Consider the following 69,485-nt stretch of genomic DNA (forward strand, 5'->3'; position numbering starts at 1 on the left):
TATCGTTCATAAAAAACATTGCTTTCGACATTTATTCATCATTTTTGGAAAATGAAAACAATATTAATAATTATGGGAAATCTTATTTGGGAGTAAGAGTGCATCTTTAAAATATTTGCTGATACAAATAAGTTCAACTTAAGCAAAATCATGCGAGGAAAGTATTTAGCTGAGTACAACACCAACAGACTTTCATAAAGTGAGACTGAAGTGACTTTGAGATCTGCCTCGAAGGTACTGGGGTTGTAATGTGATCAAATTTCATTGTAAAAAAAAACAAAGTATTTGAATAAAGTCATGAAACTTTGCAATCGGTTCAAACGCATGCATAAGATGGACAACTCCAACAGACTTCGACACCGTGAGACTGAAATGATGTCGAGACCTGCCTCGAAGGTACATCGGCATGACTTTTGTTTCGTGATAAAATTCAGTTGTAACCCCCCAAAATATTGGAATACAGACATGGACCTTTGTTACCGGTATAAACGCATACACATGGTAGCATATACGTTTGGTTTGTGCTGCATCCAGATGACACGAGATCCGACCCACTAGTTGCCATATATGTATATGTCTTTTTAATTGCTGTAAAACATAACCGATGCTCAGTGCAAAACAGGTTCAAAGTGGGCTCATTGCAAGATGGAGAGAGGTCGGCAATTGTTCCTAAAAAGCTGCTTTTCGCCATAACCAAACAGGTTTTGCTTTTCGTCATAACAAAATACAAACATTTGATATTTCTATATACGATATGCCTTATTTGTAGGTATGTATATATCCTGAAGGTAAAATATGCAATCCGAGACTTCCGTTTTAAGACAAACATGGTGAATATATACATATAAACAACTTTTTGGACCAGAAACGTAATTTGCTAAATTATTCAACATGTCTCTTAGTAACAGAATGTAGTGTACATTTTTCCGCTAAGCCTCCGCTAGGTTTTATAAAAAAAATGATTTAAAAATAACACACTTACAGCGATAATCCTTTTTGAGTCGAGCGGTATTAAACTTCCCATTATAACTAAATGTGACGTCACAAACCACGTGGTATGTCCACACTATAGCAACAGTGCGTTAGCAGAGGAATATCAGGGTGATGAAGCACTTGACTTTAAAGGGGTTCTCACATGTGTCACCACGGGTCACAGCCTATGTTAACAAAACGTTTGTGACCTTTATTTCTAAATAACGTTCTTGACAAAATATGTCATAGACTTTAAAAAAACATGTTTTTTTCTGCTTCTACAATTGTGAAATATTTTAGATGTGCTTGTATTTGAATGATGCAATCCTTGGCCAAAATTTCATCTTGACGGATTTTTTTCGAACGATGCAACGATAAAACTTTGCCCAAAGATTGCACCATAACAAGCAAATCCAAAATATTTCACACGTTAAAAAGGTATTTAAAACTCAACGTTACTTACGTGTTTGTTTGCATCGGTTGTGCCCCGTGCTGACCCATGTCAGAACCCCTTTGAAGTCACGTGATTCCTCACAATGATATATTATTATGGCGTGTCAAATGGCTAACGCGTCACAATACGACACCATTTACACCCAGAGAAACACATTGCAAAATGGTGGCAATAAAACATTTGCTAACATGAGAACAAATGTTCAAGTGACAGGTTATACGAATTTTATAAGCATGTGCAAAATGTGTACGTACAATAACACTCGTAAATCTAGTAGTCGGTGTATACAATGCTACGGTTAAATTGATTTAAAGCTGCACTCTCCAGATATACCATTTTTTGTCTTGGAAAGAGCACAATTTTGCGTAAATATCTGCAAACCAATGATAAAAGATTGCTGACAAAAGATTAGATCGCAGATTTTCATATTTCCGTTCGAAAATTAATGTTTTATGGCTTAAAGGAGCTGCACTCCGTTTGATGAAATAGCGGAAAAAAAAGATTGTCGAAAACTGACATAAACTTGGTATCGATGTGTACAATGCATTGAAACTTACTCACTGAAGCACCACATAGTTTACAATTAATTTATTTTCGCATTTTTTTTCGTATTTTTCCATTAAAAAGATTACTAGGTATGTCTACCTTGTAAAATTCATTCCATATTCATGATTGGCTAGTCGATATTATCACGTGATATTACCAAATTAGGTGAATAGCTTAAATATTCCATCAGTTTAGGATAAGCCTTAGTGGTACAGTGGATACAACGCTGTATTGCAAATTTGGCGACAACGTTTCGAAGCCGGTCTCCAACACAAATCTTTTGTACATGTTGGTATAATTTTTATACAATTATGATATCAAAGAGTAAAACATTTTATTTAATAATTGTCCTGAGATTCGTTACAGAAAAAACAAACTGTTTTGTGCTAATTTGGTGTACAGTCCATTTAAACCGTTACTATTTAACTTAAATATAAACATCTGCTAACTAACTTTTTGTCAGTGGTCTTTAATAACTGGTTTCCATGGATTTTTCAAAAATTGGCTCGTTCCAAGCAAAAAATAAAAAAAAGTTGTCAAAACGTTCAATTTGTGAGAGTGCAGCTTTAACATCTATATGCGCATTTCGCCATGAACCCTAGATCAAGAAGAATATAATTCTTCCTTCTAAGGTAAAGTAGTTTTCATAATCGATATAAAACATACCAATGACAAAAGAATGGTCAAAATGTGGAACACTTCTCGGTCGTTAAGGGAGACCCTATTTTAATCAGTTGAACCGGAAGACAAAGTCGTCTGCACATTGGCGCGTGATATTTGTAAACTGTGGGAGTCAGTATGTGCATAGCAGTAAATCAACCTTGGATGAACTTTTTCTTTATAAGTTTAAGTATGTGTTAAAGAATATTTAAGATGGTTTAGGGGTGGTTTTAAATAAATATAGCATTCATGACTCGGATACAGAACAGAGGTTAGTTTAAAATATGTTAGAAAAGTATTTTTATTCAAACAATTATATTAATAGAAACAAGATATTTGATTTGATGTATTAGTTGGCAAAATTAATTCGATCATTAAATGGTACAGTTTTGCGTTCGATAAGGCGTAACCAACAAATTATTTGTTTCCATTGACCGACCGATCCTATTTTTCCCTCCTGACCCAACACGGTTTATGCCGTAGTGTGGATCTTTTTTTCATTATTTCGTAAAGAATGCGCATTTTTTTATTGAGCATGTTAATATTTTACCATTTTATATTTTCTACAATAGTAATTTACCCGGATATAGTTAGGTTTGGTACGGAATCCCGTTTTTCAAAAACAAAACAAAAAACAAACAGAACAAAATTGTGTCTTCCTACCTGCCCTATTTTTGAGATGTGAGTGTAAACCAAGATCTTTATTTCGGGCATAACAAAGCCTACTTTCACCTTTCGTTCTCAATGACATGCTAACCAATATGCACGCTAAAACCGTTTAAATAAACACAATACCTTCTTTCAAGGCTGTATACTACCAGAACGGACGTAGCCAAATATGGGCGACCTAATCGGATCGGACGGTGACGGCGCGCCGCTGCTGCTTATCAGCATGGCTGTCGGCGCGCATCTGGTAATCATGGTCATCGTAATGTATTACGCCTGCTGTCGAAATGGCTGCTCCTGTAAAGTCACCATTGAGAACGATAATCTGGCGTCGCGCGAACGTGATAATAGCGACGCGGCTGTTCTTGTCGATTCTGATAATCCAAATACGCCAAGCGTTCCGACAGGACCTGTTTCGAATTGGTGGCAAACCTCCCTTTTAACGCGCGTTCAGGCGCAGTTTGAACGTCTCCGTAGCCCATCGCCCTACGAACGTCTGACAGGGGACGACGTTCTTTCTCGCCCGCCGTCGTATCACGAATCTCTGGTTTCACCTGCTGAGTCGGGTCACGATAACGCTGGTGCAGAAATAGATCACCCTCCTTCATATCAAGTTTTCGTCAACAGACTACCCTCTTGGCGTCTTAACCATAATACAGGACGTTACGAGGAGGAAAAGCCACCGTCGTATGATGAAGTGGTGTAGCCGAGTGGACAGTGGCTTTAGCATTTTTATTAGAATGTAGTGAGAACAAAAACACGAAAAGGATTTTACTTCATTCTGAAGTACATGTGAGTACAGGGATGACCAAACGTGAATGAAGTACGATGATTCTAGAATGTGATAAAAGCGACTCTGATTCTAGAATGTTATAAAAACGGCTCAGATTCTAGAATGTGATAAAAGCGACTCTGATTCTAGAATGTTATAAAAACGACTCAGATTCTAGAATGTGATAAAAGCGACTCTGATTCTAGAATGTGATAAAAGCGACTCGGATTCTAGAATGTAATAAAAGCGACTCTGATTCTAGAATGTGATAAAAACAAACTTTTATACTAGAATGTGATAAAAGTAAACTCTGATACTAGAATGTAACAAGAGCAAACTCTGATACTAGAATGTCATTAAAGCAAACGCTGACTAGAATGTCATAAAAGCAAACTCTGATACTAGAATGTCATTAAAGCAAACTCTGACTAGAATGTCATAAAAGCAAACTCTGACTGGAATGTCATAAAAGCAAACTCTGACTGGAATGTCATAAAAGCAAATTCTAGACTAGAATGTAATAAGAGCAAACTATAATGCTATGAAGTGATCAAAACAAACACTGATACTAGAATGAAATAAAAGCAACTTCTGATACTACGGATGGGTTGTGATAAAATCAAACCCCGGTTTTAGAATAAAAAAGAGCAATTAAGCTCAGATACTAGAATGTGATAAAGCAAGAGAGCCTCTTAAAAAGTGAATTTCTAGTCAACTTTTAAGGTTATTGTAGAAAGAGAAGGGTTTACGGTTATATTGCATAATGTGTTAACTGTTATTTGTATCTGTTGATTTATTTTGATCTTGTGCAATGTTTCTTTACACAAGCAATAAAAAGGGGTGCAATTCCACCGCTCAACCGACTGAGATAGTATTTCTTTTATTTCATACCTTTTAAATATTTTGTTAACATAAAATATATTGGTTTCTTTTCCAAGAAAACATTGATAGTCGACGGGAAATTTCAGAATTAGCTCGCGTAGTAGTGTGGACGTCGATTTGCACATGCGCACTAGGATACTGTACGATACGGAATCAGAAAAAAGTGTGTAATACCGATTTTTATCGGATTACCGTATTTTATGTTTAAACTAAGCCAGTACTTAGTCGGAAAATTAACTTTTTAAGTTTGAAATAAAAAAAACAACAACATGTATTTGGTACTAACTGGCATGGCAGTTTTGCATAAGAAACGGCAAAGAAATCTTGCATGACCAAAAACGTTCGATTTTGTTACCTTTTTTAAAATTAATGTTTGACTTTTCTGACTATTGAGCCAGACGTAAGTCTTGGTAGTTGCCAAATTGTTCATTTTACATTTATAAAAAAAATTACTCATAACATTCTTTTTTTTTAAATTGGCACTATGAGAGATAACATTATCAAAACGCACGTAATCTCATTTAAAGTTGTTTTTTTAAACTTGGCATTTCGTATGGAGTTAAACCTTTCAAAATGTGTTTTATTGTGTCTCTATTTCGCAATTTGTTTCAACTTGTTCACTGATAATGTTATCAAATGAATATTACAAGATATTTATCACTTGTGCATTGCGTTTCTAAAAGCGGTTTGCGCTTTGATGTCTTTAAGGCTGGCGTAGAGGGTCTTATAAAACAACTACCGTTTATTTATCTGTGATTTTATTGTTAATTGCCATTTCATTTAATGAAAATATAAGTTTTTACTTTGAAAGTTTTAAATGTGTACTTTATTTCAAGTTTGGCAATGTAGATATGAAGCCTATCATTGGTCTTGTATACATCTTGAAAATTAAATTGACACGTGATGATAATTGTTATTGTTTAAATAAAATTTTGTTTCTTTGAATGGTTGTTTTGCTTCATTTCTCTAAATACTTATTTTATATAATAACATTTAATCGGTAAAGTAATTAGTCAACTACGTTACCTTTTAATAAAGGTTACTGCTGTCACAAATTAGTTCAACCTTAAAGGCCTAGTTTAAGGAATGTTTGGCATGACAACCCCTTGCTGTGGATCTTCTGCTAATTGCAATGATGTCACAGTAGGGGCAAATTTCCTGTTTATTTGTTTATTGGCCACTTAGGATCCATTTCTATAATAAAACCTCCAAAACTGCTTAGCAGGATTTAGACAATTAGGCAATTAGTTCAAGATCAATACACAGAGTTTGGGTAAAGTACACGTTTTCTTTTTCTTTTCTTTTTTTGGTGTGGGTGGGTCTCTTATAGAAAGATTCAAATAGGCCTTTAATCTGCAAAAGCATATGGTGATATTATTTAGCTGAGTACAACACCAATAGACTTCCACAAAGTGAGACTGAAATGACTTTGAGACCTGTCTCGAAGCTACAGGGGTTATAATGTGATCAAATTCCATTGTAAAAACCCAAAGTATTGGAATAAAATGAAATACTTTGCAATCGGTTCAAACGCATACATAAGATGGACAACCCTAACAGACTTCCACAACTTGAGCCTGAAATGACGTCGAGACCTGCATCGAAGGTATAGTGGTATGTGATCAAATTTAGTTGTAAAACCCCAAAGTTTTGCAATTGAACTTTCAACTCGATTCAAACGCATAAACATGGTGACATGTCCTTTTTTGGTACCACAACATGGATAACACGAGGAATGCAGACTTTGCCTGACACCGATCGCGCATACAGTTACTTCCGACCAGTCTTATTCTGAGTCGACCATAATCGACTTGATTCCAGTGGTTGCTGATAAACATGTTGGCTCTGTGCAAAATGCAATGAGCCAATGTTATAATGTGCCTCCCCTGAATTTCATGATTTGGAGTTTGAAACAAGGGTTCGATTCTGACTTTGACCCAGTCTCCCAACAAACCTCAGCTTAACAACAACGTGGACTCGGTCGCTTAAAAGGGTGGTTTGAGGCTGACTCATCCAAGAATTATACGTTAGTAGCGGATCCGTGGTCTGGTGGTATCACATTGCATCCAGGGGTCGCATGTTCGATTTCCCGCCGCACCACCAGCTAATAATAATCGTCTTCCGAGTGGGACGTTAAATTGGGGGTGGGGGGGGGGGTCTGACAGTGCTTAACACGAGTGCGGGTTAAAAGAACCAGGGTAGCTCTAACCAGAGTTACATTCTGTATGTGCACTCTGCTCAAAAAACCTACACGGACTTACCATCGTATCGGAGCACTCGCCGAATGGGCCTTGCCAGAGTGCGAGTATAATTAAACTAACACATCACCATTATACGTTTATTTGTGCCAGCTGCCGCGTCCGGTTCAACTAGGCAGACAGCCGCTGTCAAGGATGTCATGGAGCGGACTCCTGTATCCATCACAAATGCGATACGTGCATGGAATGCACGCACCAACGCTCTTACTTTGGGTGATTCTTAGACCAAGTAAACTGTAATGGGCATTGACAGTTCTAAACTGGAATAAGTAATAGTTAGACGACATGAAGTAAATTCTTAATGAATAATGATGGGCGGAGTGAGCGTATACTTAGAATACAACCTCATTGACTGATACATTGACAACGCAAAATCTAAGCAGGGAATGTGTATTGGATGAGTGGCAGTAGGCGGACCTTTAAACACCCGCGAAAGGTGAAATTCTTAATGATTAAGTCTAGTGCTTAATGGATGCCTTTCTGCATTTCCATTGGCTTACAATGTAGGTTGTATTCTAAGAATGATTGTGAAAGTATTCGGTTTTGCCTTGCATGTCGTTTACAATAGTATGATCTTTATTAATTTATACCATTAGTGATGGAACAAAGCATGGAAAGAAAATGCATCTCATAATTTTGTTTGTTCCTTGTGTTTATTAGATAAGCCTCATATACCGTAACATATTTAAGTTGATTAATCAATCTTAATACATACATGTCACTTTAAAACTCTTCAAAAATTTCAGATCAATTTTCAAACTATTCAAACAGAGCTGCGCTTTTTGCTTCTATAAAATTTATAAGTAGTTTGACGGTCGCATACCCCAATGTGTTTGTTATTTACATTTAATCTTATACTATCAGTTTGCATCAAACGATCAATTGATTTACGGTCAGACTATGAACTATTACCATAAAACTTCTTAAAATCATGAAACTTGTACAAAAATCTAGCGGTTTTATTTCAGGTCAATTTTAATAAAACTTTGTTTCGCCGGCTATTTCTATTTTAGTAGTTTCTTGTTTCCACATACATTATTCATTCGGTTTCAAGAAGAATTCGTTCGTTCTTTCCTTTTTCTTCTTTTTATTTTATTTATTATGTTTTTGTTTGTTGTTGTTGTTTGTTGTTGTGTTTTTTTTGTTTTACTGGGGGGGGGGGGGGGGGGGGGGTAGGTGATGGTAGAGGGGATGGGGAGGTCGAAAAATATCACATATTACTCCCGAGATTCCTGACAAACCTTCATTATTTCGTCGAGTATACACTGTTATCCTTTAATTTCGTGTTATTCTTATAAGCGTCTATTTGCAACTTTATTTAAATATGCCTTGAAAAAGAAGTAAATACTCAAGTGCAATACGAGGGGTGAATGCGAAAAGGTTCTAAGTGACATTAAATAAAGTAGAAGATAGAACCTTTTCGCTTTCAACCCTCGAATTATAGAATCTCTTGCTCACTCCTTGAGAAACTAACTATTTAACATTATTTTCTTGGCCTAATCTGGCCCTTGCCATCTTGTTGCTAAAAGTTTTAGCCATGTCTGTGTAAACAAAGCGGCAATAATTCATAGCTTAATATTTACACAGTTGTAACTTCTGTTTAATATTATACATGTATGTGAATCAGCTGTTTGATATATATATATATCAACCTATTGACCTTTTCCCGCCGATTCCATAATTTAATGATTATAATCCTCATTGTTTATTTATGGTGCAATAACTACTTGCTGGTGCGATTTGTCATCGCTAATGCAGTAAATGTTGTTGTTATTGTTGTTGTTTTGCTTGAGCGTGTTTTATCGGCATTTTCTATACGGACACACCTCGTACATTGCGAGTTGATTAGCTCTTAATTGCGCTAAATCCATGTATGACTATCAGTGTATGAATACCGCGTGATAAATTGCGTCATAAATGCTATTTTGCTTCGAATGAAGACTTGAAACAAAGATAACTTCACATTTTAAATGAAATATAGCGCAGTCTACGCCGCTTACGGAGCCTCACCTTCGGTCTTTTACCAAAGTTTGATTTAGAGTTTAGTTTCTTAAAACACTTCGACAAACCTTTTCACAAAACGGAAGTCTGACGGCGCACTGTCAAAACAGAACATAACAGAACAGAACTTTTATTAGGCATAAACAGTAACATGTTCGTAGCCAAATGCATATATATATATATTCACGGCGGTAATATAAAACAGTATTGACATTAATGTTGTATGAGAAGAGCATACATTCAAGAACAAATATAAATATAGCTGTTCAAATACTAATAAGTAATAATTAAATTAGATTAAAGCACTTTTGCGCTTTTCAGTGGCAATATAAACAAATTTAGCAAGTTTCCTTAATAATGCTGCATTTTCAGAACAAATTACATAGTTTTTTCTTGGTTGGCCAATGACAATAATATCGTGGTAAGCACATTTGTCTAATATCTTTATAAAATGGACATATACAAGAATAAAATGATATTCATCTTCAATCATATTCATATTGCAATATATGCATTTTCTACCATGTCTTGGTATATTTCTATATCTGCCTTCTTCTATAGCTAACTTGTGTGCTGAACATCGCACTCTACTTAGAGATACTCTATGGTTAACATTAGTGACACTATCGAAATATTTGTTCATAACAAAATCTTGTTTTTATATCTTTATAAGTACAAAGTTTGGACGAATCATTTAAAGTCGCATACCATTTCTGCATGTGCTGATCATATAATCTTTCAATAACTTTTGACAACTGTAATTTAGTGACTGACATATTATCCCATAGTTAGTTAAATCCTAAATCATTTAACAATTTTTTAACATCAGAATACCATGAGCTGCTTATATTTAGTGAACTACAATATCTAAAACATCTAGACAGCAGGTTATCATTTGAATTTACAAGCTTATACCAATATTGCAATATCCTCTCTTGGCGTATAACATATAATGGTACGTTGCCAAGTTCACCATAAACAGTAGCATTAGTTGTTTGACATCTAACATTTAGTAATTGTTTTAAAAATTTCAAATAAACCCTTTCTATATCGGGAGCAGAATGGAATCCCCATATTTCACAACCATATGTTAATATTGGTAAAACCATTGAATCAAATAATTTAAGTTTTTAATGTACATTTAAGGGTATCTTTTCAAACAATGAATTTAACGAAAACATTGCACTTAATGTTTATTTAGATAAAGCTTTCTGGGCCACTGAAAATTTTCCATTGGATGATAACATTACTCCTAAATAGCAAAATTTATTAACAATATCCAGTTTAACTTTATTATAAAATAGACTGACATTTTCTTTCCGTGTACCTTTCTTGCATATCATAGCAACAGTTTTATTAGTATTTACAGTGATATTCCATTACATTAATTTATAAACAGGTTTGTCGAAGTGTTTGATGAAACTAATCACCTTATCAAACTCCGCTAATAAAACCAAGGTGGGGCTCTTTAAGCGGCATATACTGCCCATTGCTTAGTTTAAAATGGTGTAGTAAAATAAAATTTATCTCTGGGTTAAAGTTTATGAAGTGATTTCTTCGTGACAAGGTAACCTCAGGGAGCGGAGCGACCGTGGTTTCTTATTCACGAAGAAATTACTTAATAGATTCTAACCGACAATATACAAAATAAACTAGTTATAAACTTTATATTTAACTTATAAGGTTCTTTTGTTTTGACCATTGATGGTGGCCTTGAAGTTTATCACACATTTATGATAACGAAAAGATAACACCATACTTAGTTTCAATATTTTTCTTTATATATGGTTTTTCACGAGTCAAAATGGATTTACTTTTAATAACAACCGCTTTATTCTTCTTTTCGCTATGCAATACGAGCGTATTGGGACGATCTGATAAGCCCTGCCAGAAAACGTCGTTCGGCGGCTCAACGTTTGTGTGCATGTGTAACGCGACGTACTGTGATGACGTGGAGCCTGACGTCAAACTTCCCGACGGTGTTTTCGCCGTATACTCCACGGACATAGCCGCAGACAGGTTGACAAAAACTACGCACAAGTTTTACGTGCTCGATGAAAATACTTCATTGAAACACTTACAACCCGAGTCCGACGTATTTTATATTGTGACTTCTTTCAAACCCAAACAGACAGTCACGGGGTTCGGAGGGACGTTTACTGATGCTTCTGGAATGAACATTGTCAAACTTCCTGAAGGAGCTCAGGACAACCTCATCGAATCTTACTTCGGACCTTCTGGTATAGAATACAGTCTTGGCCGCATTCCCATAGCTAGCAACGATATGTCTACGGATATTTATTCCTACGATTTCACAAACGGTGACACGGGGCTTTCCAAATTTACTATCTCCGGTTATGACCATTTGTACAAAATTCCCTTTATCGACAAGGCTGTTGTTGCACGAGGCGGGAATCTATCATTATTCGGAAGTCCTTGGTCTTCTCCTGATTGGATGAAAACCAACGACAATATGGTAGGGTATGGGACAATTTTACCGGAAATGACGAAAGTGTACGCGAACTATTTGGCGCGTTTTCTAAGTGAATACGAGGGTTTCATGTCACACGGACGGATGTGGGGACTGACGACCCAGAGTGGCCCCACGCGCTCATGCAGCAACACCAGCCGCCCGGAATATCAGTCCGTCTGCTGGACACCGGAAACTATGCGTGACTGGGTCGTTAAGGATCTAAAACGTTCGCTTCAAGACAGTGGATACGGTTACATAAAGTTATTCACTATGGACGACAATGCTGACGTAATGACAGAGTGGCAAGACACATTTGATGACGTCATTGCTCTCGAGGCAATAGACGGCTTTGGGATACACGGCTATCGTAACAATAAAACAACGCTCAAGTCTATGTGCGATACGTATGAAAGATTTCCAGATAAAATACTCTTAGGAACGGAGTACTGCCAGCGAGGAAAGCCACAGCTAGGGGCCTGGGAGCTTGCAGAAGATTTTGCGGAGCACATATTTGACAACCTAAATAATTGTGGTTCTGGTTTTATTCACTACAACCTAGCGGTTGACATGCACGGTGGTCCTAGCTGGGTGAACTACAACGCCGACGCGCCGATCGTCGTTGATTCCGATGGCGGTAACAAAGTATTTTATAAGCAACCTACATTCTACATGATGGGACATTTCAGCAAGTTTATACCACCGGGCTCAGCAGCCATAGAAATGTTTCCATACCAGCCAAACCCAGAAGGCGTCCACGCCGTTGGTTTCACAAGACCAGATAACTCCACCGTGTTGGTCATCAGCAATTTCAACACCGCGGAGTCCAAGACTGTGGGTATTTTATATGGGAAGTACTATGCAAATTATACTATGGCACCAAATTCCATACACACCCTCACTTGGTGGAAACCAGGGGCGGTTCCAGGAACGTGACGTTATAGGGGCGTAACTTAAGGGAGTAACCTTTTGACTTTCAGTGACCACCGGATTTTACCGAACATTAACATTGATATTTAATGAATCCCATTAAAGGGACACAGGTCAGTTTATTGGCCATTATTCACGAGTAAAGAAGTAAACAACAATCTGAATTAGGTCTCTTGAATGCTTCGTATTACCCAACTACCTGGTAGCTAAATTGTCGACAAATATGACATACAAATTTTAAAGAATAAAGGATAACTTCAAAATTGTTACCAGCGGTTGAAGAAATACTTCAAATGAATCCGTTTGCTCAGGGCTATTCCATTAAAACATAGAACCCACGCAGGGGGAAGGGTCCTGTTCGTTTTTCAATTTTAATGATACTTTTTTAGTGGGACGGTCAAATTCGAAAGAGCCTTCCTATGGCAGGCCGTAGGTTTAAATACGCACTGCCTCGGTTCGATTGTTTGACACACTGTAAAGCATGTGGATACTTCTACCAAACAATCAATATGTTATTGGAATGTTTCTTCATTTAATGTTTCTTTCACGGTCAAAACTGATCAACTTTTATCAAATGATATAAATATTCAACCAGTACAATCATCACTGTGGTCTCACATGAACAAAACAAACACAGATAACTCTTACAATCTACTAAAAAATAAGCAAGTCGTTGTTATTTCCCTTTTTGTTTCTTCTTATTCTTCTTCCCCTGCTTTAAACTGTTCTCTGATGGAGTTGGAGCAGTTTTTAGCCTGGCATGACCCGTTTCTTTGATGTGGTCGAACAGCTTTGATCTAGATGGAAATTCTGATCCACAGATTTCACATCGACCCTGTAAGAAAACATATTTTAAAGCTCCAAAGAGTTGTTCAATTGTATGAACAGCAAAAATATAACACATTTCTAATAACATATTTGGTATCGTTTTTTAAGTAACAGCTCAATCTTCAAGTCAACGATAGCAAACTTGAATTTTTTTTAAATTCTCAGTTAATTTCTCAGATTAGTTTACATTCAGTTCAAGTTCAATTTACACAGGTACATTTGTACTACCAGCAATACAAATTATATCGTTTTTTAAGTTTATATATATATGTTGTACATCTAAATTACTCACTGATTTCTGGTTTGGATCAGGTTTACTTTTCTCTTTTTTAGACTTTTTCTTCTCAGTCTGTATATGCTCTATATCCCCAGATTTCACATCCGTAGTTTCACTGTCTATATTTTCATTACCACTATTTCCAGCCCCCGTATCCTCAATGCCAGTAATGTCAGTATTTTCACCAGTCTCTGGCTGAAGCCTTTTATCAGTCGTGTCTTCTGTTTCATGGTCACTGACTTCACAAGATGCTTCAACACATTCATTTTCATTCAATCCATTTGGAATGTTTTCCTGCAAAAAAATAAATTATAAAATTGAATCCAAATTTAGCCCCTTATTTTGACATACTGATAACACAACGTCAGATCATTTATACCATTCAACTGCCCTTGAATTTTTATTTTATTTTTTACAAAATAATGACATATATTACGAGAAAAATAGCAAGAAGATGCAAAGTGTCTTCCCAGTCAATCAACAGAACGATGGCATGAGATGAAAAACTTCTTTTAACTTTCTTGAACATGATAATTTCAGCTCTTCTTTTGAGAATTACCCATTCGGATACCCAAAACAGAAAGCAAAAAAAAATCACCACGTGATAAAAGGCCATAAATGCAATGAATGAATGAAATTCCTGTATTTGAAGGTTAAGTGCAAGATAGTTTTAACTCCATATAAAATTGATGCAGTAACACCAGTTTTGCACTAACCCTCAACTTAGTGCACAAAAAAAGCAGGATTTTCACTTTTTAGTTATTTTTGTCTCTGCCGAAAAGAACCAATTTGGCATTAACTGGTTTTTCATTCTGTAACTCAACAGATATTTAAGCCACTGTTATTTGGTTAAATCAAGGAATTTTTTTTCCATCATGACAACACCAAAGCCAAGACAATACGTTTATGTAATCTTCGAAGAATGAGACAAACTAATGAAAATATAATTCATTGATGATACTGAATAATGTTTAAGTAATTCAAAAATAGGTGTAAGTTAGTTTCAAATTGAAATAGGGGAAACATTTCCAACCTCCTGTTCCTCATCTGAATCATCATCCTGTCTGTTCTTCCTGTCTCGTCTTTTGTCCCTCTTTGATTTCCTGTTGTTAGACAAAAACTAATATGTAGCTTAGAATAGATCTGATTTCTATTAAAGGCACTAGACATAAGATGAGATAAGTGGACGAAAAAAAGAAAATTGTCAAAAAGTTACATAAAATTGATATTATTGTGTACAACGCATGGAATCTTACTAACTGATGTATCAAATCGCTTACGACACATGTATCTTTCGCATGTTTTTATGCATATTTTTCCAATTCAAAGTTTACTGGGTTTGGCTACCACTTCAATCTCAGTTAATTTAAAAATAGCATCGGTGAATGTATTTGTACTTATCATGTGACTTTCACATGCTTAATTATACACACTTTAAAAGTAGGAAACCATTTTGCGCTATTTTTAAACGGGTCAACTCAACCGAGTCAGCGACAATATATTCTTTTAACCCAGTAAAATTATGTCATATCAGCTTCATATTTAAGCTCGTATTGGAAATTCTAAGCTTGTTTTGTGAAAATAATGTATTTGTTAATTTTGGGACCATCTGGTGTCTAGCCCTTTAAATATTACCAAACCACAATAATATAATTTTCTGTTCTGTTAGATACTTTTTTCCCCTTTTTTCTTGGTATAAACGTTTCGGGTCACTGTCCTAAAAAATTTTTTTTTAAAGTTTCATGACATTTCATCTGTCAGTTTTCATTTTTTCTATTATTTAATTCTAAAGATTCAAAATGGTGACTGGATTTACATTTGTGAAATTTCCCTTCAAAATAGACTTTCACATACAAGTTTTAATACTGCAATTAATAACTATATATTAAAAGTTTTAATGTGATAAGAAGCATGATGCACCGGGTCTAACAGCCGATTTTAATAACATTTCAAAGATTTTTTTATCTGTTTATAAGAAAAAAGTTTCTACCATTGGTAAAATATGTGGCATGCTTAATATCACGAAAATGACAGTAGCTGTCAAACTAAGCCGGAACCCTGAGTTCTGACTTAATATTCAGTCGAACCACGTTGGCATGAATTCCTCAGTGGCTTGAACTAGATGTTAAGCACCCATTTCTTTATACTTAAAGGAAACATTTCCGCTTGGCTCAAATTTTCTGAGGCTCGAGGTAATTTTACCAGTCCCTGAAGTTTGAGCCAACAGGGTTTGACTTTATACGGGTTTACAGGGCTTTTTCTATAGAACCCACGGGTCCCACTATCGGACCCATTCCCAAAGCAAAATATAAGATATATTTCCCAATCTTCAGAAAAAAATCCCAATCAAAAATATTTTTTTTAGAAAGTCTTTTTACCTGTACAAGTTCATTTTTAACATCCTAATAAATTATGTGATGTAAAGTTTTTGTGATAATTGAACTCGGAAATCATTGATTTTCATCACCTTCAGAGATCAGTATGAAATATTATATAAACCTGTCATGATTTATTGCAATAGATCTATATATACACCCCAAGGATTGATATTTTTGGGGTCTTTAAAATAGAAAATAAACTTACAATAAATCATTTCCTAATTCGCAGGAGATTGGACAGCTTTATCTATTAACTGTAAAATTTCCCAATTTCAGCATTTTCATGATGCAAAATTTCCCAAAATGTCAAGGGTCTTTTTCCCAAAATGGACAGAAAAAGCCCTGGACTAGTTGAAGGGCTTGTTAATCCTAAAGCTTGAAATAAACACAATGGTAGCTTAAATGTGTTATAAAAATCATACCCAGTGTTTCGAGAATCCACAAAATCGATATTTACATCATTAACATCTTCTGTCAACTCATCAATTTCATCTGCCTGAAAAATCAAACCATTTATCAGTTTTGTACTTCTGTAAAAACAATATTTAGTAAACTAGGAAATAATCCTTTTAAAAAGGATGAAAGGTACATTTGGCTTGGTTGAAATGATCCTTCGACTTTTTAAAGGTACACAATATAGGTCGATGTAAAGAAAATGGTACTCAATATAAAAAAAAATTCTTTTACAATAATAGCTATTTGGCCACAAATCCCCTAGTTAATCCTTGTACCTAAATTCAGGGATGTGATTGACCTGGCAGCCGGAGGGCTGAAACATTTTCGGCCATGTGTTTATGGGGCGCTCTTTGGGTCAAAAGCGCACTGCTGTAGATGAAAAAATGGCTTTTTAGAAGCTCTTTTGAGGGCTCTCCTGACTTTAAATTTGAAGTAAACTGGAATATTAACTTAAACAACTGAAAGCAACCAAATAATTTTTTTGAGGTAAACATTTTTTTTTTTTTTATTATTTTTTTTTTTGGGGGGGGGGGGGTCTCTTGGGCCATAAGATCCGCGAAATTCCGCGAATCCGCGGACAAATCACATCCCTAAAATTGTATGCTTTTTTTGTTTTGACCATATAAGTCAAATGAGTTTAACATGATAATGCATTAAAAAAAGAAAGAAAAAAAGTTTGCAACAGCCTTTATAGCTGCAGTCTCACAGATTGACAGTCTTGGTAACTTTTTACTATTTTGCCTTTGAATGAGCCAATTTTTTGTGCAAATGTCTGGAAACCAGTGATATAACTGCTGACAAAAGATCAGATCAGTTTTTGCAGACAGTTGATGTTTTATGGCTAAAAGCATGATTTTTTTCAACTTTTTTTGAACAATTGAGATGAATTATCTTATATGACTGAATTGAAGGCATTGAAGCCAAAATCAGCTGATTCTGAGACAAATAAAAAAAATGTCAAAATTTCAATCTGTGACAGTGCAGCTTTAAAAGTTAATTTAACTGTTCATACTGAAAAGACTCTCATTGATAATGTTACACTATAATGATCGCTAATTTTTTCACCCCCCAATTGATGCATCAGCCAAAAATCCTAAGGGTACATACAAAACACTTATAGCAAGTACATTCATTGAAAAAGAAACTTATCTGTTATTCGAGTGTTTACAAAATTTGAAATTAACTGGTAACATATATGTAAATTAACTGGTTACATATATGTAACAAATGATATGTGTAACATATAACATTAATATAAGTTTTAATAACTTGTTTCACAATTGCTGTAAAATAAAATAAATTTAAACTATATGTAACAAAACAATTGATAACATTCAAAGTACAGATTGTCTCTTAAATATTACATACCGAATATTAAGTTCAATTTTCTATACCTGAGCTGCAGCATTTCTTTGCTGTTTTCGTTTCTTTTTCTGCTTTTTAGAAAGCCTGAAGGAGAAAATAAGATGCCCTTTATCATAAAAACAATGCATATACAGTTGCACTTTCCAGATAGGGCCATTATAAGTCATAAAACATCTTAGTGGCAAATTTCAAGTTTAATAGTGGAAAGGTGCCTTTTTTCTTCGTTGAAATTAAAGATAACTAACAATGTTTGTACAGTAAAAAAATCAAAATTTCTTAAAGGTGCACTATTACTCCCAAATAAGATTTAACACATTTAATACAATTGTTTCAATTTACCAAAAAAGTTGAACTGATGTCGAAAACAATGGTTCTAATGAAGGATACCGAGTTTAATTTGAAAGAAATGTGCAGAAAACACAGTATTGCTACCTGATGAGACCGTAGTAAATCGCAGTAAATCTTTTAGCATTCACCAATCATTTTAGCGTTTTCAGCTTTTAAATACAAAGTTATAATAATGTTAATAGTACTTAATATTTTCCATAAATGCATTATTTAGTTAGTAGTTGAGGGTGCATCATTCAAAATTTCTGTTTGTTTTACATGTGTATGTATTAATTTTGAATATAAAGAGAGTCACTTTAAACTCTAAAAATTGAACATTGGACAATTCAAATCCAAACAGTGTGATAAGTTTGATCCTGTTATAAGGGACTTAACATTGTTCAAAATTAAATCTTCCTGTTTCTTGATCTTGAACCAGATTTTAACATTTTCTCAAGACACCAACATGTTTTTGTTTTTTTCAAAAAACACTGGATCACAGTGGTCAATTTGGAGCAAGCCCTGCAATGGTTAAATCCTTTCCGGGCTTGCTCATATTCCAGATTGTATAAAGCAGAGCTTGTTGAATTTTATAATGGCAAGGACTAGAATAAGGATACAGACTTCTTCATACAAAATTCTAATTTCAATGACATGGATCACTTCTATGTGGTGGTTGCTCCTCCTCCTCTTTTGCACCCTCAACCTCCTCCCCTGCCACCACGCCAGCTTCTAGCACCACCTACACCCCACCCTAGGGCAACACATGTCCAGTACTCCCCTCTGTGTGGTGTATGGCTCCTTCTCCTCCGCCTCTTAAGACCCCTCCCCTTTAACCTCCTCTTCTTTGACCAGGCCCACATACACTCGACCCCAGGGCAACACCTATCCAGTACTCACTTTTGCGTAGTGGTTGGCTCCTCCTCCTCCTCTTCTGACCCCGCCCCCTCAACCTCCTCCCCTGCGACCACACCCTCTTCTAGGACCCCATCTTCCTCCTCCATGTGCGCCTTTATTATCGCCACCAACTCCTTGTGCTTTTTTGACTTCTCATGGTTCTGAAACCTGTCGAAACAAAGAAAGTGATCAGGCTGAATTTTTACCATTCATCAGTGATAATCACTGATCAAAATTCCAAATCCAGACAATTTAGTTTGAATGATTTGGAGAGATTCAGCCCTAAAACAGGGTAAAAGAGCTTTGATCCCTTTTGAAAAAAAAAATGAAAGCCATCTATATCTATTCAACTTGTCAACTCTTAAACCATTTAATTAAAAATGTCAAGCCAAAAAAACAACTTAACAAATATATGATTGTCTGCAATTGAAGGCTCTTAGCCCTGATAGCAGGATTATAGTATACTTACGATTTCTCATTCTTGAAGGCGCGGTCACAAGCCACACAGTACAAGTCACTGTAAACTTCCTCTTCTTCACATTCTTCTGAAAAAGTGGGATAATTTATTAAAACCAAATCAACAAATATCCATATGAAATAAATATTTCAAAAGCTTCAGTTTGAATTATACTCGATCATAACCCGTTGGCTTGATATCATAGGGACCGGCCAAAATGATTCGAGCCTCGCAAATATTGAGCCAAGTTGGAGTGCTTACAAAGAGCAAAACAAATTCCTTAAAACCCAGTTTGAGCCATGAGGTAATCAAGCCAAGCAATTGGTCTACCAATCAATTCACCAATACCATCACCCCATCACTGTATCTGCCCATATGGTCTCAACACTGTTGTGCATACTTTGCCTCTAGCTCAAGGTAATAACCATCCAGTCCCATGATCAATACACTGCCATCCCTTTCACCCCTACATTAGCCCACCTTCTATTTAACTCAAGCTCCCCATCTCCACCTGCATCGTATCCAAACTGTTGAGCATATTTTGCCTCCAACTCAAGGTAGCGACTTTGCCCCACCCCTTTCCCACCCTCTCTATTCACTCCCCCCCCCATCACTCAACCCAATTCACAACCTCCACTAATAAGGTCCCAATTATGTTGCGGATATTTGGTTTCTAGCTTTAGGAAAATATCCCATGTCCTGTCATAATGACCACCCCCTCCATCCAAACCATATACTACCTTCTCCGCCCTGACTCACCGTCTCCACTAGCGTGGTCCCCAAACTGTTGAGCATATTTTGCCTCTAGCTCCAGATAATGATCCTCAAGTCCTGTTGCCGATGACCATTCTGCCTCTTGGTAATTCTCCATCTTCCTGCCAACAAAGTTTCACACACAGTCATTATCTGTCTTTGGGATGAAGTATTCAAAGTGTCATCAAGATGTTTAAAAAATAAATTACCTTAATAGTTATTACTCTGTGGCCAACAAAGGGAGTAGAAATCAGATGGTCCCAAAATCATTATATACAATATTTCTTAAAAACAAGCCTAGACTTATCAATACGAACTTGTATGAGGCAAATAATACATCATTTTAAAAAATTAAACAATTGTTTTGTCGCTGCAAAGGGTAGCCAATGCTCTTCTGCGACGGAGTGAAAACATCAATTTTTTCACATCAATTTCTTTGTCCTTTTTTCTTCTTAACAAATCAGTTATGGATTCATATTTTATTCCATAAAGAGAGAAATTTGGAATTTCCTTTGAGGACAAGAGAATTTGATTTGGCATTGAATATGGTGCTTATTTCGGTCCGAGGTTGATCAAAAAATCTTAGTGAAACTGAACATATTCTACATATTCATACTTTCTACCCTCCTCCAGGTGGCGCTGTCTCTGTTCTGCGGCCTTGCGCTTAATCTCCTCCGCACGCTCCTCCAGTTTTCTCTGGCAAACGAAAGTATATCATTCTCAGCCATATGTTACTTTACCAAAGATTATTTCAAGTCAAGTCACACAATAAAAAGCTAGTAAAATATCTATCTGCATTTGACAAAATAAGCCAAAAAATGGTAAAGAAATGATTTTGTGACATTAAGCAGGAACCTTTTATTAACATTGAACAATGTTTTAATAAAAATGATGTCTTTTTCAATATTTTGTCCAGATTTCTTCTAGATTTTGAATTTACAAAAGCAATGAAAACAGTAGCTTTCAGGTACATTCTAGGTTTGGCATACTTTTTGGACAATTTTTAAATTTTGCAATGTGATGAAAATCACAAATGTTTGTTAAATATCAAAGCCTCTTAAAAATTATGTTTTTTTTTATACCCACAATCTTAACTGTCATGTAAAACAATCAAGGCATTGTTTATTATGTGGTAAAATCATGTGTATTGCAACAAGCATAAACAGGTATTATCTTAATACAAAATGAGTGTGGAAAACGATATCATAGTTTGCAGTGCAAGCAAACTGAATGACTGCGTTCATGAAGTGACAAAGCTCAAAGAAACTTTCTTAACGTTATTTGTAGTTCTTTAGATGTAAATCATATTTGACATGATGCTTTAATCTGACAATTTAAAAAATCAACAATGAGAATCATTTCTGCTTGTTGTCTTTGTGTATAACAAACAAAGCTTTGCAATTAATTTAGAGTTTAACCTACCGGTAGATTATAGCGCCAATATAAATTAATTGTTGATTTCGCCCACGGGGTACAGTCAATATCTGGGGCTAAACACTAAAATATTACTTAAAAGTTTAATTAATCTTATTCCAAATTAACATGCAAGCTTGCTCGCATCGCTTGCTTCACTTATGAATCTTATTGGTGGAGAAGGATTGAAATAAACTGCTATATGTACAATGTATGTCAAAAATAAACTGCTATATATAAAGAATGTATGTCATAAATAAACTGCTATGTGTACAATGAGTGTCAAAAATAAACTGCTATATAAAGAATGTATGACAAAACCCTGCTATGTGTACAATGTATGTCAAAAAAGTGCTATATAAAGAATGTATGTCAAAAATAAACTGCTATTTGTACAATGTATGTCAAAAATAAACTGCTATATAAAGAATGTATGTCAAAAATAAACTGCTATATGTACAATGTATGTCAAAAATAAACTGCTATATAAAAAATGTATGTCAAAAATAAACTGCTATATGTCAATGTATGTCAAAAAAGTGCTATATAAAGAATGTATGTCAAAAATAAACTACTATTTGTACAATGTATGTCAAAAATAAACTGCTATATGTACAGTGTTTGTCAAAATAAACTGCTATATAAAGAATGTATATCAAAAATAAACTGCTATATGTCAATGTATGTCAAAAATAAACTGCTCTATAAAGAATGTATGTCAAAAATAAACTGCTCTATAAAGAATGTATGTCAAAAATAAACTGCTCTATGTACAATGTATGTAAAAATAAACTGCTATATATACAGTCCAACCCTGTTGGCTCAGGCCCAAAGGGACCAAAAAAAATACCTCGAGCCGTGGGTAATTTGAGCCAAGCGGGAAGGCATAACTTCAGTAGAAAGAAATCAGTTCCTAACATCTAGTTCGAGTCAACGAGGAAATCAAGCCAAGCAACTTCCAGACAACAGTGTTAGCCTGTACAACGTATGTTAATAACAAGAAAACATACCTTATATTCTTGAACTCTCTTGTCTCGTTTCTTCACGTATTTCACTAATGCCTGTAAATACAGAAAACGTGAAAAAAACTCCATGGCTTGTTTGTTTTTTTCTCAGTCAAATCATTATTCATTAGAGTGAAAAATATACTTGAGTAATTGCTAAAAAAATGAATTATACTCTAACGACATTTTTGGCTGTAGAATATTTTTCCCTTGGAATGTTGACTAATGACATTGATCATGATATTCTATGATAGAATGCGCTTTTGAAAGATGCAAGAACATATCTGATTTTTAATAACTTGATTCTATGTGCTAAAATGTGTTGAGACTGAGATTGAGATTTGACTTAAGTAAGTAAAACCCTTCCCAAATAGTGCTGTTAAATCGGGAAAACAGCAGAGAAATTCAAACATACAACATGGTTATTTTACTAATAAGAATGAAACTAAAATTCAACAAACCATCTCATTTTAAAAACCAAAACCATAATTTTTTCTGTTTGTATTGTTATGTTTTCAATGCAGCTACACAAGGTCCCATACCCTGATCTCTTCATTCCTCTCCCGTCTGGCTGCGTCACGCAGTTTCTTGTTCTCTGCCTCCATCAGACGTCTCACTCTTCGTTCCGGAGCCTCCCGCGTGTCGTATTTATCCTGCCATACGTATGACTTGGCCGTGCAGTAACTCTCCCAGTGGTCATAAAACGGCTTCACCACCTGAAAGGGGTAATGACAAAATAGTTATTAAAGTGATTTAAAGGTTAATTATAGAATGGTTAACAGCTAGTCTGTGCAGAAATGAAGTACAGGCAACAAGACTCCTAGGAGTAATTCTATACCTAAAAAGAGACTTTTCTCAGTGCAATACTACTGTTAGTTACGGTAAACTTTATATTTTATACAAATTTCCTTTTAATAGGTCAATTGCAATGAAAGCTTATATAATCACTCTCCAGTCCATTTCTGGGGTAGAAAACAGTACAGGTGTCCATTTTGAGAAGGCCATGAGAAAGTACCCCTGGTGGGAGACAACTGTTGAAAATCTCTCCTAGTTAAGAAACAGCTCTTGGTTTCCTGACGAAATGGCCCCCAGTACTTTGCCAATACTTCCACATTATTTCAAAAAACAGAAAGAAAGCTCATGTGAAAGACAATAAGTATAAAAATAAGGAAGTAAAAGGAAGAACTTATGGTACCTCCTCAAAAGATGACTGTGAGTTTCCAAACTCATAGATAATAAAGTCTTCTTCCGCCACAAACTGTCGATCCTCCTCGGCCAGCGTCTTAAAAACCTCTTCATACACGCTGTAGAAACCCTTGGGAAGAAACGATGTAATGAGATAAATGAGTGACAGTACACTAAGGGTCAAAATTAGCAGGAGCTCATATGAAATGCGTTAAGGGCCTGTTCAACATTTTAGTGTTACATAGGCAGACTGATACTAAAAAAACAATACTGAACATGAAAACCCAAAATTATTTATCAATATATTCTTACCTAACAGAAAATGTCTTTCAAAAGTAGCAAAGTCTACAAATTACTTTGGTAGCCTTTTTTAAAAGTTTTACATTTTAGAAGATGTAGTTACACACTCTTTACAAAATTTATTTAATTAGTTATTTATACCTCTCTTTACAAAGTATATTACAAAAATTATCCATACCTCTCCTTACCAAGTATCTTATATTACAAAAGATGTCCATAACCTCTCTTTCCTAAGTATTTTAAATAACAAGAGTTGTCCATACCTCCTTGTCATCTCCGAAGCCCTTGTAGCAGGAGGAGTTGAAGTATATAAAGACATTGAGACAGTTGTCTTCATATTTGTCACCCTGTCCAAGTCCTGCAATGGTCAAAGTAAGCATAAGCATATTTTCAGTGAAATAGTTTGTAATAAAAGGACAAACAAGATCATAGCATACACAGTTCCAAAATATGACAGTGTGCTTTTTAGCTAATAAAGAGATATACATGTAGCTATATTCAATCCATACAAGATAAATGGGAATTTCTACCAAAATCTTTATTTAATCAGAAGGATGTGCTCTACATATATATATATCTTGAGTACTTCAAGAATCATCACAAACATTTGTTTTTTTCTCAAGGACAAGAAGCAACTTTGACATTCAGGCTAAGATAATTCATTTTTGCTACAAAACAACAAGACAGACCATTAACAAAAAAGTTGCAACAGATCAGTAAAATGAACTTAACTTAGAAGATGGACATTTATAATGAAACTGATGCAAAATCATACATATTTTACTGACCTCCCCTAAGTATTTGTTCCCTGTGTTTGTCATACCAGGCTCGCTCCTGGGTGTCACTCAACACTTCGTAAGCCTGCTGGACAAGTCGAAATTGTTGAGTGCACTCATCTATGTTTTCAGGATTTTTGTCTAAAATACAAATGTTATCATAATGTCAACGAGAGAGAAAAAAGTGTTGCTTGACCTTACAACCCTTTGATAACTCTACCAACTGATCTACCGGGCCGCTTACCAATCTTCATAACACCTGCATACCAGAGTACCAGTCTGACTATTACGGATGTGCAATATTATCAATAAGTTGATATTGATTTCGGTTTGTAGCAATAAGTAGGAGAAATCATATCAAGGTTCTTTTTGTTTATTATGGCTATCATCTTTATTGTCGACAAATATGTGTCAGTACAGATATGTCAAGTTCACATAAATAAATAAAATCGGAAAGCTATAGGATACGCTTAAAACCCAACAATTCCGGTTCGGTATTCTTACCCTACCTTCGAAATAGGCGCCTACCCAACCGTTTTTACAGTCAGATTAAATAAAAAATAATTTTGAATTAGTTAAACTAGGCATCCATCCCTACTGACAAAACCTGCATATACCCAGCGTTTAGTCTAAATTACAACATGTACCTGTTTTATGAGCAGCCATAATTATTATTATTAAAACATAGACATACCAGGATGCCATTTGAGTGCTAATTTCCTGTATGATTTCTTCAAGTCATCTGCTGAGGCATCACATGGAACTCCCAGGACCTCATAGTGACATTTCATCATTGACGTCATGGCAACTGGTCACTTTGAAAAAGAATACAGATTAGATGTCACATTTCATTCTGTGGATTTACAGTCAAAATGTTTTTAGCTTAAACAAGTCTAACTTTAATGACCATTATGATCTACAATCAATCGGTTAAGTCAACGTCGGAAGCAGTTGTTTCCTTTCAATATACAACATCTCTAATTCATCACAAGAACTAATTGTCTGTTTTAATTTCATCATTTTTTTATAAATTCAGATAATCAATGCAAGGTAAAATAAAAATAACTCAACAGGCAAGTAGAAATTGACAAAATTATTTAATTATATGTTAAAATAAAATGCGTATTTTTATAAAGTTCTATATTAGTAACTTTATATTTAATTATTATTATAATTAACTTGATCCTATTTCTTAAGCCAGTTGAAATGTCCCAAGTTTGGTCAAAACATTCTTGTCAACTCTTTGACAAAAACAGTCTATTTTTAACAATAGACAACACAAAAACTTTTTTTCTTCACAAGACATTGCAATGTTTTAAACATCCACCTAAATTTGATTTTTAGTTGCTTATTTAAATGTTTAGTGATTACCCACTATAACAAATTTAGTTTTTCTTGCTTTTATGTGTCCTACTGTTGTAAATTAAACAAAAGGAAGTCAAACATCAAGACAAGAAATTCAATATTTCGATTCCTTTCTTCTTCTAAAAAGTTATTATATTTTCCTCCCTTGCCTCCCAAAAAATCTCATATCAGTCCTCCTCCAGTTCATCCAACCATGGAGCAGCTAGATTTAACTCTTAATTCATCTTGAAATTAATTAAAAGGTAAAGTTCAACGAATAATCTGAATTTTTCATAATCAAACACAACAGTTATGCAATAATGCACCAGTCAATTGTAACCACGCCCCCCCCCCAGGTCTGGGGAATAGCCGGGACTTTGACTTTTGGTCCAGCCAACCCCGGGTAAAATCCCCGCCCTGCGGGGATGAACTGATGGTTAAACCCTGGCCAAATGCCCCCGCACCCCAGAGACTCTATATTAGGCCCAATCTCCGCTAAATTTGGCGCTATGACAAAACCACCGCGGTCACCCGGCCCTGCGGGGGCACCTGGAAAGTAAAAACACGGCCCTTTTACCCGGCTATCCCCGGACCTGGGGGGGCCGTGGTTACAATTGACTGGTGCTTAAACAAAAGTAAAGTTCCTGTTTATTAATGTTGAAAAGGTTTAACAGAGCTGAAAGAGCGCCTGATTAACACAATTTAATGGATTCACCATCTTGCTAAAAAATTTATACGAATTTTGTAATTTCCGAACATTTCCGTAAAATTCCGTCTACTGCAGAATCAGAACAAGATGAGATCTGAATCTTTCACAAGTATGTTTGGATTTGATGATAATATTCGCAAAACCTGGTTTACAAATAATGATACATGGATTAACATTCTGAATAATCATAATATACTAGTTAAAAATAACACTGAACATTTATTGAAAACTATCAAATAGACACTGAAGTATATTTCCTGAAAATTAAATGGTGCTGACTGTAATTTTTCACCTGCCATTATGACCTACCGAAACAGTAGTTTTGTCGGTCAAATGGAAATATAACGGACATGTCTGACTGTATGATGGACATTCGCATTAACCTGCAATACTCTTACAGACATTGCAAAAACCGTCGGTCCAACGGTCCTGACCGGGTAATTTTGACTCGATCTGACTAAATTTGTGATGGGGTCAGTCAGTGACTGACAGTTTTTATCAATTATCAAACACCTTTTGTTTAACAAAAAATTGTGTTTTATCAATGATATCGTCAAATAACCACTTGCAGGGTTTCCGCCAGGAATTTCATAAGGCATGTTGGAAGGGGAGGGTTTGGGAGGGGTGTCCCCTCCTGACGTCAATTTTTTTTTATTTTCGTATCCAAAATGGTGCAATTTCCTGCATTTTAAACAAGTTTACAGTTATGTTCCTATGATTTAGAATTACCAACTAAAGTCTGATTAACATTAAAATTATTTGTGAAAAGGTTTAATGGTTTCTCTTCCTTAATTATTGGTATTTCTCAAGTTGTCCGACAATACAATATCGACGATATTGATTGACTCATGTTTCGTTTAGTGGGGGTATTATTTATATTGACACCGTTGACGTCACAGCAAAACGTGTAAAGCACGCTGCATGCTAGAACACAAAAGAGCCAGGAGCAAAGCGACTGCTCGTGTATTCGTATTTAAAGCTGCAACAGCTAATATTTTTAAAGCCGGGTTGGCTAAATAATAACTTAAAGGGAATGTAATGTATATTTTTTTTATTTATTTATCTTTTTTTCCAAATAAATTAAAAGAACGATAAAATAATCGAAGTTTAATAATAAGCAACACAAAATATTACTTTACACTTTTAAACTAAAGACGGGAACGCGACGCAATTAATTACGACGACATAGCATAACCCTTGTTTATAATAACACAGATATCTTAACACGGTTCTCAATTATAATTTAATAATTGGTTAACAAACGGACTCGGGATTAAAAAACAAAATAAAACGACACATGATTTATGTTACCAAAATCAATTAACACTTATTGTTTATTTTGCGTTAATAGATGATTATAGGGACGAAGGTCGCAATTACGACAGTGGTGTTTTTCACACATTCTCATTGTGATAAAGAATAGGAGGAGTTTGGTTAATTGGCACTGTTGAACCTCACCGACACGCCTTCATGCTGTCGTCGATCCTGAATGGCTGATACAAATGTCGTAATAGTCCCGACACGCCTTCTGGCTGTCAGTCAACCGTTGCAACCGTTGTAATCGCAACAAAATCGTGTATTGTCAAAACTGATGATTGTTTTGATAAGGATTGTCGCTACGCGGATTAAAGCATGTCGGCATAATTAACGCGTGTCGGTAATTGGCCTTGCCAGCGGAAGGCACGTCGGGCCCGACAAGCCATAAAGGGCTGGCGGAAACCCTGACTTGTTTACGAATCCTATGTTGTTTTCTGGTAGTGTAGATGTCGGAATGTGCACCGCACAAGTTCAAACACTATGCAGCATTTGCCTCCCTTTGCAATACATTCATGACCAAATAATGTTTACTACTATGTATATATCGTGCAATTTTTTGAAACGCTAAAATGATAAACTTTTGTCATAAACATTTGAATGTTAAAATGATTGTTCTACATAATAATCTTATCCTTTGGAACATGTTGATTGATAACAAACCGGTACCGGTACATTCCGATAATACAAATTGCCAACAAATCGACCAATCAGTAAAGTGCTAGTGTCAAAAAATGGCTACTTTAAAATGTGTTCAAGATTAACTGGTTGATATCTCAATACGTTTTTATTTCTTTTAAATGTAAAATTAGCAGCTAAGGCTTTGAAAAAGTAAGTTCTCAAACAAAAAATTGTCGGACCGGCGAATTTTCTTTCGGACCAACAAAATATCAGAGGCTGTTGGTCCAAATGACCAAGTTTCTGAAAAAGTTTCTGAACTTTCATGATGTCTGCTGTTATCATTGTTTTCATTTAACAAAGTATTGGGAAAGTTGTACATTCATTATTTAAACATTAAATCATCAATACAGAACTCGGTAGTACTTAAAAACGGATTTTTTAACACAGCAACATCCACATAATTCTGACAAGCATGACACTGACAGTTTGTGTCACGAAAATATATTACAAATCAATATATTTCACTTACAATGCTTAGAAAAAAACACAAAACGGTTTAGAAAAAAACAGCCAAGAAATTACCATCAGCTTACCTATTCTGATAATATTTCTTTAATTTAAAAATTAGCAAAATATGTGTAAAAATAAATAATTTCACAATAATGTGTCACAAAAGAAAGCCTCGTCACAAAAACACAACCCAATAATCGTTAGAAGGATACATAAAACTATGAAAGAAGTTGTATTTTTAATAAGAGTCTGGTGTAGTTTCACTGAAACGAGCATTACCAAAATCTGTCAAAACAAACACGTGAGATATTTTATTTACTTGTTTCTGTCCGATAACTGTTGTTAACTATTTTGACGAATGTAAATCTGCTGATAATCGAAAATTTGCCATACATACTGCGATGAAAATACCGGAATAGCTGTTGACAACAGCTGTAGTAGAATATTATCTCAGAAGAACTTTGCATCTAGTTCTATTTCTAAATCAGCTGAGTTAGTGTTTAGTCATAATGACTAAGTTAGTGTTCAGAAGCCTCTGCTCCTACGCAACTATGCTACAGAAAGTCCTTTGTAATTTCTCATGGCAGTATTTCCCTGTCAAATGCCCTCGCACCCCAGGGACCCTATGTAAGGCCCATTCCCCGCTATATTTTGTGCGAAGACAAAACTATCCCATTTAAAAGTTGATTAACCCGGCACTGCAAGGCCACCTGGAAGGTAAAAACACGGCCCATTTCGCCGGCTATCCCTGGTATACCCCCGGACCTGTGGGGGCAGTGGTTACAATCGACTAGTGCATTAATTATGTTAGTATGTTTCCCCTTTTTGCCAAAACTACTGGTTGGAGAGCAGTAGCTGGCAGTTTTTGCATGTTTTTGAAGATTTTCTCGATAGATCTAAATGTAACGGAAATAATACTTACATTTTATTAAACTAGGGGTCAAGGTCTACTAACTTTACAATATTAAAATTTGTGTCGTCACGAAGCGCGTGCCTCATTGGGGCGACAAAGGGGGTAATCAATTAGTGCCAATTTACGGATTATGAGAAGCAGTACCTGGCAGTTTTATTTCAGTACCGCTCCTTGACTATAAAACCGATATTTATCGGCTTATTAAGTATAATTTCCCCATATGGCGCCTCTATTGAACAGGGAAGTAATACTGGTAACCAAGCGCTGGAGTAGTCTCGCTTTAACAACGCGTCTTAAACCACGCCATGGATACATAAAATTTTGAATATGTCTCAATATTGTTTGAAAGCGATTGACGGGCAATATGAAATTATCATTTCATAAGGCTTTTTTATAAATACATTTTGCTGTGATTCATCGACGAATAATCGTTCATAACCAACACTTGACTGTCGGTAAATGCTAGTGCTATAATTAGATATATGCAAATTTATTCAATTGCGCATGCGCAGTAACATTCACGTGAGCATCCCCCCACGAGAAAGTTGGCGAACTTTTTGACATTTCCAATACTTTTTGTAAATAAAATGTTTAAACGTACGCTTTGTGTTGGATTTGATGCAAAATGGTGTTGCTTGGATACGGTTCTTTTTTACCATTCTCACCTTTTTTAAGAATATTTTAAAAAAAACACGAATAAAAAGCGATTGCCGGATACTGCTTTCTGCCGGCTACTGCTCTCCAACCAGTATGCTATAATTCCCTCTCAAAGGGCCCCACCACCATTTCTTTGAAAATGAAAATTAAACACTTTAACTGTTACAGATCTTGCTGCTGCTGGCACCATGGAAGGGACTTCAGCATTCTACACTGATAGTGACACTGTCCTAAGAAAGACATTGAACAAACCGTCCAGCCAGACACCGCAGGATCAGATCTCTGTTGTGTATGAGTTGGAAAGAACTCTCCACTGGGTTCAAGAAAATGGATTTAAAAGGGTAAATATATCATTGAAAGGTTAAAAAGAATCATTGTTTTTATTACAATAATTACAATTATATTGTGTTCAAGCTCACATACCTGCCAATGAGATGATCCAGATCAACGAACTTATCACATTAAGTTATTAAGAAAAGATCTGACAATCCAAAAAACATTGTTAACAGATTGTAACTGCTGATTTCCCATTAAGTAATGAAAACAATAACACAATTTTCATTAAAGTCATTAATTTGGTTTATTTTAAAAAGCAAGAAATTTAGAAGCTCACACCTGCGCACTTCACTGGCTGTTTTAAAGGCCTACTGACTTTTCAATTTGAAGACTAAAAATAAACACAATTTTTATTTTGTTTGAAAAATTAGTTTCCTGTTTCTACATTTATTAGAAGCTTTTAGCAGAAAATGGCAAAAAAATTAAAAACAATGTGTTGATTTTTTTCGTTTAATATTGGAGATGATCCAAATTGTGAAAAATAATTTGCATTTCTCCCTTTTGAGAGCAGTCCGCAGATGGACTTTTTGGTATGTTTTTTAGTTGTAAGCGTATTTTTTCATGTTTGTTTTAAGAGACTGATAGCGTTATGTTTACAATTAAAGAATTAGACATGCATATTTATATACATGTAATTTTAAATCAGTAAAATAAAATACTTTATATTTTGTCAGGTTGCCTTACAATTTTCTGATGAGTTGATGGGTGATGCTGTTGCCGTTTCAACATCTCTGGAGAAGTCTGTCACAGCTGGATGTTCAGTGTTCATTCTAGGGGACACTTCATATGGCAGGTATTTCTAGACAGGCAGTTGTAATATTCTCTAAAATATTTTTAGAACACCTTATATGTAAATTCATTAAAATAATGTGTTTAAGTCATTTAAAAAAAATGCATTCACTTCAGGGCTATTCAGTTTTAACATATAACCCCCAGGGGGAAGGCACTTTTAAAATATACAACCCCCCTACAGAAGCAAATTTACCCTTTCAGGGTCCAAATTAGCAGAAAAAGACACCCACCTTTATACTATTTAAATAATTGCCTTCCCCCCGTGAGTTATAATGTTTTACTGGAATAGCCCTCAGACCTTTACTATAATTTATTTATTTTTTAAAATTATCAAAATAACATTTACAATTCATGAAAGTCAGTTTTTGTATATTTATCGGGCCTTGAAATCTCTGTCTTCCAAAACATGGGTCAGACAAATCCATTGCCACAACACACCATTCCAGAATAACATTTATAGATAATGATATGTGATTAATGTAACATGATTGAAAGGCAGAGTCAAAATAAGATTTGGAGGCTACTGTCAAAATAGGATATGTTTGTGAAAAAATTATGTAGAAACCTTTATCTAAAATTAATACATGTAATGTCATTGAACAACTATGCATGTGCTATTTGGTTAATCTGCTATAAAAATAACATTTACATCAGATTTAACATTTCAGATATGCAAGTATTGGAGGGGAGCGGGGATGGCCATTTTCTAATGTCGTTATAACTTGTGGCCCAACCCAATTATATAAAAGTATTTTTTGTTGAAATGATTTACATAACGTTTGTATATTATACACAATAAAACACAATTAAACTTAGAAAGAGTATCATACACAAGTGTGTGAGGTTGATCCAAAAATCAGACAGGCACATATCTCTAAGGTAACCCGACAGCCTTATTACCAACTTCTACACGTGCCAGATGCTGATAATTTGATCAATTCCATATTCTTGGGAAAGATACATGTACTTGTAAAGTTGCTTTTTTTCAGCTGTTTAGTGCCCAACTCTACAGTGCAACTGCCTTGGCTTATGCACTATATGAATTTGTGTCTCAGCCAACCAATGACCATTATCTGGAATACTAATATGCATGTTCACACCCCTTATCATCATATTTTTCACTTTTCAGCTGTTGTGTTGATGAAGTTGCAGCCCAGCACTTCAACGCTGACTGTCTTGTGCACTATGGACGCTCTTGTCTCAGCCAGCCGTCGACGATGCCCGTCATGTTCGTGTATGGTCGGTTGCCCCTTGACGTGAATAATTGCGTCAACGAGTTTCGTCTTTTGTACCCGGAAACTGGGGCTAGAGTGATTGTCATGTACGAGACTGTCTACCAGTATGCTTGTGGTATGTTTTCTGTTTACATTCTTTTTTGGGTTAACATCATTTATTGCTGAATTATTTAAAAATAAGTCAATAATTATGTAAAATGACATCTCTGTGGAGTAGCCCATGGATAAATTAGTCAGTAACTCTGTCAATCATAACTGCACTTCACCATTTCTGAATAAATTTAGGTCATTTTAAAAGAACTTGTTTATGGTTTGTATCCTTTGGCATGGAACAAGAAGAATTGTGTAAAATATAAAGAAAGAAAAAAGTTTTTTCGAATGATAAAAGGATCTATTAAACTAGAGGTCTAATGTTAATAATTTGTTTAAATTGTGAGAGAAACTGCTATATATTTTGCCAAAAACATAAGTAATGCTATTGAAATTTAAACTATTGTATGCTTGGATTAAAGAATTCTGTTGAAATGGGCATCTGCTAGTTTCTAGTAGTATGGTGCTTGTTCATAAAAGTAAGTAAATATAACTCAATTTCAACAATTGCTGCCAACATAAAATCTGTGAGTCTCTTGAGTAGGTTAAATATCTGTATTATTGGTTAAATTGATTACAATGACGTACCTTTTGTTGCCTTATGTGGTGTACATATAATTAAGTACCTTAGGGTTTAAGCCAGGATTTAAAAAGGACAGTGTGCTGCAGGAAAGGGACAGGCCGGGTGCTATTGAAGGGTTAAAAGGGTACATTGATTCGGGCTTTAAAGAACTTGAACATTATGAATTTGGAAGAAAATGTTAGAAATTGTGTTTAATTAAAGTTATGTTAGGTTTCAACTGCCGGATATGTAAAGTTTGTATACATGTATTTTAAATCTTATTATTATAAGTTTTAAACAACACAAAAGAAATGTTTGACAGTCTTGAGGAATTAATACTATGAAGGCAGAATGGTGCCCATGCTGGTCTTCATAAGGGCAGAAGAGTACTATTGAAAAAGAACAGGGTGTAGCACCCTAAAAAACCCTTTAGCTAAACCCCATACCCATTCTATTTAGTGTTGTTGTATTGTATCTTCATATATACATCTTTATAATTGTCCATTTTGTTTATTTTTATTTTCAGATGAAATAATGAATTGCCTAAGTCAGACATATACAAATTTGGTTTTGAGCAACTTAGGTCCCAGTGACTCAGAGGTGAATGCTAATGTTAAAACAGTGTACAAATGTGGAAGATCTGTATTTCTACCTGATGATGCCACCCTAGATGACTATTCGGTATTCTTTATCGGGGTTGAAAGCTTGACTTTTACGAATATCTTGTATAATTTCCCAGGGTGCCAGTTTTATTCATATAACCCAATGACAAAAACTGGTAGAAAAGAAAGTGTCAATGTTAACAAAATGTTAATGAAAAGATATTACTTAGTAGAAAAAGCAAAAGATGCAAAAATTGTTGGAATTTTAGTGGGAACACTAGGCGTTTCAAACTATTTAGAAATCTTGGACAGGCTTAAGGTGCTAATTAAGAAAGCTGGGAAGAAGAGTTATGTGTTTATAGTTGGGAAGATAAATGTTGCCAAGCTCGCCAACTTCATGGAGATAGATATGTTTGTGTTGATTGCCTGTGCCGAGAATTCGTTGCTGGACTCATCAGAGTTTTATCGGCCCGTGGTCACACCTTACGAAATGGAACTAGCATGTAACACAGAGCGGAAATGGACTGGGGAATACCCCACAGATTTTCATCAACTTTTAGAAGGTGAGAGTGGAATGTTGCTTAATTTTGCGTGATACTTAAAAAAAAGGAATCTACATACTTTGGTATTGGTAATATTCAGCAGATGTGTGTAGCTCATCATATGCCCTTCTTAAAGGGGTTGGATGTACAAAAAATTTGTGCAAAAGCCATATTTAAAATGATAAAAAGGTTTATGACTCCATGGTATTGCCTATCAAAAATAAGGAAAGACTAGCTCAAAACTCTTTCATTGGCTGTGCATATTGTATAAAGATTTTTTTTATATGGATATCTTTTATTTAGGAAATCCCATAAAGTAGTTAACATTGCCCTAGCCCTAATTCCTCAAACCATCTACAGTCTCTTATAACAGAATCAAGCTAAGCATGATAATTTGTGTTATATTCTCATTTTGAACAGTTCTTAAAAAGTTATCTTTATGATTATCATTTTTGATTAGTATAAAAATAACATACTTTTAAGTAAATAATTTAAAGAAAATACCTAAGCTTTTTATGCTAGAGATGTTTTAAGAACTTGGGCAAGGAAACATTTTCCATTAGTGCTTATTTCATGATGTTACATGTATCTTGACTTCTGCTGTCGGTTTTAGGGGGTAACCACTTCAAGCCTATCCCTGACACCCTCGTCACAGATGACACTGATATCTCCTTGGTAACAGGGAGGCTGCGCTTCACGGGGCTCGGAGATGTGGAAGCGGGAACTGCAGTCATGGTGCGCGACGACTCACTCACTGTGGCTACCCAGGCAGAAAGTGCTGGTAGGAAGGAAATTTGCACTTTGCAAATTTGTCTGTTTTTTGAAGAAAAATGTAGAGGTTATGTCATTGTCTTTATGTTGTTGGCCTGGAACTTGTTTCATTATCTAGCACTCTTTTAAGAAGTTTGATACATTTTGATGAAACTATCCACTAACTGGGCCAGCCACTGTTGTAATCTACTGCTTCAAATGATTGAAATAAAAAAATGGCATCTAATATGGAAGTGTTAAACTGTTAAAATGAGGCTAAGATTTGTTCTGCTTTTTCAGGAGAATACCTGGGAATGCGATCATGGCAAGGTCTTGAACAGAAACTAGGGGAAACCCCTGTTACCAAGGCAGTAGAGGGGCAGAGGGGTATTGCCATGGGATACAGTACTGAGCCCAGTATACTGGAGTAGAACAAGGGTTCAAAGGGGTATTGCCATGGGATACAGTACTGAGCACAGTATTCTGGAGTAGAACAAGGGTTCAAAGGGGTATTGCCATGGGATACAGCACTGAGCCCAGTGTACTAGAGTAGAACAAGGGTTCAAAGGGGTATTGCCATGGGATACAGTACTGAGCACAGTATTCTGGAGTAGAACAAGGGTTCAAAGGGGTATTGTCATGGGATACAGCACTGAACCCAGTATACTAGAGTAGAACAAGGGTTCAAAGGGGTATTTCCATGGGATACAGCACTGAACACAGTAAACTGAAGTAAAAACAAGGGTTCAAAGGGGTATTGTCATGGGATACAGTACTGAGCCCAGTATACTGGAATAGAACAAGGGTTCAAGGGGGTATTGTCATGGGATACAGTACTGAACCCAGTATACTGGAGTAGAACAAGGGTTCAAAGAAAAAATAGATAAAATATTTATATTTGAAATAAAATAAATGAAATTAAAATTTAATTACAAAGATCATATATTGCAAAATCGTATTCAAGTTTAAATATTATTTGATGAACAATTTATTATTATTATTCTGGAAATAGCAACTACTACGAAAGATCCAATATAATAACATAAGTATTTAACACTCTTCATGAACAGCTCTCTAAGATCTTAGCTTAGTAACAAATTCGTAAGACTGCTGAAAAGTTATGATCCTGCTGTACCAGAATACCTAAGAATGCAACATCGTTATCTATTCCCCAATCTATTCATAAATAAGGCTGTAAATATATTCATAACGTACAACGTATTCAATAAAGAGTAACACTTAGTACAAGGTTAGTAATCTCTGCCCACAAAAAAAGTTCAAGAACAAAATCTTTTATCCTGACTCGGCAACTTTCAAGAAGGTTACGACTAACCTGTAAGATCTGCACTCAGATAATATTTAACACCCACACGGGTTAAAGTATAGACTGGGCTTAGTGGTATATCCCATGGCAGTGCTGTACATTCATGGGCAGACATATTGTTTTGGCCCTGTCTGGCAGTCCGTCCGGCAGTCCGTACGTCACACTTCCTTTCCGCTCAATAACTCTAAAACGCTTAGACCCAGGAACTTCATACTTGGTTTGCTAGTTGGTCATGACTAGTAGATGACCCCTATAGATTTTGAGATCACAAGGTCAAAGGTCAAGGTTGCCATGACCTTGAGTTGAAGAAACGTTTCCGCTCACTAACTAAAGATCCTTTGTGTCCAGGAACTTTATACTTGGTATGCTGGTTGTTTATGACTAGTAGATGACCTCTACTGACTTTGAGATCAGTAGGTCAAAAGTCAAGGTCACCGTGACCTTGAGGTGAAGAAACGGTTTCGGCTAAATAACTCAAGAACGCTTGCACCCAGGAACTTCATACTTGGTGTGCTAGTTGGTCATGACTAGAAGATGACCCCTATTTATTTTGAGATCAGTATTTCAAAGGTCAAGGTCACCGTGACCTTGAGTTGAAGAAACGGTTTCTGCCAATAACTAAAGAACGCTTTAACCCAGGAACTTTATACTTTGTATACTAGTTGGTCATGACTAGTAGATGAACTCTATTGGTTTTGAGATCAGAAAGTCAAAGGTCAAGGTCCCCATCAAGGTCGCTGACATTACCTTCAGGTAAAATGTTGGCGGTAATCTTAAGCTTAAAAATGGTTTCTGCTCAATAACCAATAGAACGCTTGTACCCAGGAACTTCATGCTTGGTATGCTAGTTGTTCATAATTAGTAGATGACTCCTATTGATTTTAAGATAAGTAAGTCAAAGGTCAAGGTCACCCTGACCTTGAGGTGAAGAAACGGTTTCCACTCAATAACTAAAGAACACTTGCACCCAGGAACTTTATACTTTGTGTGCTAGTTGGTCATGACTAGTAGATGAACCCTATTGATTTTGAGATCAGTGGGCCAAAGGTAAAGGTCGCCGTGACCTTGAGGTGGAGAAACAGTTACGGCTCAGTAAATAAAAAACGCTCGCACCCAGCAACTTCGTACTTGGTATGCAAGTTGGTCATGACTAGTAGATGACCCCTATTGATTTTGAGATCAGTAAGTCAAAGGTCAAGGTCCCAGTAGATGTTCACTATTTAATACGGGTGAATAAACCAAACTTCACTGTTGATTTGTCTCCAGTTCAAAATTTCATTTCCATCATTTATTTTTTCTCAGCCAGGACCACACAATAGGGGAGACAAGCATTGTGACCTATTGTGACCTTTCTAATAAAGAGTTTTTCTGGTTATCTTACAGTTTTGTCTTCTGGTTGTGTTTACCTGGTACCTCTCAATGAGAATTGAAAAATGAATTTGAGTTTCGCTTTTCCCAGTTGGTACGAAAACCAACATACGTAACAACACCAATCCGTAACACTTCGGGATTATTGCCATGGGATACAGCACTGAGCCCAGTAAACTGGAGTAGAACAAGGGTCCAAAGGGGTATTGCCATTGGATACATCACTGAGTCCAGTATACTGGAGTTGAAGAAGGGTTCAAGGGGGTATTGCAATGGGATTCAGCACTGAGCCCAGTATACTGGAGTAGAACACGGGTTTTCAAGGGGGTTCTATGGGATGCAGCACTGTATACAGTATAATGGAGAAGAACAAGGGCTCAAGGGGGTATTTCCTTGGGAAACAGCACTGAGCCCAGTAAACTGGAGTAGAACAAGGGTTCAAAGGGGTATTGCCGCCATGGGATAAAACACTGAACCAATAAACTGGAGTAGAACAAGGGTTCAAAGGGGTATTGCCATGGGATACAACACTGAACCCAGTATACTGGATAAGAACAAGGGTTCAAAGGGGTATTGCCATGGGATACAACACTGAACCCAGTATACTGGAGTAGAACAAGGGTTCAAAGGGGTATTGCCATGGGATACAACACTGAACCCAATATACTGGAGTAGAACAAGGATTCAAAGGGGTATTGCCATGGGATACAACACTGAACCCTGTATACTGGATAAGAACAAGGATTCAAAGGGGTATTGCCATGGGATACAACACTGAACCCACTATACTGGAGTAGAACAAGGGTTTTAAAGGGGTATTGCCATGGGATACAGCACTGAACCCGATTAAGGGATTAGAATGAATGTTTTAAAGGGGGTATTGCCATGGGATACAGCACTGAACCTAAAATAATTGATAAGAATAAGGGTTTTAAGGGGGTATTGCAATGGGATTGAGCACTGAACCTAAAATAATGGATTAGAACAAGGGGTTTAAGAGGGTATTGGAATGGGATACAGCACTGAACCTAAAATAATGGATTTGAACAAGGGTTTAAGGGAGTATTGTCATGGAATACAGCACTAAACGCAGGGTAGTGGAGTAGAACAGAAGTGTTAAAAGGCATCAATGTCAATCACTTCTGTATCAAGGCAGTAAAGTGACAGAGGGGTATTGCCATGGGATACAGAACGGAGCCCAGTATACTGGAGTAGAACAAGGGTGTAATTGAAAATGGGGCAGAGTGGTGTTGCCATGGGATATAGTTCTGAACCCATTACTGGTGTAAACAAGGGTGTAAACAATAGAAGCAGAGTCAGTGTTGTTTGATTCAGTAGTCCATCAGTTGAATATGTTTTATAACGGTAAAAAGAAAAAAAGAGTAGGAAATGTGAACATAACTCAACCACTTGAACACACCACTTTGCTAATATGAAGAACAGATAAAATGAATGACGCATGTACAGTGTTATCTGTTATGTAATCGTTATAGTTGTTATAAATTCTTTGTAAATAAAAAATTGTTTCTCATCACAAATTTACTTATTCATTGATTTATGTGATTTACATATGTGAAAAAATATTGCTATAAATGGTATAAAAAGTTATAACAGCCTTGCGTTCATTGTTTTATTGGAAGACATAATTCGCTCTGCGTTGATGCGGGGGCATGACCCCTCGGAAAACTATGACACAATATGGTGCTTTTAAGGTGCTTTATTTAGTACTGGAAAACGGACAGTTTTAGGATCAAGTAGTCAAAAACGCATTCTGCAACTTTGGCTGAATTTTTTGTCAGAATCATGTGGATTCAGCCATGTATTCGCGTATAGGCATCTATGCGCCTGGCATTACACAAAGTGCGTATGAAAACAAACGAAATCAACAAACGCCTGGTGTTGACTGTCAATGGAAATTTACTGATACAATGGTAAGTTACAGATAATTATAATGCTGGTGGCCCGATTATCATGCTACTGTGTGAGCAGAATAAATCCTCATATTTAACAACCTAAATTATAATAACTATGATGGTGTTGGACCATAATTATAATTAATGATGTTTAGCAAACGACAAAAGTCATGACGTAATATTTTAATGTTGAATACAGGCACGGGTTCAGCCCTGGGCCTTATGGCTGAAGCCCCCCCCCCCCCACACACACGCACACACACACCCTACAGCTGAGTACGAAGATACGTTTAGGGACGGGCTGGTCTTTTATTATTCAATCGTTAGTAAATGCAGGGCTGATGTGGTCAGTTTGCCGCTAATCCCTTGCCGGGGGGGGGTGCAAGTTATTGTGCCACAATAAAGTCAATTGCATGTACATTCTTTGATCGAATAAGGTTTTTTGATTAACAATCCTCACACTGCGTTTCGTCCTGCTTGTTTCCGGAAACCATTCTTTCTTGTGACGTTGACGTCAGATTTAGCGGTGCGACGTTTTGAAACCGGCAGTAGAACGTCCACGGTGAGCGTAACGCATCGAACGTCATTTGTGACGCCATGGGAACGTAAGGACGAATTCTTCCGTACGGCGAGCCGTTACCGATCAGCGTAGATGTGTTCATCAGACTTGGATGGTTAAAAATGTTCGGATGCATCACCATCGCTGGGGTTATAAAAGGGGCCGCAGATTTGCTTGTGTTGTTCAAATTCTTTGTCAGAATAAAATCAACGGACCTCGATATATCACCTTCGCAGGTTTTCAAGATATACTGAATGGTCATGTTTGATAACATCGGAAATAATTTATGTATTACTTCCATTTTTTGGTCATCGCCCCTTACAATAGATTCTTCACTATCTGTCATGTTTTCATAGACTTCGGGTTGGGAAGTTTTGGTTATAGAAGGTCTTCCCGTCGAATAATGATGCTTGGGCGTTTTGACCGATTGACGATCAAAATTTACCGTCGCTGGGTCTGTTGTTTGTGAAGTTAGAAATCCATCTAGAACGGAAAAAAAATTAACTAATGTGTTTTGAATAATCCTTTTTTGTTATTAAGGATATGAAATTTGCAAGCATTATGTTCACATAATTAATTGAATTAACTTATGGCGTAAAATATTGCCAGGCACAAATCACTTGCAAACAATTAAATAAATTTTATTGTTTTATCCAAAATGCGCTTGTACTTTCGTTCGTACCATGACGGCTCTTTAAATCGCCGTTCCGTCAAAAAAGCATGCAATTTTAGCAGGCCAATCAATTTGGCATTTTTCATCAATATTAAACATTTTCGGGCTGACCCTTACGCAGACCACTTTTATTCATGATTTTTTTAAATGATTAGGACGGAAATTTGTAAAAAGATGAAAAAAAATCCCCGCAATTCTGGATCAACCCTCGTATTAATTCTTAGATATGCATAACTCACCTTTATTCTCAACGGCCGCTCTTCGTTTTTTGCCACCTCTGGAAGGGGCGGCCGAAGCCTCCCCAAAAACATCAGACTCCTGATTGACATGCAGTGGCTCCTGATCGCAGACCCTACCCCTCCGATCCTCAGACATAATTCCAAATTCCCGGTCCCCGCTGCCGCGTCCCTTCGCATGAGCGGGCTCCTCGTTGAGCTGGAGCAGTCCCCCGGGGCCGTACAGCCGCCCTAGGTCACGCGCCTCGCTCTCCTCTTGTGCCTGCTGCCGCCGCAGCGCCACCTGGGCAGCCATCACGCGCTGTCGTTCCGCTATCAACGTGCACTTAGCGCACAGACAGTCACGCCAACGACAGTACCGCTTGTGACCCTAAACACACAAAAGGTTTTAAGTTCGAAAGCTATTCATTTCACTTTCACATTGTAAAATGCACTCGCGGCGCGCCGCGAACCCCATCCCTCAATAAAAATTAGATAAAAAATAAAAAATAAACATACATATTATATACAACAATTGTCCAAATTCTCATGTCCACATGATAGAACAAAATTTATAAATTACACAAACATACACCTTTTGTAGTAAAATCAGCCAAAAATTTCTTCACGGAGGACCCCATGATACCCCCATATAATGTTTAGAAATTGTTTAGCTCCACGGACACCTTCATGGTGCCATTCTGTAAACTGCTTACTATTGTAAATAATTTATAATAATACATGTAATAATAATAATACATGATAATGATAAAAAGGATAATATTAATAATAGTTATAAGAATAAAAATATTTCTGCTGCACATAATTTTATTGTGTTTTTCCCCGCCCTTTCATATTATAAGTTCATAAAGATCCGTGCCAATTTATATAGACATCTATAGACTGTTTCATGTTTTTGTCATTTCCAACGGCAAGTTAAATGATCACGGTGCATATCCATATCGGTACCCTCTTTGCGAAATCTACTGAAACGGTTCCCTCTTTGCACATGCCCCGGTCATTCTCTGCTGAAAACAAATCGGCGATGGACAACAAGCCAGTAAATGTTCATTCAACTGATGAAAGGAGGTATGTCATGTGCAAAAGAAGTTTACCACGGAACACTAAAATGTAATGGCTATGTCTTATTTAGTAATGTGCCCATTTTTCAATTACTGCAACTCCTAAATAAGCTACACAATATTGATATGTCTTGCCTCGCCCACCGTCTCTGCATGTTCTGCGGGCTTAAATGAACCACTGGTTTGATTATATACACTCCATACATATTACATGTATTCATTGATATATCATATTCATACAAATGGCAATTAACAGTCTAAACTATGTGGTAAATTCATAAAAACACCCTACGCGCGACATTAGTTGGTTTCATTCCAAAAGAGTTATTAAAGATAATTGTGTAACTGTTATTTTATGGATGACCCTGAATTCCAGGGATTTCATCCTATGTTACCGACATGCAGACAGACAGACCGACAGGCATACAGACAGTTTATTTCCGACTTGTACAGTGTACATCTTTAATTACATATACAATACAGTATGTGAAATATGTCAACGTGTATGTGCATTGTAACAAACGAATACTACATACATGTGAAAAAAGCACCCCCCCCCCCACAATATAAAATAAAATAAATAAATAGGTAAATAAAAAAAATTAACAACTAAAAACATTACAGTTTATTATGGAATATCGTATGTTTAACAATCTATTTCAAGGATTATAGGAACTAGTTCTGTTTAATAACATCGCGATAATAATAATAATAATAATCATAATAATAAAACTGATAATTTTAAGATAAATATTAAAAAGTAATAAAAGTGATAATGATGATAATAATAATAATAATAATAAAAATAATAATAATAATATCATTATTATTATTATTATTATTATTATTATTATTATTATTATTATTATTAAATAAAAAATAAAAATGACAAGATATTAGTTGTTTTTATTTTTAAAGGAATATCCGATTAAGAAACTCGTACCTTCAGAGCGGACACCACACCGTGATTCCGACAGCGCGCACATTTTGGCGTCCGCGGAAACCGCTCCGTCGCCGGCTGTCGGCCATCTCCGAACGACCCCTGTCGGGAAACCACCATGCTATAATCCAGACCCTCTGTCGGATGCTCGTCTTCCGTCGGCATTCGAAGAAAACTTTCAATTTCAAATTTCTTTGACATATTTTTTTTTTAATATCTCCTACCTCTGAAAATTGAAACCTCAAAAATACGTTATTTTTGGCGCCTTTAGTAAATTTTTGTGGTGTATTTAATTTGTTATTTTCGTTTAAACAGATTAATTTTTTAAAGGTTAAATATGGTTGTTAAACTATTTTATTTCTGTAAGCTCTAGGTAGTTTCCAAGCTTTTATACTGAATTCTTTTAACCGAAATATATGCACATAATTTCTAAAAGTATCGAATGGATTGCCATTTTTCCTGGAAACATCCCTCCCCTTGCGGAAATTGATAATTTGTCAGCGACTGTATAACCAATTGGCTGGTATTTTATTGGCCTTCTATGCAGACTCCGGTCATACGGAAACATTTGAGCAAGAAAGACGTCAAGATTTGGTTTCCAATTGACAAAAGACTGCATGCGGGCCTGGTAATAGGTTCTTGGGAAATAGCTTGAAACATATGATCAAAATATTCATCTTAAGACTTTTTCTAAATGTTTAAAGCTGCACTCTCACAGATTGAACGTTTTGACAACTTTTTTTCTGTCTTGGAACAAGCCAATTTTTGCTAAAATCCATGGCAATCAGTTATACAAGACTGCTGACAAAAATTAGATCGCAGATATTAATATTTAAGTTCAAAAAATGATGTTTTATGCACTTTTCTTAAACCGTTAGTAACGGTTTAAGCCAGAAAACATTAATTTTCGAACGGAAATTTGAAAATCAACGATCTGATTTTTGTCACCAATCTTTTATCATTGGTTTGCGGATACTTACGCAAAAATTTGCTTTTTCCAAGACATAAAATAAAAAAAAACTGTAGAAATGGTAAATCTGTGAGAGTGCAGCTTTAACATTTCATTAATAAACAAAAAATCTTTAATCAGAATAAACTCATATTTCATTAGAAAAGAAGATATTAAAGGGAAATAGTTATTTTATTTACAGTGAGAAATATGAACTCCAAAATCCATTTAGTTAGTGTTTTAAAAGATATATTGTAAGATGTTGGCGCTACAAAAGTAACTTAATAGTGTTAATTTCCTTTTGCAAGATTAAATACAGAATTAAAACAAGAAACAACAGTTTGAAGCAGCGAGGGGCTGTAAATTCATCCTTAACTATTTAATTAGTAAATCATTTTGACGCAGATTTGTAAATAGTGCCTGAAATAAACACAACCTTTTATTATCAGAAATTATCAAAAAAAAATAGCTTCACCAGAAACTATGTATGGCTTAGCAATTATCGGGCGTTTGATTAATAAATGTAGTTGAACCATGTTAAGAGTATAAGTTTCTTCCAGGGACGCTCGTGTAAGATAGGTTCCTCCCAACCCGAACGTAGGGTGTTTTGCGGAAACGAGGTTTACCTTGTTTCGGCAAAACACCCTGCGCGAGGGTTTGGATGAATCTATCTTATGCACCAGTCAATTGTAACCACGCCCCCCGGTCCGGGGGTAAACCGGGGATAGCCGGGGAAATGGGCCGTGTTTTTACCTTCCAGGTGCCCCCGCAGTGCCGGGTGAATACCTACCTTACCTAGGGTCCCTGGGGTGCGGGGGCATTTGGCGGGGATTTTACCAGCAGTTCGTCCCCGCAGGGCGGAGATTTTACCCGGATTTGGCAACACCGAAAGTCAAAGTCCCCGCTATTCCCGCTTCTTTTTTACCACCTCAGTTAAATAAATTATAGCAAAATATATTATTTTTTTTACATACGGGTACTTTTTCATATCTGTCCGTGCGCAAGATAAGGATTTACAACATGGCTAAATGTTTGAATCTACTTATCTGGGGACGGAGAAAGTGTTTTCTTTGTTTTTGTCTACTGGGAACACATTAACTCTCATATTGGAACTGTATGAATATGCGTAACCGTTCAAATAACTATCATGCGGATAAATTACAACGAATCCCACTTATACTGCACGCTGATGTTCAATAATATGATGTTTTGAAACTGTTATGTTATAGGAGCATAGATACTGTTTATATTTACTACAAACCGTTGAACTTTGATTGTCAGTTACTCTCACAGATTGATAGATTTGACATTTTTTTAGTTTTTGTCTCAGAATCAGCTGATTTTTGTATCAACGGCTTTAATTCAGTCATATAAGATCACTCACAATATGACAAATTATTTAGAAAACTGCAGAAAAAATAACGATATTATGCAAAAAAATCGCACTTTTTTGAACGTATATAAAACTGCGATCTGCTTTTTTGTCAACTGTCAACTTATATCACTGGTTTTCAGACATTTACGCAAAATGTGGCTCATTTCAAGACAAAAAAGATGTCAAAACGGTTAATCTGTGAGAGTGCAGCTTTTATGTTTGGTTTATATGCTTCTTTAACTTTCTCAAAGCCTTTTTCCTGTGAGTTGTTTCAATTTCTTGTTCATGGTATGGAAGCGTATATCGTATACACTGACGTGATTGTCGACATCATTTTTGTTGTATGCTTTTTGACGCAAACAAAAACATGTCAAATGTCGGCATATTGCGGTTTATGTTCAAGCGTATATGCTACTTAAATATTTTATGTCCTTTGTTCTCCAATTCCTTCGATGGCTCAATTATGTTGAAATCAAATTGCACCTGATTATATTTACTCTCATTCAAAGTAATAATGTGACATCTGCTATTTTCATATGGAAGCGTATGTCGTATTTAGTATTTAGTATTGATAAAATGATGAAGTCTTGTCGATTTGATTTATGTCGATTTAAAGACGCAACCTTACTCCCAAATAAGATTTACCACAATTAATACAATTGCTTTATTATACCAAAAAGGATGAACTCATGTCAAAGACAATGGTTCTTATGAAGGATATTGAGTACAATTTGAAAGAAAGGTGCAGAAAACACGGTATTTCTACCTTATGAGACGATAGTAGATCACAGTAAATCCTTTAGCACTCACCAATCATTTAAATTTTTGCTTTTTCAGCTATTAAATACACGGTCACAAACTCGTTATCAGTAATAAATATTTTCCACAAATGCATTATTTAGTAAGGAGTAAAAGGTTTATCACTCAAAATTTATGTTTGTTATACATGTGTATGTATTGATTTTGAATAAGAGTGTCATTTTAAGTAGGTGACCCGATGTGGGATATACGGGGAAAAGAAGACCATATCTAGTATAATTATAAAGCTTTAACAAAAGAACATTCCTTTTTGACTTCTATGTATAATCTTGGCATCCAACCTCTCACTTAGAGCATTCGGAATACGTCGGCCATTTTACATCGAAAACAACCTCGGATGCATGTCGGTACATCGGGAGAAGTAGTTCGTAAAAAAATAAATAATAGTATTTATGAATTGTAGTGTTTTAACTTGTATTGTGAACCTAATTTTATTACTTATTATTGAATGAATAATATCAGTAAAGTGATGAAGTTTTACTGCTAAATTCAAGTTACTACGGGATCTACTTGCAGCGTAGTTAAATGTTAAAAAATCTAACATTGTAAACCGTCCATATACATCCGAGGTTATTTCCGGTTGTAAATGGTCAAGGTCTTCCGAATATCAATAAAGGTATTTGCGGCTAACATTTGTGATTAGCTTTCCCGGTCGCGCTTTGATGAACAGATATGCCAAAGGAAACAGTTTGCTAACGTGAGCGACTGTAAGCCAAACTGAACTGAGAGCTGCATGTTGAACAACTAACGATGGCGCTGTTTACATTCCGTAGCCCGTGCCAAAGCCGGGCGGGCGTTATTGTGACAAGTAGGGTCTGGTATAGACTGATATTATTTCTCATTTTCCTGCCGCCTCTTCTTGGGAGCCACCGGACCGGAAGCTAGAGACGGACGGAGATAGGGGAGACTCAGTGAAGCGTCAGGGTAACATGGAACTTCTCTGAAAGAAACTAGCGGCGCGCAAATGATGCGGAATGCATAATGGCTGTTATTGGCAACAGATATTACATAGTTACCGAGCGTGGCTGATCGAGTGGTGAACCGGAAATTGATTCAATTTCGGCAATAATTTGTCTTTTTGCGCATACCCATGGATGCGTCGGACATTAATTTCAGACTCGTCACTTCTCGATGAAAATGTAAAAAAATACGAGTATCGACTGCCTGGAGTTAACAATCATCAGAATCGGCCTTTTATCTAATAAACCTTAAACGCCATTTTTATCGAAAACAACCTCGGATGTACGCCGGTACATCAGTTGAAATAGTTCGTATTTTTTTTTTATTTTATCATTCATTAAATGCAGTTTTTTAGCTTGTATTTCTTGATCTAAATTTAATTTTTTTGCCAGGGAAGTGTATTATTGCAAACATAATTAAGATTCTCAAGAGTTAAGTCATTAAATTTAACTGCTAAATTAAATTACTACGCGATCTACTTGCAGCGGACTTAAACATACCGATTTCTGAGTATGTAAACCGCCCAAAATACATCCACGGTTGTTTTCGATAAAACTGACCGAGGAGTTCCGAATGAAAACGCCAAAGATTTTTTTTTAAGATAATGGTTGAACGTAGCATTTTTTTTGCGAAAATTTGCCCATTGATTACGACCTGTCTCGAATCCAGACGCCTCAGAAAACTTGTATTAAATTACAGAATTACTTTTTTATTCCATTCGTTTCACAATAAGTGTATACAATTGTACATATTCATTTTGAATAGTAATAAACTTCAGCATATTTCATCATTAATAACCAATTAGAATGAAAGTTACACTAAAATGAAATTCGCCATTCTTTCCACTTGTGACTGAACTTAGACTTGAGACTGTCTGCTATCTACCAGACCTGCCTGCCTGCTGCCCGTTACTACCTGCCTACCTACCCGTACCTGCCTGCCTGACCTACCTGCCTGCCTGCCCGTACCTGCCCGCCTGCCTCTCCGTACCTGCCTGCCTGCCTGTGCCTACCCGCACCTGCCTGCCTGCCTGTACCTGCCTGCATACCCGTACCTGCCTGCCTGCATGCCTGCCCGTACCCGCGTACCTGTCTGCCTGCCTGTACCTGTGCCTGCCTGCCTGCACTCCCACCCGCCCGCCTGCCTGCCTGTCCGCCTGCCTGACTGCCCGCCTGTTCATTTTTGATAATTCATTTCCGTATGGACTACGCATGTCTGTATATGTGGCTGGCTGGCAACCCGTCCGTCTGTATGTGCGTATGTTTATCTGAATGTTTGTCTAAATGTCCGTCCGTTCGTACGCCCGCCCATCCGTACGTGCGGCCGCCCAATTACCCACCCCCGCCAACGCACCCGCGCACTCGCCCGCCCGTCCGTTCGTCCGTCTGTCTGTCTGTATAACTCGGAAGGTAGTATAAGTAGGGTGGTGAAAACAAGACCATTTAAGGTAACACTTAGGCCTATTATCCAAAAAAATAGACTATCCCGACGCTTGCCGGAGATTGCCGAGTTGTTACATTTGCTAAGACTGATTCTGTCACATGAGCAAGCTTACCGGCAGAAAGGGAGCATACTATTTTTGAAGCAAGACTTCTTGTTACCCACTGCTGCTCTATCTTTGTCAGGATTTTTTTTATCAATATTAGTTTGCAAAGATTTGTCAAAAAACATATATTGGGGGAAGCACTTTGATAAAAAAGCGCAACAACAGTGTAAATTAATCACAATACAATTGTCACTAATATTTTGTGGTTATAACGGCACATATAAAGTCTTCATACCCGCGAGGGAATTGAAGCTCATACATATACGTTCCCTTACGCAAATCTAGAAGCAGTTGATCAAATACAGTCATTACGTACAAAATGTGCACAGGCCGATTTAAAAATGCATACTATAGTATAGTCTTATTAAGTAATAATGTGTTGTTTATAGGCATACTATTTCATTCAACTAAACTGATTCAATGCAGAATACATTGAAATACAGCGGTTTTTATATTTTATTTCCCCTCGGGAAATCTATGCTTGTATTTAAATCGACTAAAGCGTTCAGTTGACGTTGTAAACGTGAAATAGTTCAATATAATTGCATGTATAAACAAGTGATGAAAGTTTGGAGTAGGAAACGAAAATGTTTGGGATTTTCATTTATAAGCTGTTTATCCATTGTATTATGTAAGTTGATTTTTGTCTTCTTTTGTATGTCATTGTTGGATTCTGTGCTATAACAGTGTATTCATTATTGTCATTAGTGGCAGTCTCCTAGTATTCAATGGCTTTGCTGCTGCTGCTACTGCTGATGATTGTGATGATGCTGCAGCTGATGATGATGATGATTATAGTGGTGGTGGTGGTGATGGTGATGATGATGGTGGTGGTGATAGTGGTGGTGGTGGTGGTGGTGGTGATGATGATGATGATGATGATGATGATGATGATGATGATGATGATGATGATGATGTGTTATTTATCCATTCAAGCTATGCAGTGGGCGATGTGGTTCAGGACTTGCCTTGAGAAAGCCAGATACTCACAAGATGTAAGTAATAAAGAAGACCCCCCCCCCCCCCCCAACAAAATCGCCCAAGTTTACTTTTTATTTCAATATAGGAGACAAAGGTTGTAAAATGCACCATGTCGGACTAGAAATTGTTAAAATTCCTTAGGGGAGTAACCCCAACCCCCATTGCAAACATTTTAAACCAAATAAATTTCGGTTCTCAGGGCAGAAAAGAATAGGCCCCTAAGTTACGCCCCCTCTAATGTCGAAGCTGGAACCGCCCCCGAATTGTCTAAGCTTCCCGGGTTTCAAGGTTTGCGCAGTGGTTAACGCCTGCACTTTTCAACAAGGCTAACCTTGTCTGATTCTAGACAAAGCGAATGTCAGCACCAAGCCGAACCACACTAGCGTTTCCTCCGAATGAAACCTATTTCGTTAACGTTTTATTGCGCCTAAATGAATAGAAAACAATTTGTTTTCCGTTGGTAGCACATACCATATTTGGATGCCAGCTTAGAATTACCATCAGACATTTCTATCAATCCAGGTAACCTGTGACTCAAAATACATGTCTCCTACCGAGCGATCGGAGTACATACAACTGATGTGCAAGCGTCTTCCCGCTGACGTCGAACGTGAGATTTTCAGCTACATTCCAGATGCCAACGCCGAGTTCTCGGCGTATCAATCATTGTACGGCGCTAGACGTTACGTCGCAAGCAACGTGTACCCGCTCAACTTATGCGTCAATTTAAAAGTCGGTGGATCGAATTTAAACCGGATACTGTACGCTCTAGATCACAACATAAGGACTAATATCAGTAGCATTCACGGCAGAAAGTCTTGGAGCTATTACTTTTCCAAGTATATGCAATTAGAGACACACCCGGTTGAAGATTTACGTCATTACGTTAATGTTACGTTTGTACGTGAACCACTGGAACGGTTGTTGTCAGCGTACCGCGACAAAATGGGCGGACGTGGGTTACCTTACCTTAACGTTACGTTCACAACGTTTTTACGCAGCATAGAGCAAAGCCCCGTTGACCCCAACAGCATGAACCCTCACCACTTTCCCTACTTTCACCGCTGTCTTCCCTGCCACCAGCCGCCGTCATTTATAGGGCATCAGGCCACGTACGACCGTGACATACGTCTTTTACTAACGTTACTTAACGCACATGACATCAAACCGCCGGCTAGAAAGGCAACCGGCTATAACGACGCTTCAGAAGACAACCTTCAGAAGTATTTCAAGGACGTTCCATGCCAGTTGGTGCACAAAATCTGGCATAAGTATGTCTTGGATTATATGGTCTTTGGCTTTCCATATCCTTCGCATATACCTTGCAATAAAAACGGTAATGGATAAAGATTGAGCTGGTTTAATTCCTTTTTCCCTCACGCAAGTAAACATCTATTTCAGTCTTCATAATTGAAAATAGTAATAAAACACGTTCATTTTATGATGTGTATAAGATTATAGATTTAATTGTAGTAAACAAAGCAATACAAACAAATTAAATCATTTCCTGAAAAGACGTAAGACACCAGATAGTCCAAAATTCGGCAAATACAGTATTTCCTCAAAACAATCATAGCTATATATATAATTATGCACCAGTCAATTGTAACCACGCCCCCCCCCCCCCCCAGGTCCGTGGAATAGCGGGGACTTTGAATTTCGGTCCAGCAAAGCCCGGGTTAAGTCCCCGCCCTGTGGGGACGACCTGCTGGTAAAATCCCCACCAAATGCCCCCGCACCCCAGGGACCCCAGGTTAGGCCCATTCCCCGCTATTTTTGCGCGAAGACAAAACCACCGCATTCACCCGGCACTGCGGGTCCACCTGGAAGGTAAACACGGCCCATTTCCCCGACTATCCCCGGTATACCCCCGGACCTGGGGGGGGGGGCGTGTTTACAAATGACTGGTGCATTACCAATGCTAGCCAGAAAGAGGGCTTTACATGGTTAAAATAATAAACGCAACACTCATAGTGTTGTCTCATCTTTGTGCACCCGTTTAAAATAGCACATAACGGGTTCCCAGTTTAAATCATATCTGTTTATTACAGATAAATATACCGACGCTATTTTTAAACTTACTTGGAATTACTTGGTAGACAACCGTAGAAAATTTCGAATTGGAAAACTGCGCAAAAACTGCGAAAGATGCATGTGTCGTAATCGATTTGACACATCAGTAAGTAAGATTCCATGCAATGTACACAACAATGTGAATTTTATGTAAGTGACAATTTTCTTTTTCTCTTGCAATTGTATCATCTGGTGTCTAGCCCCTTCAAGAATTACTCATACGTACATGGTAATTCAACACCAAGTTTCATCCCAAGTGGGTACACTTTCTCTTCAATCAAAGTATAATATCTAAGTATCAGCGGGCTTACATTGTTTCCGTAAAAGCGGAACTTGCAATGCAATACCACCTTTGATGAACAGGGGCCTGTACAACAGTATATCACGCCTCCAACATATATGACGCAACCCATTGGTCCAGGACTGGTCACGCGGTGGCCCCATATTTTTTCATATTAGATCACGAAATGTATATCGTACCAAAATGGCGTCTATTTTGCGATTCCGATGAATAAATGATACATTTAATTGTGTAAACATGTTGTCGACGTGATATATATGTTACGGGCCGGGTTAGTAGATGGCCCGATATGGTTCCCTTGGCCCCGTATATCCCATATTGGGTCATCTACTAGCCCCATAACGTATAATATTAGATAAGGTAAAGTAATGTTTTATATATATATATGTCCTCTCAGTGGCGGCTCCGTGGTCTTGGGGACTTGGTTCGACCCCCTCATAACCACATTAATTAAAAAAATATATCAATCTTCTTCCGGGGGGGTTGTTAAAAGCGCCCCCCCCCCCCCACACACTGACAAGTGCAACTGGGGCAATAATGTAAAAAAATAAGTATGTCAAATAACCATATTTTAACCATATTTTAACCAACGGTGATGAATGCCACGCTGCTTCATTTTGCGGTGTACATGAGCAGTCTGGGGTCAATTCAATTATTGAAAAAATAAAAAAAAACATGAATATTTGATTGCAATTTCTTTCCGTTTACTCCGATTCAAGATATAATTATAGAAAAACAAAATGTCAAGTTATACAGTTACAAAATTCATCAATATTATTGAATTTCCGACCGCGTAAGTCATTTAGTGGTCAACATAATCTTTTGTCCAATGAGAAGGCAGTATTTCTCAAGTTTTCCAATACATTTATTGCAGTAAATCAGCAGTCACCGTTATTGATGTTAATCTGGTTAATAGGTTCGTGATCAGCTGAAGCGGTAGATATAAACTATATACCATAGTGTAGACCACTAAAGAACTTGAGGTTGTAATGCACCAGTCAATTGCAACCACGGCTCTCCCATGTCCGGGGAATAGCGGGGACTTTGATTTTTGGTCCAGTCAAAAGCGGGGACGAACTGATTGTTAGAACCCCGCTAAATGCCCCCGCACCCCAGGGACAATAGGTAAGGACCATTGCGAAGACAAAACCACCGCATTCACCCGGCTATGCGGGGCCACCTGGAAGGTAAAAACACGGCCCATTTCCCGGCTATCCCCGGTATACCCCAGACCTGGGGGTGGGGGTGGTTACAATTGACTGGTGCATAATTATGGACCCACTCCAAAAAATATTATGCGTCACAGTCTCAACAAACTTTTTATTTACAATTACATACTACCAATCTGTAATCTTTTATAATTTCTATGGTAAGATGACGCACCTTTTATTTTAAACACTATTGTTTAGTTTCGCTCATAGGTGGCAGTATTAGTCAAACTTCGTAAAACCAGTATTAGTATAAGACATATAATTATATAAGGAAAAAAAAGGTTCGCAATATCTGACTAAAACTATCACCTATGGATTCGCCTGACGCCGCAGGACCAATGTACATGTAATGAGGTATCATGTACATGTATTTACTTAGACTAAAACATTGACGCATACATAGTTTATGGCAAGAACAACACATAAAAGCACCATTTGGCCATTTTTCTCGAATACAACTTCGGATGTATGCCGGAACATCAGTAGAAGTAGTTCGTAAATTTTGAATTTATATCATTAATCAAATGTAGTGTTTTAGCTTGAATTTATTGATCTAAGTTTAAATTAATTGCCAGTGAAGTGTATAACTGCAAACATAATTAAGATTCCCAAGAGTTAAGTCATTAAGTTTATTTGCTAAAAAATACTACTCAATCTACTTGCAGCGGACTTAAACATACCGATTTCTGAGTGTGTAAATCGTCCATATACATCCGAGGTTGTTTTCGATAAAATGGCCGAGGAGCTCCGAATGATATGAGTACAATGCATAATAAGTGCATTGGAAATTAACAGCAATTGTTTTCCTTCGAGATGTAAATATTTCCTAAAAAAGAAAATCTGATAGGAAGTATTCATTTTTTTATGAAATACGAGCGTATCATACTAACAATATTATAAAATATTATAAAAATCACATACATTGCGGATAATATTTGTTAAGGCTCTCAAGACCCGAAAAAGGTCATATACATATATCCTATTTAATCGGGAAATATAAAAGGAAATATAATGAAATATTTAAAAAAAATCGTTGGCACGTTATGACAGTATTTTCTTTGGTGCTTGAATATCACACGCGATTTCAGGGAAGCTGTTAAGGGGCACTGTGTTTTTTGTTGTTTTTTATCACTCCGTGTCCACCTTCCAAGGCTCATGTTTCTGTTAACGAACTGGCGAAATGCTCCTTTAAAGATGCACTCTTACTCCCAAAAAGATTTATAACAGTTAATACAAAAACAAATTATATACCAAAAGGAATAAATGTCGAAAACAATAGTTTTTATGAAGGAAACCGAGTTGAATTTGAAAGAAAAGTGCAAAAAACTACATCATGAGACTATAGTAGATCACAATAAATCTTTAAGCACTCACCAATAATTTAATACTTTTGCGTTTTCAGCTTTTAAATTTACGGTTTCAATCTTGATTTCAGTAATAAATATTTTCATAAATGCATTATTTAGTAATTAGGTAAAGGTTTATCACTCAAAATCTATGTTTGTTATTGTTACATGACTGTGTATGTATTGATTTTGAATAAGAGTATCACTTTAAAGCGTCTGTTTGATACAGACCAGAACACAGGAACGGTCCCCTGACGCCCCATTAGGAGCCCCGCCACGAACTACATCTGTATCTGTATGCATACTTCATGCATATATGATCAACTATGGCGCGAGTGTACTTGTGTATAAGTATTGGCGTCAACTATTGCCCTTTTCCAACAAGGGTCGTCTGTTCACTAACAGCTAAGTCGAGCCGCTAGCCATTACCATTAATAAACTCATCGGTATTGAAGTGTTGGTTTTTTTGCAATACGCTTGTGATGTTGAACTTCTTTGAGCGAGGAGCCTATATGGTCATTATCATTATAGTTGGAGTATAAGAGTGCCTTGGTGTCATTGACACGCAAAAGAACTAGCGCAAATTCTAGTGCCACTTCTTGCTATTGTATGGAAAAACTCGTTGTCCACGTTGAATCGTAACCATCGTTACTTTAATATGTTTTCTTCCTTTTCATGACGCAGATGTTAGCTTAAATAAATGAGAATTCAATAAAATGGCTTGGACTTCAACTGTGTTTTCAACTCCATGTTTTTCAATCGGTCAGTGACACGCACACATTGACGTCAATACTCATACGTTCTTCACACGTTCTGTCTGTGCGCTGTCAACGCTCTGTCCACGGATTCATAAAACGTTCATGACGCTCTTTAACGATACCTTCACGTGAATGTTCCGCGTTTCAAAGAGTCAGCGAAGTTTTAAAAAACTTGGGCCACGCAAGTCATCAGCATGTACATAATTATATTAGAGCTAGTCATTGCTTGTGCGTGACAAGAATCTTCTATATATATATATATATATATATATATATATATATATATATATATATATATATATATATATATGTGTGTGTGTGTACAGTGCGTTTATAGCAAGTAATCATTTATAATTCCTCCATGGAAAGCTTATATTACCTTACCGAGAGCGGTCTATGAGCGAGGACATGAAAGTTTCAGATTGCCTGAAGCAATATATTCTGTGCCAAATACTGTCGCTTATTCTTCCTGTGTTTATTTCAACAAGAATCGCCTGCATACTGCCCCACAAGTCATTTCCACTGCCCCATTTCGTCTTATACACGATTATCTTGCCTTTTAAGAGCTGATGATAATAATTTAATTACCGTTGTGCCCGTCCATATGCGTCGCCCAGTGGCATTGCCTTTAATATAGATACTGGTAAGTCAAGTCTATAGCTTTCAAAACAAACATGCTTGTATAATGTCAGTTTTGTCAACAATATTGGCGCTTTCATTATATCGAAACTATTTTTATACGTTCTAATATATTTGGCTTAACAAGAAAACTCGAAGCGCGAAGGAATCTAAAAATAGCATGAACTTCCGTTGCACCTTGCGCAAACTCGAGCTGCTTAGTGTCATCGACTTCCTTAGTGACGTATTTTCTGTGAATCCCGCGTACATTCTAATGATGTTCTAAGCAGTTCCCATCCTATATTGATCCATCCTGTTCTCCCGTCTGCGCATTATCCTGAAACCATGTAAACAACACTGACAGATTTGGGTTAGAATCGGATTTCACGCACGTACTGAATTAGCGAAATCACATAACATAAAACATGCTTTTTTGCCTCTCAAAATAAATTCTAAGGAACTAATTAATAACCAATACAAAAACATGAGCCATGCAATAAGACAAGTAGTGAACTTAACTTTTTGTTCCTTAAGTACGGGGATTTTAAAGTATCGCAGTTTTGGAGAACAATAATGTATCAGAAAGTTGGTTTGTTAAAGCTGCACTCTCACAGATTTACCATTTTTACAACTTTTTTTTTGTCTTGGAAAGGGCAAATTTTTGAGTTCGAAAATTAATGTTTTATGGCTTAAACCGTTACTAACGGTTTATGAAAAATGCATAAAACATCAACTTTTGAACTTAATATATAAAAATCTGTGATCTTATTTTTCGTCAGCAGTCTTATATAACTGGTGTCCATAATTTTTCGCAAAAATTGGCTCCCTCCAAGACAAAAAATCATAAAGTTGTCAAAACGTTCAATCTGTGAGAGTGCAGCTTTAATGTCTATTTTGTTATTTAATTAAAGCTGCACTCTCACAGATTAAACGTTTTGACAACTTTTTAATATTTTTTTTTGTCTTGGAACAAGCCATTTTATTGCAAACAAATGCATGAAAACCAGTGATATAAGACAGCTGACAAAAATCTTATATCACTGGTTTGCAGATATTTACGCTGAAATTGACTCATTCCTAGACAAAAAGTAAACAAGTTTTCACAACGGCAAATCTGTGAGAGTGCGGCGTTAAGTACGTGGATTTTAAAGATGGACTCTTACTCCCAAATAAGATTTACCACAATTAATACAATTGTTTTAATATACCAAAAAGAATGAATAAATGTCGGCAACAATGGTTCTTATGAAGGATACCGAGTTTAATTTGAAAGACAGGTACAGAAAACAAGGTATTTCTACCTTATGAAACAATAGTAGATCACAGTAAATCTTTTATCACTCACCAATCATTTAATATTTTTCGCGTTTTCTGCTATTAAAAACACGGTTACAATCTTGTTATCAGTAATTAATAGTTTCAATAAATGCATTATTAAGTAAGTAGTTGAAGGTTTATCACTCAAAATTTATGTTTGTTAAACATGTGTAGGTAGTGATTTTGAATAAGAGTGTCACTTTCAAGTATCGCACTTTTCGAGAACAATAATTTATACGAACGTTGGTTTGTTAAAGGTTATTAATGCTGTGTACGCAAATTAAACCGACTTAATGCTCGTATCTGGCCATGATCTCACTGAGATAGTTAAGGCTACCACATGTACCATAAACCACGATTAAGAAACACGTGGTGATATTTGATAGATTGTGGATACATTTGTGTTATTTGTGGTGCGACTTGGGCGATGCTGGAGTTTCGGGGAAGGGCCAGGGGCCATGATAAGAAACAGTCTCAAGTCCCAGTCTAGACTCAGACTCAAAAAGAACTTTCATTATATTAAAAAATAACCCTTTTTCCAGTCGTTTTACGAAAATAATGGTGACTAATGAGCAATTTAATTTTTAATGAATTTCATCAAACTTCATCAAATTACATCCATTTTTATCATCCAAAAATACAAAAAAATGAAAATCTGCAGTTTTGCAACTTGACCTTAGGGTATCAAAAACGAATAAAAGTCAGAAAAGCACAATCTTAATTATTTTGGTAAATGCTATTAAAGATAACACAATCATTGTACCTGTTACACATAATCTGTTCTGATGCAGTGTTCAATACTGGTCTTCAGTGGATTTAAGAACGATGTAGCTAATCGGATTGCTCGATAAAAAAGAACTGACCTATACAGTGAATGGGGTCAATAATATATGACCGTAAGATAAACTTAAAGGCCGGCAGCGATGCAAAAGTCAAATGAAGGACTAAAATTTAAAATGTTTAAAAAAACAAACAATTTCTATTTAGGTTTGAGGTTCAATATTTAACAAGCATGATTCATATATCCGTTGCAACATGAAAAGCACCAATAAGGAGTTGAGCAATTTTATGAAAGAATATATTATCAGATTTCCAATTAAAAAGCGGAAAAGTCTTTATACAAAAAGAATATTTTTATGTGTCCAATTTATCGGAACTGCCCAATTAATAATGTCTTGTGGCTTTGTTTTGATTGCATCTTTTTAGTAACAGATATACGCATTTATGTAACCCGGAAATAAATTTCATCCAGTTTTTGCCATTATTTTTCTGAATAACTTTCTTATTTTACAAGATATCATCAAGACATCGTTAAATTGGTAGTCTGGGGCATTTTGACATAAAACAAAGTAATAATGTCGACAGACTTTTCCGAAACAATGTGAATGCCTTTTGATCCAATATCTGATAAAATCTTCTTTTGTAAAATTCGTTTAACTCCTTACTATCCCAAAACATATCACCAAGAATACATGTTTCTCTCCCAAAAAAGGTCGTTCCTCAAAACTAAATTAAACATGAACTTTTTAAACGTTTAAGTTTTTGACCTTCCCCACCTACTTTTGCATTGTGGCCTCATATTGAATATCACCCCTGTAATACAATTTAACAGACATCTTTTTTAATATTTTAAAGATGCAGACTTACTCCAAAATAGGATTGACTACAATTAAAACATTAATTTACCAAAAAGGATGAAAATAGGTCGAAAACAATGGTTCTTATGAAGGATACCGAGTTTCACTTGAAAGAAAGGTGCAGAAAACACGGTATTTGTACCTTTTGACACGATAGAAGATCACACCAAATCTTTTAGCATTCACCAATCAATTTTTTTTGCGTTTTCAGCTTTCTAAGACACGGTTACAATCTTGTTATCAGTAACTAATATTTTCTTTAAATGCATGATTTAGTTAGTAGTTAAAGATTTATCACTCAAATTTTACGTTTGTTATACATGTGTATGTTTTGATTTTGAAAAAAAAGTGTCACTTTAAATTTTAACCAATCAAGAATTCAGTTTTCTGAGCGTTATTCTCAAACTAAGTCTAAACATGTTTGTATATACGAAGCTAGGGCGGTTTTGAACTGTTTTAAAACAACTGTATTTGCTAAAAATCTTAATTACACCGTAGCGCAATCTTTGTGCAGTTGACGCTTACTCGGGCAGAGTCGTACGGGCATCGGGTAGGCATTCGTGGACTTTCGTTGGTAATCGTTGGAGATCGTAGCTGACCGTAGCTTTAATTTAATGCAGTAACATTATGTGCGATTGAAGAATCATAACAAAGCGTAACATCAATGTGATAGTTTTGAACATATTAAAACTGTCGTGGCTCTTCTCGAGGGAACAGTAATGCGAATAAGCCAGACGGGAAAGTATTTGTTGGCGTTGATTAGCTGTACTGGGGAACAAAAAGGCTAGACTAGAGAGCGCTTACCTCTTGACAATAAAAGCGATGGTGACCGAATTTCCAAGACATGAAATGTCTATGACGCCAATAACCCAGGGGTAGGAATTTGCCAGTGGTGAGTGGTTAGACTGTAATACTTTAACATACTTTTATAAAAGGCTGTCAAGCCCTTACCTTTGGCAATGGTAGTGACGGCGAGCGAAATCCAAGGCATGAGCTTGCAACGATACCAAATAGTCAATTAGTAAATGATCTGGCTTGTGGGGAGCATCCTCGGCACCCCAGCGTATCATAACCTATATCATATAGGTTATGATACGCTGGGGTGCCGAGGATGGTGGGTAGCGGCTAGGTTAATACTAGTTGTCTGACTGGATAACCCTTACCTTTGGACAATGGTAGCGCTGGTGACCAGAAATCCAGCATGGATGGTCTATGACGCCAATAAGCCAGACGCGGCTGGAGGGCTGATACAAAACAATGCTTGTAAGCTAAAACGCCCTTACCTCTGGACAATGGTAGCTATGACGATTAAAACTCCAAGGCATGTGAGAACGATGACGCCAATAAGCCAGGCGGGAAAGGATTTGGCTGGCGCTGAGTGGCTATACTGGTGGACTGGAAAATACAATATGCAATATAAAGCGTGCATAATGCGTATGCTTAACTCAGGACTAAAGCTTTACTTAAAGCTTTTTTTTATATGATTTATCACTGCATACGTTTTTGCAATACTTTATTTGCGTATTTTTAATCGTTATAACACGCGTTAAAGATTCGTTTTGTCTATATCAGAACAAACAAGATTATCGTTTGAAACTATGTATGTTCCACGACGGTGTACACATTGGACAGGATGAATAAACCTATATAAAACAATATATACTTTAAAGGGGCCACAAATGTATGTAGATTCATCGAACCTGAATGTACAGTAACTACGGTCAAACCCCGTTGGCTCGAACTCGCTTGATTCGAATTCCTCGTTGGCTTGAAATGGATGTAAAGGACCGTTTTCTTTATTCTGGTAAGCATTCCCGCTTGGTTCGAAATGTCCGAGGCTCGAGGTATTTTCGCCGGTCGATGGGAGTTCGAGCCAACGGGGTTCGACTGTATGCGCATCTCTTCTTGTTATTAAAGCTTCACATAAAGTTTTATCGAAGTCAAGCAGACCGTTGCTTAGAAATAATCAAGACACAAAATGTACCTTTATTACACTATATATAGAAATTAAAAGGGTCATAACTCTGTAAAAAAATACTGAACTGGAACGTGCAAAAATATGTGCATCTCTTATTGTAGGTTCAGCATTCTATAAAGTTCCATTGCATTCAAGTCGGTAGCTACTTAGAAATAACCCAGACACGAAGATACCTATATAACACTTAAAAGAAAGGGCCATAACTCTGTTAAAAATACAATCGGAACTTGCTAATACACGCCTACTAAACGCCAGCTCCACTACTTTTCGGTGGTGCAAAGACAATGAGCTGTCGACACTTCCGTGCTGCATCTGTTCCTTTTGTTTATTTGTACATACATTTTAATAAGAACAATTAACTTCAAACTATTGTGCACTTTTAACTTTAAGAACTATTTTTGCTCAGAAATTTGCATACAGTAGGACGTGCCTTGAAATGAATATGAATTGCCTTGAAAGCGATCTAGACCCTGTATCCTGCTTTGGGAATGACTCCCTCATACTCAAAGATACCCCGGTTATTTTTCAGGGTTGGCAAATATCATCTGTAAAGTCATTGACTTCAAGCCGGTATATGAATTTGTTGAGAAAACGCTCGGATACGAATAGTTGGACGATATGGTCTTACATAATTCGATTTTGAAACTAAAACGGCCTTTACTCTGTTAAAACATCCTTCGTAACTTGCTGAAAATATGCACATTACCTCTTGCAATGAAGCTTCCCATAAAGTTTCATTGAATACAAGCCGGTGATTACTGAGAAATAGCATAGATACGAATAGTGGGACGGACGGAAGGACGGACGGACGAACGCACAAATCGGTGACTATATCCTCCCCCGAAATATTTCGAGGAGCATTAAAATAGTGGCCAAATAAATATTGATGCTTTCATTGAAGCGACCGTCATGACAAATTTGAAAGAAATAGACCGGAAGCTCATCGACAGTATGACAGGTTGGGATTTTCTCACCTGGTGAAGTCGTAGACGTCTGATTTCCGGCCGGTACGGCTGAGGACGACTCACAACCAACTTCCGGTAACAAAAGACAGACACCTGCAAAACCAAGCGGACTTATGATACGTATTAAACATAAAATCGTGGTGTATTAAAAACCAACGCTTCATTTGCGCGTTACGCTGGTATTATTTCGATCATGCAATAGCTAAGGCCATACCAAATAATTTCTATGTTTAGCCTCCGCGGACGGATACGTTTTGGACTTCCCGATCGAAGAAAAACATTTGTCAATATTTTAAATTTCTTTAAATTTTATTCCGACTACAGCACACGGAAGTACACAGCATGCTTCATATACTTTGTATTAGTAATTTTCGCATTGATATCAGGAAAGAATGCACTCAGTGTGATTCCCCCTCTGTGTGATTCCCATGTGCAACACACTTAAATACAAGTTTTATTTGAAGTCATTTTGAGTGGGACGCTATCTAACAATTGAGAATGGCCCAGCATGAATTGAGTAAACTCTGGTGTCTATATTCTACATAGGATGTCACTCATTTAAAAAAAAATCAGGGGGTGGGGGGTTTCAGGATAGCTAGATAGGTTTTCGTACTAAGAATTGGCGCTAAACATAAACTCCATTTGGTATGGCCTAAGTGTGTATATGTGAAAAAGAGCAACTAAACATCCACATTCAGATATTGATGACTTATACGTCCACCTAAATCGGAACACCCTGGCCAGTTTCCATCGAAAATAGCCTCGGATGTATATGGTCGGTTTACAAAGTCAGAATTCTTTACATTTAACTACGCTTGAAGAAGATCGCGTAGTAATTTCAATTTAGCAGTTAAACCTTAGAACATTACTCATAGAAATCTGAATTATTTATGCAATAATACACTTCCCTGTGAATCGATTTGAACAGAACTAAACAAATTACACGTTGAGACACTTCAATTAATTTGTTGTATTATTATAAATTCTATGAACTACTTCTACTAATAAATCGGTATAAATCTTAGGTGGTATTCGGTGAAAAATGGCCGAGGAGTGCCGATTAATTGCCACTTATGTGTTTTACATTATATCTTTTCATTTTTTGCGGCACGTGTTCATTGAAAGGCGGTATTCTGTTAACAGACGATTAAGAGTAGAAACGAGAAATACAAAGGTTTAGAAGATGAGTGCACATGTACTTACCCAGTGCTAAAGTGAGCGCATATGAAGCGGCTTTGATAAAGACTCGTAGATCATTGTGTGGACCCATATCAATTGATTTCAATAGCATGGCACTTACATATTCAAAGGTATGTAAAGCTATTGAAATATATAACACTGCATTGTTCCAACAACTCCAAGTTTAAGGTAATCATTTAGTATGAGATGTTTTATAATGAATACTCTTGTTTAATCGTCATTCGTAAAATTGTGCGTTGTTAAAATGAAATTCCTGTAACTAGCTAGCATCCATGATAACGTTTAAGTTTCAATCACAATTTCACAATAAAACAAACATAAAAAGTCCTCATAAAAGTAGTCAGTTCTCCGTTCTAACAACAATACAAGCGTTCTTCACATTTATATTCTGCTTAAAATCTTCCCGTCTCTATTCCACTTCAATCCCTCAAAGTGCAGTAATACAAGATTAGCACTTATTGAAATACGCTAATACAGTGCACTACAGCCGCATGTATATAGTTCATACACTAATAGCTTAAAACCTCAATGAACGAAGTCGAACAGTTTGTGTATATGTCGCGGTTATTTTGGATATTATATTTCAGATCAATACAATAAAAATACGCGATTTGGCAAGTCTGCGTGCCGAATTATGCGGGAGACAGCCAGGAACGGTATTGGAACTCCATATGCATTCCGCTGCCATATGTAGGTTCGCTGGGCAGGAATCGATAGTAAGACCAGACTGGCATGCAAGCCATTCCAATTTTATTCAACTATTATTACTGTATATATATAATACCAACCACTTATTATTATTAAGTCTTTATATAGTATCAACGTACCTATCCTTCAGGGGAAAGGATGGCCAACATTTTGTATAGTATACCCTAATGGATCCAGAGGGGGGAGGGGGTCGCACCCGGCGAGTGCCCCCCTAAAATCGTCCAAGTTTACTCTTAAATATAGGAGAAAAAGTAATAAATACGCCCAAAATGCACCATTTCGCCCTTGAAATTGTTAAAATTGTCTTGGGGAGTGCCCCCACCCCATATTGCCAACATTTTGAACCAAATGAATTTCGTTTCTAAGGAAGGGGCGCAAGTCAAAAGCTAACGCCCCTATGTTACGCCCTCCTTATGTCATGCCCTCCTTATGTCATATCCCGGACCCGCCCCTGATATACAACATTTCGAAGGTCAGAACATTATCCCGCTAAACCTTAAAACCACATGCATCAAATGCAATGCATATTTAAGCATATTGGGTAACAGTAAAGGTCGAGCCCCGTTAGCTCGAACTCGCATGGCTCGAATTCCTCGTTGGCTCGAACTGGTTGTGAAGAACCGAATTTTTCTACTAATCGTATGCATTATCGCTTAGCTCAATTTTCCCGACGCTTCAGGTTTTTTCGCGGGATCTTGGGAATTCAATGCAAATGGGCTTCGACTGAATATTTATACATGTACACGAACTGTGTTCATTTCAAGACTATCAATCATTGTATGAAGTAGCGAACAGTGTTACCTTTTTGAGAGAAACAATGACACAACATTGGCCACTCTCTATCGGAGGGAAACATTGAAACGGAACTGCCATCTCTGTGAGAGAAACAACGGAACGAAATCGACATCTCTCAAAGAAATAACGACACGATGTTGACATTTTTGAGGGAAACATCGACAAGAAATTAACATCTTTTTGAGATAAATAGCGACACGATATTGTCATCTTCTTGATCGAAACAACAACAAGAAATTCACATCTCTTTGAGGAGACAGTGACACGAAATTGATATATATTTGAGAGAAACAACGCCACGATATTCACATCTCTTTGAGAGAAATAACGCCACGATATGAACATCTCTTTGACAGAAAGGACGACACGATATTAACATCTCTTTGAGAGAAATAACGACACTGTGAGAGAAATAACGACACAATGGTGACATCACTTTGAGAGAAACAACGACACGAAATCTTCGCCTCTGTGAGAGAAATAACGACACGATGTTGACATCTCTGTGAGAGAAACAACGACACGAAATCGACGCCTCTGTGAAGGAAATAACGACACAATGTTGACATCTCTGTGAGAGAAACAACGACACAATGTTGACATCTCTGTGAGAGAAATAACGACACAATGTTGACATCTCTATGAGAGAAATAACGACACGATGTTGACATCTCTCTGAGAGAAATAACGACGCGATATTGACATCTCTGTGAGAGAAATAACGACGCGATATTGACATCTTTTTGAGAGAAATAACGACGCGATATTGACATCTCTGTGAGAGAAATAACGACGCGATATTGACATTTTTTGAGAGAAATAACGAGGCGATGTTGACATCTCTTTGAAAGAAATAACGACACGATGTTGACATCTCTGTGAGAGAAATAACGACGCGATGTTGACATCTCTGTGAGAGAAATAACGACGCGATATTGACATCTCTGTGAGAGAAATAACGACGCGATATTGACATCTTTTTGAGAGAAATAACGACGCGATATTGACATTTTTTGAGAGAAATAACGACGCGATGTTGACATCTCTTTGAGAGAAATAACGACGCGATATTGACATTTCTATGAAAAAAACAACGATACGAAATTGACATCTTCTTGAGAGAAATAACGATACGGTATTGACATCTTCTTGAGAGAAACAACGATATGATACTGATAGCTCTTTGAGGGAAACATCGACAAGAAATTGACGCCTCTGTGAAAGAAATCACGAACATCTGTGTAAAAAAGAACGACAGGAAATTGAAACCTCTGTAAGAGAAACAACGACACAAAATATGTACCTGTTTAACACAGAATTTGAAAGCCATAATCGGGCCGGTGCTTTTATATTTAAACATATTTTATATAACATGACGATACATTATTGGATGAAGAAAACACCAAAGAAACAGAATCAGTGCAGTGTAACAAAGCTGACGTTCATATAAAAAGACATGCAAAGGGATTGGACCACGAGGGTCTCCAACTCCTTTTACGGCCCTTTTCCATAACGTCACAGGAGAAGCAAAATGATTCCGTTTTCACATAAACTTTGAAACCAAGTGAAATATTTCATGCATTTATGTATTTTTCATATACATTATATAAGGAATGAGAATCATGTGTTTTATGACTACGAGATAAGTGTTTTATTATTAACAGATCGTGTAATGTAATAAATAATAATTGAAAAAGTGGAAATTAAGCTAAGTGTAAGAAATAAAATTGAGGAGAGAGAGATATCAAGAGAGGAAAAGGAATGGATGGGGGCGAGTAATGGAGTGCTCCTTGTGCTTACAGTTGAATGTTGAAGAAGTTATAACTATACTTTATAGCATGATGCACTTCCGTAAATATTACAATCATCATAAGAGAGATTATAAGATCCGAAAAGTAGTTTGTTAGTACTCAAAGGTTAAAATTGCATAGTGTTCTGAAAAAGTCTGTGCTTTTCGACTGTATATACTGAGCAGTAGAAGTGTTCGGCATGTTCTTAAGCGTTACAGTGTTCACATAAAGGATAGTATATGAGGTGATTTTTAAACGAGTATTAATTCAAGATCACTTTTTATTTGCTGACCGTACGACCATACGGCGGTACCAGGCCGATGCCGCTTATTTGCCGACCGCACGACCATATGACGGTAATAGACAAATGCCGCTGTTTTGTCGACCGCACGACCATTTGGCGGAACCAGGCTAATGCCTCTGATTTGTCGACCGTACGACCATGTGGCAGTACCAGGTCAATGCCACTGACTGCCAACCGTACGACCATATGACAGTACCAGGTAAATGCCGCTGATTTGTCGACCGTACGACCATATGGCGGTACCAGGTAAATGCCGCTGATTTTTCGACCGTACGACCATATGGCAGTACCAGGTCAATGCCGTTGATTTGTCGACCGTACGACCATGTGGCGGTACCAGGCTTTATATGCCGATGGTTTGTCGACCGCACGAACATATGGCGGTACCAGGCTTTATATGCCATTTGTCGACCGTACGACCATGTGGCGGTACCAGGCTTTATATGCCGATGATTTGTCGACCGTACGACCATGTGGCGGTACCAGGCTTTATATGCCGATGATTTGTCGACCGTACGACCATGTGGCGGTACCAGGCTTTATATGCCGATGATTTTTCGACCGTACGACCATGTGGCGGTACCAGGCTTTATATGCCGATGATTTGTCGACCGTACGACCATGTGGCGGTACCAGGCTTTATATGCCGATGATTTTTCGACCGTACGACCATGTGGCGGTACCAGGCTTTATATGCCGATGAATTTTCGACCGTACGACCATGTGGCGGTACCAGGCTTTATATGCCGATGATTTTTCGACCGTACGACCATGTGGCGGTACCAGGCTTTATATGCCGATGATTTGTCAACCGTACGACCATGTGGCGGTACCAGGCTTTATATGCCGATGATTTGTCGACCGTACGACCATGTGGCGGTACCAGGCTTTATATGCCGATGATTTGTCGACCGTACGACCATGTGGCGGTACCAGGCTTTATATGCCGATGATTTGTCGACCGTTCGACCATGTGGCGGTACCAGGCTTTATATGCCGATGATTTGTCGACCATACGAACATATGGCGGTACCAGGTCAATGCCGATGATTTGTCGACCGTACGACCATGTGGCGGTACCAGGCTTTATATGCCGATGATTTGTCGACCGTACGACCATGTGGCGGTACCAGGATTTATATGCCGATGATTTGTCGACCGTACGACCATGTGGCGGTACCAGGCTTTATATGCGGATAATTTGTCGACCGTACGAACATGTGGCGGTACCAGGCTTTATATGCCGATGATTTGTCGACCGTACGACCATGTGGCGGTACCAGGCTTTATATGCCGATGATTTGTCGACTGTACGACCATGTGGCGGTACCAGGCTTTATATGCCGATGATTTGTCGACCGTTCGACCATGTGGCGGTACCAGGCTTTATATGCCGATGATTTGTCGACCATACGAACATATGGCGGTACCAGGTCAATGCCGATGATTTGTCGACCGTACGACCATGTGGCGGTACCAGGCTTTATATGCCGATGATTTGTCGACCGTACGAACATATGGCGGTACCAGGTCAATGCCACTGATTTTTCGACCGTACGACCATACGGCGGTACCAGGCTAATGCCACTGATTTGTCGACCATATGGCTGTACCAGGCAAATGCCGTTATACTAACTAGGTTCCTATTTCAAGTTTTGTGGGTATTCTTGTTGATATTATTTTGAATAATTCCACGCATACAGTACAAATGTTTCGCACATAGATAACTTGAACCATATTTTGTTATTTTTAAAAAATCGTGGCCCAATCAAGGAA

General features: G+C 36.9%; 5 protein-coding genes across 7 annotated transcripts; 3 read left to right on the forward strand and 2 right to left on the reverse strand.

Annotated features, from left to right (window-relative positions):
- The first annotated feature begins 2,716 nt into the window (after positions 1 to 2,716).
- LOC128214995 (uncharacterized) lies at positions 2,717 to 4,448 on the forward strand. 2 transcript variants are annotated; one of them, XM_052921731.1, is made up of 2 exons: positions 2,717 to 2,822; positions 3,439 to 4,448. In XM_052921731.1, the coding sequence occupies exon 2, from the start codon at positions 3,471 to 3,473 to the stop codon at positions 4,002 to 4,004; it is 534 nt and encodes a 177-aa protein (XP_052777691.1). In that variant the 5' UTR covers positions 2,717 to 2,822; positions 3,439 to 3,470; the 3' UTR covers positions 4,005 to 4,448. The 2 variants fall into 2 exon arrangements, with proteins under 2 accessions (XP_052777691.1, XP_052777690.1); XM_052921730.1 differs by having other exon boundaries at positions 2,754 to 2,903.
- Positions 4,449 to 11,015: 6,567 nt separating this feature from the next.
- Positions 11,016 to 12,868, forward strand: LOC128215436 (putative glucosylceramidase 2). The gene has a single exon (XM_052922123.1). The coding sequence runs from the start codon at positions 11,016 to 11,018 to the stop codon at positions 12,615 to 12,617; it is 1,602 nt and encodes a 533-aa protein (XP_052778083.1). The 3' UTR covers positions 12,618 to 12,868.
- A 262-nt stretch (positions 12,869 to 13,130) lies between these two features.
- Positions 13,131 to 29,718, reverse strand: LOC128214064 (dnaJ homolog subfamily C member 21-like). The gene is made up of 16 exons (XM_052920311.1): positions 29,609 to 29,718; positions 25,722 to 25,842; positions 25,040 to 25,168; positions 24,515 to 24,609; positions 23,962 to 24,081; positions 23,309 to 23,482; positions 22,773 to 22,823; positions 20,966 to 21,045; positions 20,356 to 20,471; positions 19,609 to 19,684; positions 19,143 to 19,307; positions 17,945 to 17,999; positions 16,517 to 16,590; positions 14,750 to 14,819; positions 13,732 to 14,010; positions 13,131 to 13,446 (listed from the first exon to the last, which is right to left on the reverse strand). The coding sequence occupies exons 2-16, from the start codon at positions 25,828 to 25,830 to the stop codon at positions 13,288 to 13,290; spliced, it is 1,752 nt and encodes a 583-aa protein (XP_052776271.1). The 5' UTR covers positions 25,831 to 25,842; positions 29,609 to 29,718; the 3' UTR covers positions 13,131 to 13,287.
- A 43-nt stretch (positions 29,719 to 29,761) lies between these two features.
- LOC128214065 (2-(3-amino-3-carboxypropyl)histidine synthase subunit 2-like) lies at positions 29,762 to 40,218 on the forward strand. 2 transcript variants are annotated; one of them, XM_052920312.1, is made up of 7 exons: positions 29,762 to 29,826; positions 31,264 to 31,436; positions 32,106 to 32,224; positions 33,353 to 33,573; positions 34,637 to 35,275; positions 35,868 to 36,035; positions 36,305 to 40,218. In XM_052920312.1, exons 2-7 carry the CDS (start codon positions 31,284 to 31,286, stop codon positions 36,433 to 36,435), a joined length of 1,431 nt encoding a protein of 476 aa, XP_052776272.1. In that variant the 5' UTR covers positions 29,762 to 29,826; positions 31,264 to 31,283; the 3' UTR covers positions 36,436 to 40,218. The 2 variants fall into 2 exon arrangements, with proteins under 2 accessions (XP_052776272.1, XP_052776273.1); XM_052920313.1 differs by lacking the exon at positions 29,762 to 29,826 and adding an exon at positions 29,857 to 30,017.
- Positions 40,219 to 56,857: 16,639 nt separating this feature from the next.
- Positions 56,858 to 64,743, reverse strand: LOC128214853 (uncharacterized). Its single transcript, XM_052921534.1, has 4 exons — positions 64,116 to 64,743; positions 62,922 to 63,005; positions 61,253 to 61,364; positions 56,858 to 57,352 (listed from the first exon to the last, which is right to left on the reverse strand). The coding sequence occupies exons 1-4, from the start codon at positions 64,201 to 64,203 to the stop codon at positions 57,298 to 57,300; spliced, it is 339 nt and encodes a 112-aa protein (XP_052777494.1). The 5' UTR covers positions 64,204 to 64,743; the 3' UTR covers positions 56,858 to 57,297.
- Between the last annotated feature and the right edge of the window lie 4,742 nt (positions 64,744 to 69,485).

This window comes from Mya arenaria, chromosome 13, assembly GCF_026914265.1.
Source record: "Mya arenaria isolate MELC-2E11 chromosome 13, ASM2691426v1".
Lineage (NCBI taxonomy): Eukaryota > Metazoa > Mollusca > Bivalvia > Myida > Myidae > Mya > Mya arenaria.

Coding starts and splice junctions, on each gene's coding strand:
- LOC128214995 (XM_052921731.1), top strand. CDS start 3,471: ATGGGCGACCTAATCGGATCGGACGGTGACGGCGCGCCGCTGCTGCTT.
- LOC128215436 (XM_052922123.1), top strand. CDS start 11,016: ATGGATTTACTTTTAATAACAACCGCTTTATTCTTCTTTTCGCTATGC.
- LOC128214064 (XM_052920311.1), bottom strand. CDS start 25,830: ATGACGTCAATGATGAAATGTCACTATGAGGTCCTGGGAGTTCCATGT. Junction 19,308..19,608: donor GCCTTCAAGAATGAGAAATC/GTAAGTATACTA, acceptor TTGTTTCGACAG/GTTTCAGAACCATGAGAAGT. Junction 14,011..14,749: donor ATTCAGATGAGGAACAGGAG/GTTGGAAATGTT, acceptor ATTTTTTTGCAG/GAAAACATTCCAAATGGATT.
- LOC128214065 (XM_052920312.1), top strand. CDS start 31,284: ATGGAAGGGACTTCAGCATTCTACACTGATAGTGACACTGTCCTAAGA. Junction 32,225..33,352: donor GGGGACACTTCATATGGCAG/GTATTTCTAGAC, acceptor TTCACTTTTCAG/CTGTTGTGTTGATGAAGTTG. Junction 36,036..36,304: donor TACCCAGGCAGAAAGTGCTG/GTAGGAAGGAAA, acceptor CTGCTTTTTCAG/GAGAATACCTGGGAATGCGA.
- LOC128214853 (XM_052921534.1), bottom strand. CDS start 64,203: ATGCTATTGAAATCAATTGATATGGGTCCACACAATGATCTACGAGTC. Junction 61,365..62,921: donor GACGTCTACGACTTCACCAG/GTGAGAAAATCC, acceptor TGTATTTTCCAG/TCCACCAGTATAGCCACTCA. Junction 57,353..61,252: donor ATAGCTACCATTGTCCAGAG/GTAAGGGCGTTT, acceptor ACATGGTTTCAG/GATAATGCGCAGACGGGAGA.